This window comes from Haliotis asinina, chromosome 6, assembly GCF_037392515.1.
Source record: "Haliotis asinina isolate JCU_RB_2024 chromosome 6, JCU_Hal_asi_v2, whole genome shotgun sequence".
Classification (NCBI taxonomy): Eukaryota; Metazoa; Mollusca; class Gastropoda; order Lepetellida; family Haliotidae; genus Haliotis; species Haliotis asinina.
In genome coordinates, this window is record NC_090285.1 from 5,223,260 (window position 1) to 5,284,207 (window position 60,948).

The 60,948-nt window shown below is 40.8% G+C and overlaps 3 protein-coding genes and 1 pseudogene across 3 annotated transcripts; all 4 read right to left on the minus strand.

Moving 5' to 3' along the window:
* Positions 1-10,987: 10,987 nt before the first annotated feature.
* LOC137287538 (cytochrome P450 2J6-like) lies at positions 10,988-14,814 on the minus strand (annotated as a pseudogene).
* Positions 14,815-34,935: 20,121 nt separating this feature from the next.
* On the minus strand, positions 34,936-38,269 carry LOC137287337 (cytochrome P450 2U1-like). Its single transcript, XM_067819587.1, has 4 exons — positions 37,939-38,269; positions 36,233-36,757; positions 35,251-35,691; positions 34,936-35,114 (listed from the first exon to the last, which is right to left on the minus strand). Exons 1-4 carry the CDS (start codon positions 38,267-38,269, stop codon positions 34,936-34,938), a joined length of 1,476 nt encoding a protein of 491 aa, XP_067675688.1.
* A 9,259-nt stretch (positions 38,270-47,528) lies between these two features.
* LOC137286260 (cytochrome P450 2J6-like) lies at positions 47,529-53,056 on the minus strand. The gene is made up of 4 exons (XM_067818010.1): positions 52,626-53,056; positions 50,846-51,370; positions 47,980-48,420; positions 47,529-47,848 (listed from the first exon to the last, which is right to left on the minus strand). Exons 1-4 carry the CDS (start codon positions 52,954-52,956, stop codon positions 47,670-47,672), a joined length of 1,476 nt encoding a protein of 491 aa, XP_067674111.1. The 5' UTR covers positions 52,957-53,056; the 3' UTR covers positions 47,529-47,669.
* A 599-nt stretch (positions 53,057-53,655) lies between these two features.
* LOC137286259 (cytochrome P450 2J6-like) lies at positions 53,656-58,213 on the minus strand. Its single transcript, XM_067818009.1, has 4 exons — positions 57,806-58,213; positions 56,427-56,954; positions 55,551-55,991; positions 53,656-54,814 (listed from the first exon to the last, which is right to left on the minus strand). The coding sequence occupies exons 1-4, from the start codon at positions 58,140-58,142 to the stop codon at positions 54,585-54,587; spliced, it is 1,536 nt and encodes a 511-aa protein (XP_067674110.1). The 5' UTR covers positions 58,143-58,213; the 3' UTR covers positions 53,656-54,584.
* Between the last annotated feature and the right edge of the window lie 2,735 nt (positions 58,214-60,948).

Below are 60,948 nucleotides of genomic sequence, written 5' to 3' on the forward strand. Positions count from 1 at the left end.
GGCAATATATTGCCATGGCAGCTCCGGGATCTGGTGACTTATCATTGGTTCCTTGCCCTGGTTAGACTGTATGGTGTTGCACACACTACACTTGGATACATAGTCTTCAATGTCACTGTACATTTTGGGCCAATACACTGTCTCACGTGCTCGTCTCACACATCCCTGTATACCAGTGTGACTCATGTGCAGTCTCTCCATAATGATGTGTCGTGCAGCTGAGGGCACCACAATTCTGTCAACTTTGAAGACAAGTCCATTTTGTACAGACAATTCTTCTCGGAAATTTGTATATGGTTTCAAATTCCTCGGAACTCTCTCTAGGTCTTCAGGCCATCCTTGCTGAATTATTTTCATGAGCTGGCATAGGTCTTCGTCCAACTTTGTTGCTGTTTGTAGCTCTTGGAGTCTTTCGCTTGAAACCGCAATGTTCTCTGTCATGTCTATGCTCTGCAATTCTTCTTCAAGCGATGTTAAGAAGATCTCTTCCTTTTCAACATCCTTCTCCGGTCTTGAGACGAAGGCTCTACTGAGTGTGTCGGCTAAGTACATCTCCTTGCCTTTCTTGTACACAACTTCGTACTCATATTTCTGTGTTCGGAGAAGCATCCTCTGTAGACGTTTTGGCGCTGATAATAGGCTCTTCTTGTGTATTGTCACTAGTGGTTGGTGATCAGTTTCTACAAGAACTTTTCTTCCGTAGACATATCTCTCGAACTTTTCTAGTCCGAACACCATCGCTAACATCTCTTTCTCAATTTGGGCGTAACCCTTCTCTGTACTGGTTAATGCTCGTGAGGCATACTGTACTGGCTGGCCATCCTGAAGCAAGCACGCTCCGAGTCCACTTTCAGACGCGTCACATTGAAGTGTCGTGGTCTGGCACTCTGTGTCGAAGTACCTAAGGACTGGCGGACTTGACAGGATCTTCTTGATATCACTAAAGGCTTGTCCATGTACCTGTTCATCCCATCGAAAGTTGATATCTTTCTTCACCAACTCCCGCACTGGCGCAGATACCTCGGAGAGATTGGGAGCAAACTTCTGTAGGTAACCAACCATACCCATCAGACGCTGTACTCCACTCTTGTCTTCTGGCGATGGCATCTTCTCAATGGCGTCGAGTTTACTTGGGTCAGCTCTCAAGCCTTCCTTGGATATCACGTGACCTAAGTAGTTGACCTGGGTCTGTTTCAACTCAACCTTCTCTCTGTTTAGCTTCAATCCTGTTTCTCTACAACGTTGAAGTAGTTGTTCGAGGTTCTTGTCATGGTCTATGGAAGCATCTTCGGGTGTCTTGCCTTTGCCCCATACAAGCAGATCGTCATGCGCTGCAAATACACTGTTCAGTCCTTTCAGTGCATTGTCCATTCTTCTTTGAAATTCTTCTGGCGCCGGAGATATTCCAAACGGCATCCTTAGCCATCTGTACTTCCCGAACGGCGTCTCAAACGTAGTAAGGTAATTACTGTCTTGATCTAGGCAGACATGCCAAAATCCGTTCTTTGCGTCAAGGTGTGTGAAGTAGTAGGCTCCCTGTAGCTCAGGTAGGATATCATCAATGGTTGGTATCGGGTACTCATTTCTTTTGAGTGCTGTGTTCAATGGTTTCGGGTCGATACACAGTCGTACAGCTCCTGAGGGCTTCATCGCTACAGCTAAACTGCTTATCCAGTCTGTTGGAGTGTCAACTGGTGTGATGATACCTAGTTTCATTAGCCTATCCAGTTCATCTTTCACCTTGGTCTTCACTGTGAGAGGCCATTTCCTGCATGGTAACTTGACGGGATTCACCGAGTTATCTGTCACTAAGTGCAGTTCACCTTCAAGCTGACCTTCACCTTTGAAGACATCTCCATATTTCTTCATTAGCTCTTCTCCTTGATCAATCTTTTCATCCACTTTGGCTATGTTCTCTCTGTTCACTGTCATCAAACGCATGTGTTGTACTGCTCTGGATCCTAGAATTGACTTACAGTCCTCATCAACAATTATAAATCTCACCTTGTAACTCTCATCATTCATTGGGTTTGTCACAGTGAAAATCTTCTGTCCCAGGATCTGCATTTCTGTTTTGTTGTACATGACAAGACTTCTCTGTGTCTTCTCTGTTTCCTTGAATTCTGTGTCTCTTGTAATGGCAACATAATCTCTACTTGACATTACATTAGTTGTCGCACCACTGTCCAGCTGGAAATTTGTCATGTGTCCTTCAATGTACATGTTTGCACATATGACTTTCTCATAATCTCTGTCAGTGTTCATTGCTAGGACATAGTCATTCCCATCTTCATTTTCTTCATCGCTAGCATATTCATCTTCTACTGAATGAACTTGAGATTTTCTGAACTTGCACATCGAACTGAAGTGATTTCTGTATTTGCATACACTGCAAGTTTTCCCATACGCTGGACAATTTCTTGGTGGGCAATCTGTTCCACAGTATTTGCAGACTCTCTGATTTACTCTGTTTTTCTTTCCTTTCTTGTCATATCTCTCATGTCTGTGGCTTTCATTCTTCATGGGTTTCTTGAACTTTCTTTCTTTCTTTCTTGAGAACGCATGAATATCATCTTGAACATTTCCTGTCATGGCTTTTGTCTGATATTGGCTGGATTCATAGGCTCTACAGATATCTATGCAATTTGGTAGCGTTAGATTTCTAACTTCCAGAAGCTTGCTTCTAAGAGACTCATCTTTGACACCAACAACAATTTGGTCCTTCAATAACCTTGCCTCCATGTTCCCATAGTTACAGGATCTGATCAATTTTCTCAAATGTGCGAGGTATACATCAATGTTTTCATTTGCTTGCTGATATCTCTTATGAAAGACATATGATTCATAGGTTTCATTTTCCTCTCCTAGACAAAATTCCTCAAACCTCTGTAGTACTGCCTCAATATCATTTCTTTCATCTTCATCTTCAAATGCTAGGCCATCATAAATGTCAAGGGCGTCACCTCCTATGCAAGTCAACAGGGTAGCGGTTTGGAACTGATTATCTTCATTGTTTAAACGTGTTACAATTACGTATTTGTTCCACATCCTACGAAACTTTCTCCAGTTTGTAGCCAGGTTACCTTTTAGCTCCAGTTTTGCAGGTAGGGGCACGGTCATGCGTCTCCCCACATGGCCATGTGCTTCGCCATGTGCTCCCTGCTCCTCTTCACCGTGATCTTCATCTGCCATCGTTATCACGGTAATATGGCGCTCGCTGACTTGTCAATAGTTCATTTGTATTCTATTACTCACTGCCGACCACATTTGGTCACTTCTGACACCATGCTTCGTCTGGTATACTTTAAATAAAAACTAGCAGGTGAGTTTCAACGTTTAATATTGTCGCCATCTTGATATAGAACAAGGCATGCTGGGATGCCGGGAGCATTCGCTGAATCCTTGTATCGAGGGAGCATTCATTATTCAGATCTAACATCGTAACAGTAGCCATTGAGGACGATGAGAGGCTTGTGGAAGACATACACACTGAAAATGTCGCCATACTTCTGTTGAAGGTTCTTAAACAAAACACGGGAATCAGTCTCCACTGACAGGGCGTTCCCCAGGAACGGAAGGAGACAGGGCCAGCGGAAAATCCGGTGGTAACAGTAAAACCCTTTGGTTTACTTTTGTGTTTACAATGTCGATAAACATCATGTGCTGGCCAATTTCCGGGTGTTATTGAGTATTTGAAGCACGGGAATGTTTTTCAAATGAAACATTCATGTGCTTCAAATACTCAATAACACCCGGAAATTGGCCAACACATGATCTCCTAGTTCGACAAGGTGTGTGTAAGAACTGTCTATACATTAATGCAGATATGCAGCTGTATAGTGTAATAGGGTACGGTGCATATATGATTCCACAGTTACTCGTGTACAGCCGATGTAAATTCGGCGCTGTTCATGTTTTTCATGTGTGAACAATGTACTTTGCTTCTGTGATAGTATCATAATAGAATGTGATCCAGTCGTCTATGTTGCAGCTTTTCGCTGCGTAGAGTTCCGACACTTGAGCACACTAGAAACCTGTGATTGTTGTTTCGAATCCCGGTTTGTCATAAGTTCGTTTCTAGGTTTGTCTGCACGTCGTTTCTTTCACTACAATGGTAAAGTCCTACACTGATCTAACGACGTGATGTAAGCGGAATACTGTTAAAAGCGGCTGTAACTAATTCGCTAACAACTCTCCCCTGAACCTCAGTGCAGTGCAGTATACAGTTTTACACACGTCTCTACTAGACTCAAGACCCGTGAAGATCCGGAGTAGAATAAACAGGTCACAAAAAGGCGACTATGACTAAGAACTGACTAACAGGATTGGGTAGTGAGACTCGCTGACTTGGTTGACACATCATCTGTTCGCAGCTGCGCAGATCGATGTTCATGCTGTTAATCACTGGATTGTCTGGTCAAGATTCGAATTTTTACTGGCCGCCGCCATATAACTAGAATATTGCTGAGTTCGGCGTTAAACGAAACTCACTCATTCACACTACGTGACTCAAACGTGCTTATAAACGTCCCTAGGGTATGGGTGAAAAGAGTGAAAAAAGCACATTCATATTCAAATTGCCTCGTGTTACGGTCTGAAGTGGCCCTGTGTTGGTTGTATTTACATGGCATAATAAAATCTATTCATGGTGTAATGTTAACATGTAGAGACCGACACTGTAACACGTTTTATACATACACAGCCCTAACGCTGTGAAATATTTGGGCTTTAAAGGAATTCTGAATTAAAGACGTTTTGAGGCTCATTTTGATAAACATTGCCTCTGTAAAGAAAGCTGCATTCGCAACTCATGCTTCTTTTGGTCTCATCCAAAAGCCTAAAAGGGACCTTAAAACAGATCTCTCTAAATGAGGTAGGTTCAAGTTTGTTTCCACGTGATTCCTAGTAAGATTAGTTCCATGCAGAAATTCAAGAAAGACTCGTCTTTAGAGACTAATTCGTCTTGTAAAAGTCTTGTCGATCGAAAGCTTCATTTCATCGTTCCCTCAATGCGTAGATACGTGCCACTGATATCAATCACTGGATTGTTTTTTCAGATTTATGTATAACCAATCCGAGGAACAACCATTGGCCAACATATCTGAACCCATGTCTTTCGTTTTTATGCCCAGATCATGTAATTAGATAATGTTCAATACTTTCTCCAACTTGCAATGGGCACATTTAGAAGAGACCGTCTTACTGGTAAAACTCCTGTAAGCATTTGGCCCACACTGTCCACGTCTGAGACATGACAAGATAACCTGATCACGCATTTGTCGAGCTTTTCCCATTTTGTAAAGCAACCCGCCATAATATCACAGTTGCCAACTGAGACCTATGTTTAACTATATGTTTCATATTCATTCTTGTATTGATATTGTAAAACTGTAACATATAAGTCCGAACAGCGATTAATTTTAGAAGAAATAATTGTATTGTGTTTTGGAAGAAAATCCTTCCTCAGCAATGGTGATATTTGTACTGATGTCATCTTTTCGTGTCTTGGTAAGGTATGAATTACAGGATGGGATTGTTGAATCAATCCTCCATGATACAAAGGGCCGGTTGATGCTTGCAGAAATTGATGACAGTTTGTAAAAACAAATACACAACAGAAACCTTTTTCACACCTCTAACTTCGAAGATCACACTACTCATTAGGGTAGTATTGTGATTCAAATGCCATGTTTAATGTTAATTTTGGTTGGATAACTTGCCGGGGAACTGTTCCGATGAATGGTTTGACTTCTTATCTTATATCCAGCTTAGCTTAATTGTGTCAATTGCCCCTTTATCCCTTTTGGTCATACCAGTGATCACGTTTGGGTGAATTTGCACCTGTAACAGAAGATTGATGTTAACGTATGGCAACTAAAACGTTAGTGAAGAAGCCGTACCGTTATTTGATAATTAAACAAAGGTCTAGTCATTAAAATTATTTCGATCCATTGTGAACATTGGAAGACGCTTATGTGAAAAGAAACCGCTATTGGAGAATGAAGATTTTATGGATATCAGCTTCTTTATTATGAGAACACAACGTTTCGGAGTTAATGCTTACTCCTTCATCAGGTGAATGAGAATGGGGTACAGAGCTATATTTATATGTACAGGTAAAACAATAACAAAGAAACAAGTGGAATGAATGAACGAGAACTGGAAGCCAGTTTAAACAAGCACTGATAGGAAGCCGACAGTTACGATAACAATGATGGAAGCCAATGGTAATACATTACAGATGATAGGATATGTTTACATAAGACAGATAGCGGATAAGGACGATGTACATGATTGGGGATAAGGATGGCAGCCAATGCATTTTCCTCATTGGTTTCCTTACTCATTGTGACTCATTGTGACTTTAGATGTGATTCGGGACACTTCATATCTGGCTTTAGCGGCAATTGGTTTTTTTCAAATGTGGCGTCCTCGGGAGGACTAGTGGGGTGGACACAACACAACGCTACTGGTGGTCACAGTTGACAGCCATTTATTCCCATAAAAATGAACGTTTGAGGTCACCTTGAAATATACATACATGTAACTACATATTTGAGCGTATATATATCACACATATGCCTGAGGAAAATGCATAAAGTTTAATATCTATAAGGTCTTATAAAGTACACTTGCCACTGTGTGGCAATGAGTGAATACCTCTCATGCAGTCGTGTAGTCGCATATCATTCTAAGAAAATTAAAACACAACCTTCATAATACTAATAATAACATACGTTATGATAAAATCAACAAATCTCACATTCACCCTCACCATTTCATACCACATTCACACGACTATACATTCACATTATATGTTATTTTTGTCTAGTTAGTTTTAGACTTGTAGAGACCAACTGCGTATGCCATATTTAATGTACATAGGTAATCGATATTCAATGACGGAATTTAGATAAATTTCACTTAACCGGCTGTACTGAGAGTTGGAGAACAATAGATACATTTAATTATACACGGAAGCATTACTATATCACTTTTGTAAGGAGTATACTATGTACAACACCATAAATACATATACAATATATGTACTAACCTGATAAATAAACTCCTCATTGAATCCCAGAAATGTTCCACAAAACGTCCAATATATTGATCTGATCCTCTTTAAATGATCTGTGTTCACTGCCAGCAAGCTATGTGTGACCCAAAACTAAGCATACAGTAGGTGGTAAGCTGACCAGAGAGACAGAAGGACAAAAGAAGCATGTTCAGAGTGTAAGCGCATGGGTCAGAACCTGGCCTGACACAGTAGAGAGGCTGTTGCTAATTTGAGTGATTGTGGGTGCATGTACAAGTACTTAAAATTGAAACATATAAACTATGAAACTAATAATGATAAAAACATGACTTGATCACAATATAACATTCTCACTAACCACTAAAATGGACACTTGAATACGGACAATTTATTTTTAAAGTGTGTTCAGTTGTACATAACAAGCACGAGAAGGATTTTTATGATTATGTTGAGAACTTTGTAAAGGCATTAACTGATCATTTGATCTTGAAACGATTGATAACGTAGACAGTGATATTACTCTGCAAGAAACACGCCATGCACTTAATGATGCTCACTGTGGCAAATGTCCAGGATGACTGCTGATTGAATTTTTGAAGGAAGCTCCACAAAGGCGTCTTCATGTACTATATACCTTATTGGTTTGGCCCTGTCTACTGGCGTTTACCCGAAAGAATGGACTTTGTGTGTAATTATTCCAGTTCACAAAAAGGATAGCGCAGCTGATCCTACTAACTGCAGACCTATGTTCGTATTAGAGATTTTAGGGTAAAATCTTTTCCCAAAATTTTGTGCAGGTTAAATGATAGGGCGCTGGAAGAGCAGTTCCTACCACCCATGGACGGGCATTATCATCCCTACAAATAAACTTAGGACCCGCATGTTGCATCAGAAAAATGATTACAGGCAGGTTTCAACCGGCCAGACTGTATGTGTGAAATGTGGAGCACATTCATGTCACATATTTTGCATGTTGCTTCTGAGGTGGTTGTGTTCAGGTAATGTTGTCAATGCTAGCAGATAAATCAATTTGACAGTCACTAGAGGTCATGCATTCTTTGAATAGTTTCCTTTCAGAACCATACCGGCCAAAATCGCTATCGAGACTGATAAAGAAATTACACTGACTGAAAATACGTGTTGTTTAATTTTTTGTGAGGAGTATTTGGCCATTGGTTCATCAAACGAAATGCCGATCTGATCAGCCAGAGGTTATATAGTAAGCGCCATAATTGGAAACTGCTGTGTACTAACAGCCACATGCAGTCTAGACCTAGTCCTTTCTCTGATTCAATACCTGCAAGAAGATGCGAGATGTCCTGATAAATTTTGTTTTTCAGAATAGGCCTTACTACACCAGTTACAAATGTGAAAAATATTGGTATAGAAAGTCAGAGTGTAGACCTCCAGCAGCAACATCATGGGTCACAGGCATGTTGGAGCTGTTTATTTATTGGCAAAGAGCATTGCAGATTTTCAAAGTGTGAAATTAAGCTACTGGGCCATTTTGGTGAACTTCGTCAATCCTGTTGCTTTTCGTAGCTATATATCTTTCAACAATTACAATATTCTGAATGTGAACATTTGCTGTCTGTAAATCGTTTCCCATCTAGAATAATGTTGTTGATGAAATCATAGCCGGTATTAAGTCCCAACAGGTACGGAAATATTAGCTAGTGGTAACCATGTCAACAGAAGCGTACAAACTGCAGGTCAAATAACTGTGTTATATGCGGATTTTTGTTTGTGGAGAGATCTGTGTCCTTGAGCTGAATATTTTGTAAGACCCCCAGATGACTAAGTAGTAGCTGTTGTCTGATTGGTTAAATCTATTTAACCGTCTCGCTATTGATTGGACGGTCATAGGTCGCTCAAAGGTTACCTGACACGACCTTCTGGTAGGGTTTGTTAGACTCAATGGTGGACTGTAACGAAGAGAACTGAGGCTAAGTGTACTGAGACTGCAAACGCAGTGTAATCAGTCATATTTTCCCAGTCGCATCCTACACGCATCAGATAACTCGCGTGTTTTAATCCATTTGTCACAGATCATTCTACAACCTTTGAAGGTATAATAAGGTCCTGGCATTGACTATAAGTATCCATGAAACAGGAATATATTTCAAGAGTTTATAATCTAGAAATAACCGGGTATCTGTTATTTAACCCATGAAATGAAATGAGACCAGCATAATTACAGAGGTCCTTAGCTCCAATAATTCCACACTCAAACCAACGTTTAAGAAAAAAAGAAGATACATGAAAAGAACCAGAGGGGCTCAGAGAACATTTTAGACAGATCATTCTGATGTTCACTGTCACTCTGTAATGAATAGACTTCTGAATCTCTTCCATGATAGAAGAACATCTTTCCAATGTGGATTGTCCACAGTTCAGAACTGATAAACATTTGAGCCACACTGAAGCAAGCAGATGAATAGGGACACTGAAAGGTTTATTAACGGCGTTATTACAATACCTCTTAACTTCAGTAATTCCATACTCGAACCAACTTTTAAGAAAAAGGATGAATAAAAAAACTCGTTCAGAGGTTCTTACAGAAACTTTTAGACTGACCATTCTGACCATCTTTCCATAATGGGTTTTCCACAGTGCAGAACTGATGTTTGAACCAGATTGAGCAGGCAGATGAATAGGAAGGGGTCATTAAATTTTTAATAGTGGCTTGTTTCAATGTAGCAATAGAGGTTTTTAAATCAATCATCCTATTTCCTCGTTCCCTGTAATCCTTGTTCATGTTCATCCTCTTAATCTTATCAGGTTTACCACTCCAGATAAGATTGGAAAAAACATTTTTTTCAATACCATCCATGAAACTTTAGGGAGGATTAGAAAGCGATGTAAAAATGTATACAAAAGTAGATAGGGCCAAAGTTATAATTACAATTGTCTTCCCAGTACTGATCAAGTTCCTTTCTCGCCAATTCCCAAGGATATTCGATATAGCTTTTGGCCTTCTCCGGGTGTTAATAACCCTCAGGTCATTCAGATCAGCATTTAAAACGATACCCAAAGTTCCCTGAATGCCAGTCCAGGCCAAAATCACTACATATTATATCTTTACTGTTGGCCACAGCTCCAATACACGAGAACTTTGTCTTGCCTATCTTTATTTTTAGTCCTCACATGCAATAAAAGAATATCCAGCCTTCAGGCTGACATTGGAGCAATCCAAAAAGAACTGGTTGTCATCAGCATATTGGCCTAGTTTATATTCCTTGCAATTCAAAGTAACATCCCTAATATTAACATTTTCACGACTCACGATATCCACGATCTCCGCTCCAAACAAAAATAGATGTGGCGAGATGGGATTCCCTTCCCTACAGCCTCTATTATCAGGAAAGAATTCGGATAGATGTCCATTTTGAATAATGGAGAAGGTAGCAGTTTTCATTGGTATAGATATCCATTTCAGCATGTTTGAACTGAATCCACATTTTTGTAAAACTTTGCTTACATATGTTTTGGAAACTTACAAAAGCATTTTCAAAATCAGTTAATTATAAAAGGTTATTTTTATTTGTTTTCTAGTTTCAAACATGACGTCATATTACAGTCTTATTTTTTCACTTACACATCTGACAGGGATGAAGCCTGTTTGAATTGCATGTATCAAATGGTCAAGTGCAGCTTTCAGTTTGTTAGTGATACATGTGCTAATAATCTTAGAGATGGCAGTTAAGAACGATATAGGGAGCCAGTTCTTCAAGTAGTTTCCCTTCTTTGCTTAGATATGCTAGTTATGACTCCCCTGTTCATAGAAAAAGTCAGCTGATCAGTTTAAACGATTGATTTATGTATCGAAGAATATAGCAGGTACCTAATGGGCTGGTCAGGACGTACTGCAATGTACTGAAGCATAATTAAAAAGTCGCGGTGTCACTAGTCTTCTTCATTTCGAGCGCTGTAGTGATCCGAACAGTATTAGTTTCTGGGAATAGCTTTTAGTTGGAATTCACATGGCGCGAGTGTTAAACCCAATATTCCTTCCAGTGGAGGCTTTTCCCCGTTCACTGGGACGAACTTGAACTTCTGAATCATGGTGGTGAGGAAGAGGAAGAGCTCCATCCGGGCCATTGATTCCCCTAGGCAAACCCTTCGACCTTAAAATAGGAAAACAAAAGTTCATTTCCATTACCGTATGTATGTATGTATGTATGTATGTATGTATGTATGTATGTATGTATGTATGTATGTATGTATGTATGTATGTATGTATGTATGTATGTATGTATGTATGTATGAGCGTGCGTGCGTGCGCGCGCGCGCGCGCGTGTATGTACTACACACGTATTAACAGGTCATTGGTTACTATATTATGCTGAGCGTATAGGTTTCTCACCCAAAGAAAATGGAATAAATTCCTCCCTCTTCTGAATCTTGCCTTCGCCATCAAGGAAACGATCCGGCCGAAAGTTTTGTGAATCTCCCCATAGATCCTTGTCTTGGAGGACTGAATCAAGGTTCAATATGACCATAACGCCTTTCGGGAAGGTGTATCCTCGGAACTGTACATCTTGTGGAACTGTGTGAGGGATAGTAACAGGAGCAATATTACCGTATCTCAAGGTTTCCATAATGGTGGCCTCTACGTAAGGAAGGTTAGTCTTGTCTTTCATGGATGGTGGTCTGCTCTGACCGACATTTTCCAGAATCTCCTGGAAGCACTTCTCTTGTACATCCGGGTAGTTCAGGAAGAAGGCCAGCGCCCAGCGTATTGTGGTAGACGTTGTCTCTGAGCCCCCAGTGAACAGATCATTAATAGTCTGCCTCAGATTCTCCACTGCCAACACGAATGATAAGCTCAAATGACAGATGTATTAATACCCATATAACATCGCAAACACAATATTTGCATGCCGACGAAAAACTTGTTGAAATGAGAAAATGTTGTGACAGAATCAACCAGGCCTTTACTTCGCTCAGTGTAGATTCAGTGTAGATTAAACAAGAAAGTTCAACTTCCTAAGTCTGTCAAATGTTTACAGAACCAACAATGCCTCATCAGAGTTAAAAACAATAGCCAAATCAAACTCATGCTTTAACAACATGAGTAAAATAATACGTAACATGACCAACATAAAACCGGAAGCAAGACAATTACAAAACCAAACATACGTTTTGATAAAATTCTCGATCAAAGTTAAAAAGAAAGGCCAAATCAAAGTTATACTTACATAAAATGATTAAATTAAATTAGAGTTCAATATACACACATACCCAATTCAATACAGCCTTAGTCAAAAATGATGTATCAGTTATATGTGTGAACAAATAACGCAAAACAACTCTTTAAAAGTAAGTATCTCTGTCTTGGAAATAAACAATGTCAAGAACATCTTCAGATAATAAAACACACTTACAGTCTAATGTCGTTGTTTCTTGTTTCTGTTGGCGACGTCGCATCTCATTCAAGTACACATGGATGAAGTCGTCCCGATTTTCCTCATCGTGGTCGTTCAAGTGATCCTTAATGGAAGGTTTAATCAGTAGATTTTCCACCATTTCTATGCTGTCCATTGTTTTCCTGAACTTGAATGGGTCACCAGGCTAATATCGCACAACAGGAAAGACGCCCAGTATTCCAGTTATTGCGCTGTTTTTGAAAAATTCATCCAGTGCTTTCAGAAACTTGACGAAGACAGGGTCGGTATATTCAAAACGTTTGCCAAAGACAATGGAACAGATGGCATTTGATACGGCATTCTGCACTAAATGCTCTATGTTGAAACCCCGGCCTTTCCGTTCCTCCAGGGCTAACACAAAGTGTGCAATTTCCTCGTGTATTTTGTCCTCCATGATCATTCTTCCAGCCCCAAACTCTCGCAGAGTGTTGAGAGCAAAGCGCCTCTGTTCATGCCACAAGTCCCCGGACGTTCCGACTACACCTGTTTGAACAATACAGTGAAATAGAATTAAGCTCTACGACGAAGCATACATGTGGCAGTGTTTGTAGACATTTATTGATCAGTGGTGTATCTGATTCGCGTTGTCTCTCTTACGACTCAGTTAGGGCGGAGGTGACCTGGTTACTCTATTGAGTCAAGACTCTCGAGATAGGTACTGGGCCTACTCTGGAGTATGCAAGTGATATCTGATGAATTGGAGGAAACTTTTCGTGTACACGGAGCGAGTCTCAGTCTGGTCTTGTTCACCTCACATATGACATTTTACTGTTCAACGCTGGCAGTTATGCAACAATCGTTTTCCACCCTGCATACTCGCACTTGGCCTATTTTGAAAGCTCCAGCACTGTTGCATCATCATCACTATCTTTGTTGCTACAATGTTCCTATTATATTATCGTTATATTGAATTTGTAATGCGAAGTTGTAATTTCTTTGTAATTAGTTACTTTCAGAATACAGTTGTTAATTATTTCACTTTTCTTTGTTATTTCACGCCATGTTCTTTGCATGAATGCCACGTGCGAAACGTCTACGATAGTATAGAAATATACTCCTCACACAAAATTAAGGAACACGTATTTTCAGTGTAATACATGCAAATCGATTTATCTGATAACAGTGACACCATCACCCAAACACAAACACCCTCAGAAACAACATGAAAAATGTGTGGCATGAATGTGCTCCTTTCATCACACATGATCGTCACCCTGATCGGCTTAAACCAACCTGTAATCACACCTATAGTACGCCAAGCGCGTCCTAACTTCATGTTTATGGATGACAATGATCCGACATGGATGATAATGGATGATAATGGATGAGAACAAGTTGATGTTTAGGTCAACATCTCGCATATGGACTTGGCTCTTGGGTCACTTGATCGTAATCCCCTTGAGCATGCTTTGGACATTACTGGGAGTCATGTTTACTGTCACCATGTTCACCCGAATGACCTTGAGCAGGCATTACAGAGAGAATGGCGGAACATTCCGCAACAACAAATTTAAGCTTATTTGGTCGATACAAAGACGTGTACAAAGCTTGCATTTGTGCTCATGATGGTCATACGCGTTAGGAAACACTGCTAACATTTGTGTTGCTTGACATTTTTTTAGAAGTATACATAAAGGTAACAACGGATTAAAAAGTTAACTCCAATGGAAACATGTGTTTCGAGAGTTAGATGTTAAAGACCCTGGTTTGTCCTTGAAGTGCCTCCTGAAAGCTTCCTGTTTGAAACTTCTCCAAATGAATGCACATATTTGTGTTCGTGTACACACAATGTAGTACAATAAGATAAATGACAACTGATATCTCATCATGAAGCACACACATGCTGCCTACAATATAGTTTATTTGACCATGCTTTCAGCAATGGCAGTTACTGACAATTAGCATTTTCGATATGACTGTCGAGGCTGCCATGTATTAGACCTGATAAGTTAGATTCAGTCTTGAGATTCACTGTTAGACACATTCAGTTTTGTTCGAATATAAAGAAAACGCACCTCTTCTTTTTGAGAAGAAATCGGTCACAAAAGAGTGCGGTCTGTCGGAGAAGACGTCGGCGTTCTTGACTATGGCTTCTTTAAGGACGCTGTAGCCATTGAGGACGATGAGAGGCTTGTGGAAGACGTACAGACTGAAAATGTCGCCATACTTCTGTCGGAGGTTCTTAAACAAGACCCGGGGATCCGTGCCCATCGTCAGGGCATTCCCCAGGAACGGAAGGAGAGGGGGGCCAGGGGGAAGTCCAGTGGGCCGCCTCGTTGACAGCCATAACACTACCAGCACCACGACCAGAAATAAGGCAACTGTTGTAAATCCAAAATCCCACATGATGATTGTACGTTAATTTCCAACCTGTGTAAAAGCTGACTGAAGAGAGCGAGACTAAGTCGAGTGGCGCATTGGCACAACTGACTCACAATAGACCCCCGGTTGTCAATGTTTACTGAGCGAGCAGGTCAAGACGCGGTCAAGTCGTTGACAGGTCAGGAGGCCAAGGTCTCCCGGACCGTAGAGAAAAAGGTATGTGAGAGTAACACTCAAATCTAACGTGATTCGGCTGGACCTATATATTTATTAGCCACGATATAGCCACGCAGTCAGTATGTGTATTTGCCTTTCAACCAATGGAATAAGTTGATTGTAAATTTTCACAGTATATATGTTTCATAAAGTGGGCTCGGTTGTGATTACCAGGAGTCTTGAACTTGTTTACACTCCCCAAGTAAGTGATTTATCATTTGAAGTAAGTGTTGAAAGGGGAGCTGTCCGTAAAGTAGCTTTTAGGGTCACTATCTACATAAAAATATATCGCACAAGCAATAGTCATGGTTCCTGAAGATGAAATGACTGCATTTATGTAATCTCTAATTTTGTACACATTTTCCCCGGCAACCTTTGACCACGTTCTTCATGTTTTTTAATGGTTCTTTTTTCAAAATTGTAGCATCTGTACATAATTTTCTGAACCAAACTTTATGAACATGTTTTAGGCATATCTGAATATATGCACAACAGTACTTTTGTTCAGTTTACGATTTAATATACAATGGGTGACTGTATTATTGACATTGAGTATGTTGCACGAGAGAGAGAGAGAGAGAGAGAGAGGGGGGGGGGGGCGTTCAAGGGGTTAGTAGCCACACTGTTGGAAGAGAAGCAGAGGGCCTAAATGTTTTAAGAATACTTCTGTGCTGCCAATGTGCAGTAACTGAAATTACCAAGAGTTCATACCGGTATTATGGACTCAGACACAAGGCGACAGGATGTTAAATACTTGACACTCATGGCTCTTATTGCCCTAAGGGTGCTACGAACTAAGCATGAAAGGGAGAGAGAAGCTATTCTACAATAACTTAGAACTAAATTCAAACGCTGTGTGTTAACATCAATCAAACACAACAACCAATCCGTTGGCCGAAAGACATGATCTGCTTAAGGTAGAATGGATTGCTGTCTTCCGTCTACATAATGACCATTTGCATGTTAATCACTATCGAACAGTGACGATATCAGGTAATAACTTAAAAACCTCATTAAGTCATGCAGAGCATTTGAATTGGAAAGTTACGTTCAAACCTCCACTTGTCCTTGCTTCTTTCCTGATTCGGTGATAACAAAGTTTGACATGGGTCAGTTGTGTAGTGCTGCCGACGCATTCCATGGGTCAGTTGTGTAGTGCTGCCGACGCATTCCATGGGTCAGATGTGTAGTGCTGCCGACGCATTCCATGGGTCAGTTGTGTAGTACTGCCGACGCATTCCATGGGTCAGTTGTGTAGTGCTGCCCACGCATTCCATGGGTCAGTTGTGTAGTGCTGCCGACGTACTAGTATTCCATGGGTCCGTTGTGCAATGCTGCCAATATATTGCATAGGTCAGCTGTGCAGAGTTGCCAAGGTATTCCATTGGTCTGTTGTGTAGTGTTGTCAATGTATTCCTTTGGTCTGTTGTGTAGTGCTGCCAAGGTATTCCATGGGTCAGTTGTGTAGTGCTGCCAATTTATTCCATGGGTCATCAATACAGTGCCGTCAAGGTATGACATAGGTCAACAGTACAGTGCTGCGAAGGTATGACATAGATCAACAATACTGTGCCGCCAATGTATGATATGGGCCAACAATACTGTGCCGCCAAGGTATGACATGGGTCAACAATACTGTACCGCCAAGGTATGACATGGGACAACAATACTGTGCCGCCAATGTATGTCATGGGTCAACAATACTGTGCTGTCAAGGCATGACATAGGTCAACAACACAGTGCTGCCAAGGTATGACATAGGTCAACAATACAATGCCGCCAATATATGACATGGGCCAACAATACTGTGTCGCCAAGGTATGAAATGGGTCAACAATACTGTGCCGCCAAGGTATGGCGTGGGTCAACAATACTGTGCCGCCAATGTATGACATGGGCCAACAATACTGTGCTGTCAAGGCATGACATAGGTCAACAATACAGTGCTGCGAAGGTATGACATAGGCCAACAATACTGTGCCGCCAATGTATGACATGGGCCAACAATACTGTGCCGCCAATGTATGACATGGGCCAACAATACTGTGCCGCCAAGGTATGACATGGGCCAACAATACTGTGCCGCCAATGTATGACATGGGCCAACAATACTGTGCCGCCAAGGTATGACATGGGCCAACAATACTGTGCCGCCAAGGTATGACATGGGCCAACAATACTGTGCCGCCAAGGTATGACATGGGTCAACAATACTGTGCCGCCAAGGTATGGCGTGGGTCAACAATACTGTGCCGCCAATGTATGACATGGGCCAACAATACTGTGCTGTCAAGGCATGACATAGGTCAACAATACAGTGCTGCGAAGGTATGACATAGGCCAACAATACTGTGCCGCCAATGTATGACATGGGCCAACAATACTGTGCCGCCAAGGTATGACATGGGCCAACAATACTGTGCCGCCAAGGTATGACATGGGCCAACAGTACTGTGCCGCCAAGGTATGACATGGGCCAACAATACTGTGCCGCCAATGTATGACATGGGTCAGCAATACTGTACCGCCAAGGTGTGGCGTGGGTCAACAATACTGTGCCGCCAAGGTACGACATAGGTCAACAATACTGTGCCGCCAATGTATGACATGGGTCAACAGTACTGTGCCGCCAAGGTATGACATGGGTCAACAATACTGTGCCGCCAAGGTATTAGAGGAGTCAACTGCATAGCGCATTTTTGTATAACTTTGATGTAATGCCCTTGCAAAAAGTCGTTGATAATGCTGAAATACATGTAGGTATATAACAATCGAAACATTATTTCGCAAGAGAATTATATTGACAGTAATTCTGAAATAAACGTTATGACTATACCATTGTATTTCTGTCCTTCAAGTGCGGTTACCACATTGAACTATGCTTTCCAAATCCTGAACGCCCTGATTAGTTTGAACTCTTGATCGTGTGCACACACATTTTCACTTTCATAAACGATTGCCGTCAATACAGTACAGAACCCTAAGTGACAGCTGACCTCGAAAATGACGTTTACCAACACAGTATGTTTACAATGTACTTTATCAGGTGATACTTTTATCCTCCGCGCAGTATTTCTTCTCAAAAGGTTGTGCAGGGGCAAATGTCGATATCAAGTGCCCAGATAACTTCGATGTAATACTGTGGATACAATTCATTGTATTAGTTTACGCCGATGACGCAGTTATTTTTGGTATTACACGAGAAGGCTTACAAATGCCATTTAATGCTTCCCATGATTACTCAATTTCAGTGAAGTTGAATTTGAATAACTGTAAAGCTAAAAAGACTCATATTTGGAGGAGAACCTGCTACATCATCTAAACTAACATTCTGTTACTGTAAGAAACTTTCAGAACAGGTTGATATCAGAACGTATCTATGGTTTAGTATGCACAGAAATAGACAATATAAAAGAGGAATATACCCATCATGTTTTAAGCACTAAAAGTAAAGTACGCATTACTTAAGAAAGCTCTTGACTTTGATATACCTCCAGATACTGTATTATCATTATCTGATACTTTAGTTGTCCCTGTCCTAACATGTGACCTAGAAATAAACAGTTTTGAAAATACTGATTTATTTGAACGAGTTTATCCTAACTTTCATGTATTACGTCATGCATTATTTCATGTATTACGTCATGTATTATTTCATGTATTACGGCATGTATTATTTCATGTATTACGGCATGTATTATGGTATATGGCTGACTTGGAGGACAACTGTTATATATTAAAGTATACAAGCGTTTGATAGCTTTCTGGCAAAAACTGAATCATAAGAATAATGAAAATAAAATTATCCCAGATATTTTATAAAATCACACTGGACTCTCAAATCAGTAGTAGCGATTACCTATCAGACGTATACGAAATAATGTTGCAATAAGTAATATTTTAAAGAATTATTCTGCATATTACGCTTCATGGGTATCTCGACATTTCACCGAACCCTTAAAGATCAGTTTAATCAAAATTGGTGACAGATCATCATGGAAGGCACAAAGGTCATTACATTCGATGCTACAAGCACTTCCCAGATATTGAAAGAAATATCACATAACCATAATCTACAGGTTGAAACTGGTCGATGGAGTGGAGTACCTATTACGAGAGAAGAGTGACTTTGCTCTCTGTGCACGTCACAAGCAATTGCAGGTGAGTTCCATTATCGTTAAAAGTCCATTTTTATCCGCAATCGATTTCTACAATATCCGAATTCTTAAAGATGGTAAATCGTCTCAAAACGAATATAATTTTAAAACGATTTTTCACTAGTTTCACTAGTTTTATTATTAATAATTCGGCTGATTCAAGTTTACGAATCACGATTGTTATAATGTGCGTGTATGCCATGCAGCACGAATGTCAGGCACAATGATTGTTTCTCACGTGCAAAACATGAGTACAGCATGTAACTATAAAAGACCCAAATGAATCTCACAATTTCATCCACGATCTTGCAAGTATTGTACACGGGGACGGCTCAACGCTGCCGATCGAAATCAGGCAATTTGGACGATTGCAAACTGGCGAATCAAAGGGTGAGGTGGCAAGGATCTTCAACATTCACCCCAGTACAATAACTCGATTGTGGGATCGATTTCGTCAAATCAGTTCGACAAATGACCGTCCAAGAACAGGAAGACATAGAGTCACCACACTTGCCCAAGATCGCTACATCATTGTAACCCACCCATGTGACCGCCATCGTAAGGCCCGGGACACAGCACAAGAACAGTCTGGAGCCCGAAGTGTGTCTAATCAGACAACCAGGAACCGTCTCCGAGAAACACGTGCCAAACATCCCAAAGTTGCCCCTTCTTGACACGACTACATCGACGTAGACGAGTGATATGGTGTAACACGGTGTTGCCAAGGAACCTGACAAACTGGAGGCGCATGTTTGCTTTAGCGATGAATCCCATTACCTCCTCAGGCGACCTCATACACCCGCAGATCGGAACTTGTGCTTGTCCAAGGCAATCTGACGGCCAATCGATACATCGACCATCCGCACGTCCTTCACCTTGTTGACCGTCAACGGCAGCTCTTCCAACAGGACGAAGTCAGGCCCCACATAACACCGTTGCCACCGTTGACTACCTTGCCAATAACAGCATCGATACTATCCCCTGGCCCTCCAGATCCCTGGATCTAAACCCAATCGAACACCTTTGGGATCAGATCGACAGAAGGGTACGTCGACGTCGTAATCCACCACAGAATCTTCAACAGTTGTTCCACATGCAGGAGGAATGGAGATTCTACAACAAAAAATATTTACTTAGATTGTCGAAATTGTGACGAAGGCGTTTGACTAAAACTGAAATCCTTCAAAAGGGAACTGTAGACGATCAAACAAATCAAACCAAATTCTTTCAGAAAAGCTTGAAGCACATGCACCAGTACAGAGAAGGGTTGTTAACATACGACCTGATACGACCAGATGTACAAGGCAGCTAGAGCTAGGCACAATGCCCTCTTAGTTCAATATATTAAAGCACGTATTGCTGAATCTTCTTCCGACCCGAAGACTCTATTCATGAATAAAGAGTTGAACAATCTATTACATAAAAGGACGGGCATTCTGTCTAATCATGACAGTGAAGTGGATCTTGCGAATCGCTTTGCTGATTTCTTTACTACCACGATTGAGAACATCCGTGTCGACCTACAACAGAACCAGCCAAGGTGCATAGGAAATACCAAGCACATTCAAAATGGCTCTTATCCGCCCATGTATCAAGAAAACTTCACTTGATCCAAATGACATTAAAAATTATAGACCAGTGTCCAACCTACCTTTTCTGTCAAAGGTACTTGAGAAGATTGTAGCAATCCAAATCAAGGAACATCTGGATAAGAACAGCTTGATGGAAGAGTTCCAATCTGCCTACAGAGAACACCACAGTACAGAGACAGTACTTCTTCGCGTTCAAAATTACATCCTTTCTCATCTTGACAATCAGAGAGTAGTACTCCTTGTTCTACTAGATCTGTCAGCAGCCTTCGATACAATAGACCATACCATCCTTCTGTCTCGACTTGAGAAGACTTGAAGTGGCTTGAGTCATATCTGAGAAACAGAACTCAGTCAGTGAAAGTCGGTGAGGCCATGTCAGAAGAAAGGTGTTTATCGTAAGGCGTTCCACGGGGTTCAGTCCTTGGACCACTCTTGTTTACATCTATTTGTTGCCACTAGGTAATGTTTTTGGAACTACTGCATTGACTTCCAGTGCTTTGTTGATGACACCCAGAGCTGTATCGCCTCCAGGATTGTATCACTTCAGGACAAGATAACAAAGCTGGAAAGCTGCATCAGTGACATCAGAACCTGGATGAGAATGAACTTTCTCAAGCTAAATGACAACAAAACGGAGGTATTCATTGCCGGCCCAAAGCACTTACAGGAACGCATGACAGGATTCTCAGTCAGCATTGGACCTGTGAATGTGCCTGCCTCTTCCCAAGTGAAGAATCTTGGAGTTGTTTTTGACTCCCACATGACCATAAACAAGCAGGTCACCCACACGTCTTCCCATAACCGTCTTCATCAGATTGGTAAACTAAGACGGTATCTTTCAGAAGAAACTGTCAAAACTCTCACTCAGGCAATAGTCATATCTCGCCTTGACTATGCCAATTCACTCTTGTATGGGATAACAGCTTCCCTGATTCATCGACTGCAGGTTATACAAAACACAGCGGCCAGGATAATAACTCGTTGTCCTCGAAGAGACCACATCACCCACAGGTTAAGAGAACTGCATTTTTCTACCTGTTGCTAGACGCATAAAATTAAAAGTGCTCACCATCATACACAAGTACCTGAAGACTAACACCACTCCATCTTACTTGTCATCTCTTCTCAACAGTCACAGACCAACACGAACTCTTAGATCACAAGATAAAGATCTACTTACCACCAGACCAACTAGGGCCAAATACATGGACCGCTACTTTGAATGTGCAGCTCCCATGCTATGGAATAACCCCCCTATGACGCTTAAATCCGCTCCAAGTCTACAAACTTTTCGAAAACATCTAAAGACACATCTATCTGAAATAGACTGAACTGCACAACCGCCTGTGAGCAGCCTAGCTGGAACTCGTCGCTACAGAAGTAGATTATGTTTTACAGATTAAAAAAATGAAATGCAGCAGAGAGGGTTCGGGTGATCCTGGCACAGTCAGGCTGCTCAAGCTCATCATCAGCTCAGGGCCTTCACCCCCGCTACACGCAGCCCAGACAGCGAATGGGACTTCTCCCAGGAAACACTGCCTAGTCGAACCCACCAAGAGCTTTTCGGAGAATATGAAGGCTCCCCAACACTGCAGCCTTCTGCATTACCCAGATTGTCAGAAGGGCTGTGCTCCCGGTGAAGAACCCGGGCACTCTCCTCATCTGCGCCAAGAGATCAGGAGGTACCAAACCAAGGGCACCGAGAACAATGGGGAGCCTGACGACAGTGTACTTGGGATGCAAGCGAGACATTTCAAAGGCGAGGTCCGCATATTTATCATGCTTTTCCTGAATCTTGCCAATCACATTGCTGTCAAAAGGGACAGAAAATTCTATGATATAAATAATTTCATTGGCTTTATCAAAAAGGACAAGATCAGGTTTGTTGGCTGGAATTCGTCTCAGGCTGTATATTGGCCTATTCCAGAGAAGTTTGTAGCTGTCATTTTCCAGGACGCCCTGGACATGTTCAGGGTCGTACCATGGATGGACCTCGGAGTCAAAGCCACAGGCATGGCGGAGACGATAATAAAAGCAGCGAATCATGCCATCATGTCTTTTAAGATATGCTGTTTGTGCCAAGGAAGGGCATCCACTGACAAGGTGTTGGACAGTCTCTGTAAATTTATTGCAAAGACGACATTTCATATTGATATTTTCTTTAAGAATAACATTCTGGCGATTGCGAGTGGGAAGTGACTGGTCCTGAGCAGCAAAAAGGAAGCCCTCAGTTTCACATTTGAGACCAGCCGACTTCATCCAGGCGAAGGAGTCGGTTGGATTGCTGTTCTGTTCCACACACTGCATATACACACGATGCAGTGGCTTCTCAGACAGCTTCTCCACAAAGGACCGACTCTGGGCAGACTTGGTGAAAGACTTCACCTGGTTTACTCCCATCACTGTACCGTCCAGCAGTACATCGCCATCAACAAAATCAACTTCAAATTTCAAATTGTGTCCAACAACCTTGGCACGCTTAAAGTAGCAGTGGAATTCCTTGCTTTCATCATGAATCTTGACGTGCATCACCAGAGGATCATCTAACAAATAAATATGTGCAAAAGTATTATTATTATTATTTACAGATTCGAATTCAAATGCAGCAGAGAGGGTTTGGGTGATCCTGGCACAGTCAGGCTGCTCAAGCTCATCATCAGCTCAGGGCCCTCGCCCCCTCTACACGCAGCCCAGACAGCGAATGGGACTTCTCCCAGGAAACACTGCCTAGTCGAACCCACCAAGAACTTTTCGGAGAATATGGAGGCTCCCCAACACTGCAGCCTTCTGCATTACCCAGATTGTCAGAAGGGCTGTGCTCCCGGTGGAGAACCCGGGCACTCTCCTCATCTGCGCCAAGAGATCAGGAGGTACCAAACCAAGGGCACCGAGAACAATGGGGAGCCTGACGACAGTGTACTTGGGATGCAAGCGAGACATTTCAAAGGCGAGGTCCGCATATTAATCATGCTTTTCCTGAATCTTGCCAATCACATTGCTGTCAAAAGGGACAGAAAATTCTATGATATAAATAATTTCATTGGCTCTATCAAAAAGGACAAGATCAGGTTTGTTGGCTGGAATTCGTCTCAGGCTGTATATTGGCCTATTCCAGAGAAGTTTGTAGCTGTCATTTTCCAGGACGCCCTGGACATGTTCAGGGTCGTACCATGGATGGACCTCGGAGTCACAGCCAACAGGCATGGCGGAGACGATAATAAAAGCAGCAAGCCATGCCATCATGTCTTTTAAGATATGCTGTTTGTGCCAAGGAAGGGCATCCACTGACAAGGTGTTGGACAGTCTCTGTAAACTTATTGCAAAGACGACATTTCATATTGATATTTTCTTTAAGAATAACATTCTGGCGATTGCGAGTGGGAAGTGACTGGTCCTGAGCAGCAAAAAGGAAGCCCTCAGTTTCACATTTGAGACCAGCCGACTGCATCCAGGCGAAGGAGTCGGTTGGATTGCTGGTCTGTTCCACACACTGCATATACACACGATGCAGTGGCTTCTCAGACAGCTTCTCCACAAAGGACCGACTCTGGGCAGACTTGGTGAAAGACTTCACCTGGTTTACTCCCATCACTGTACCGTCCAGCAGTACATCGCCATCAACAAAATCAACTTCAAATTTCAAATTGTGTCCAACAACCTTTGCACGCTTAAAGTAGCAGTGGAATTCCTTGCTTTCATCATGAATCTTGACGTGCATCACCAGAGGATCATCTGACAAATAAATATGTGCAAAAGTACACAATAAAATTCTGTCATGAAGAGCTTCCACATTAATCAAACCCCGACCTCCAGAATTGATTGGCATATATAAACGATTAAGAGAGGAACGAGGGTGGTGTGCTCTGTTATCAGACATGATCCTTCTGGTCAGGCGGTCAAGATTCTGGATGTCTTGTTTTGTCCAATCAACTACTCCAAAGGAATAGGAGAGGACTGGCACAGCAAAGGTATTGGTGGCTTTGACTTTGTTTCGAGCATTTAGCTCTGAACTCCAGATTTTCTTTAAACGAGATTTATACTCGGCCCGAAGTTTATCTTGAATCTGGGCATTCTGGAGCGTGTCTCGAACTTGCATTCCAAGATAGGTGTAGGCCTGATCTTCCACAAGATGCTCAATAACTCCTCCCCCTTGTAACTTGACCGATCCATCATTAGTTACCTTGCCACGTTTCAGATGAAGAGTATTACATTTGTCGAGTCCAAATTTCATGCCAATATCATTAGAGAAGGACTCGACAAGGAGAACCTGTTCTTTCAAATTGGTCTCTCCTTTGGCAAGGAGCTCAATGTCATCCATATAGAGGAGATGAGTGAGAGGTGTTGGGGATCTGTGCTGAGGAGGTCCGGGATAGTAACCTTCCTTCCTATTGAGCAGGAAACTCAAAGGATTCAGAGACAGACAAAAAAGCAAAGGACTGAAGGAGTCCCCCTGGAAAATTCCCCTTCTGATTGGAATAGATTCCGAAGTCTGCACCTCTCCTTGCGAGTACATCTCAAGTTGAGTCGACCAGCAACTCATTAAAGACTTGAGTAAATCAAGTAGTCGCTCAGGGAGGTCAATACACTGAAGAGACTTCAGAATCCATTCGTGAGGGACAGAGTCGTATGCCTTTTTGTAGTCTATCCAGCACATGGAGAGGTTGCGGTGGTATGTCTTAGCCTCTTCCAAAATCATTTTCTGTACAAGAAGTTTATCCTTGCACCCCCAACATCCCTTTCTCGCCCCCTTCTGCTCTCTGTAAATTATCTCATTGGACGAGCAGTAAGATGACACGAGGTTTGTTAAACACCCTGTGAATAGTTTGTATTGAGTATTTAGACATGTGATAGGGCGGAAGTTTTTGGGGTCAGTCAAGTCTCTTTTTTTGGGAAGGAGTATTGTGCGACCTTTGCAGAACCATGGAGGAACATCACCTGTGTCCACAAGAGAGTTAAAACTGTGAAGTAATGGTGTTTGGACACAAGGGAACAGTTTCCAGTACCGGTTTCGAATGCCATCAGGCCCTGGAGCTGTATTAGATTTGGACTTTTTAATGACACTTTTCAGGCAATCTGGTGAGATGTAACAGACAAACGACCTAGTTACTTTCTCATACATTGCATGGTCATAATCACTTACCCATGGTGCCTCCAGGTTACAGTTGCCGGGTACAGACCACAACTGTTTCCAGAACCTTTCATTGGCATCCGTGGGAGGCCGTTTATCATGCCCACCATCACCACTTGTTTTAAGTTGCCTATAGAATTGTTTTTCATTGTTCTTAAAGGTCAGATGAAACCAAAAAATCAAACATAATTAAAGCACATTTATCACTTATTCATGACATATAATATACATTGCTGCTTTTAGAAAAACAAATAAACAAAACTATAAGCGTACAATCGCGGTTCAAAAGTGCAATATTTTGTACTTGGGCTTACTTCCCCCGAAACGAAGCCCTCGGGAGACCGAACCCAGTCATAGCGGGTGGCTATGCATTCAAGTGTAACGACGGCTTCCGATTGGCTGTTTCATTTGCTGATATGCTGAGGGTTCATTGTGTGTACAGAAAGATGATCTGTTTGATGGGCATTTTAGAAGTATAGCCAGTCACAAGAAAGTAAGATTCTTTATGGATAACAACTTCTTTTTGTGTACTTGATGCGTCGTTTCAGTATGGATTCATATACTGTTTTCAAACAAAATCATATACACGAAAAGAAGTCGTTATCCACGAAGAATGTATATAGAGATGTTGGGTTTGGAAAATACATGTTCTCTGAATTTGCTCTCGATCCAATCAAAAACCATGTCAGTAGAGATGGTAAACTACTGCGTGGCTGGAATCTGTCATTCGTCCAAGTACAAAGCACGACTTGAAACTGACAAGAATTTGCACCAGTTTCCGTCAGATCCAGTCATCCGAAAAAAATGAATGTAGTTTGTTTGCAACCCACAGACATAATAACATGTCATGTGTATCAAACGTGCCTAATTACATAATATGGCAGACACGGGACACGGGTGCACGAGTCATGAATCAACATATTTTCTTTATGTCGTATAGTTTGATAGGTGCTAAGTTTAAATTGCACGTGGTCAATGATTGAAGCTGTGTATTGCATGTTGTCTTTAGCAGACAGGCAGACAGACATACAGATGTGAATAAATCAGACATTGAGCTTTCTCTGTGACAGAGACTGCTTACCACAAGCAACAAGTTTTTTTACGTAACGAGGACATTATTTACTTGTTTGTGTACACAACCAAGATTAGACTACTGCTCACGACCTCAGACGCTGAGCATGCATACTGTTTCATCCTCCGCGAACCTATTCACTGTGCATGCGTTATGAACGCAGCGCAGCACAGCAGTTGAAACCAGTTTTCCCCCCAGCGCTGGGGGGAATTTAGTGAAACGTTTGAACTCCGATTTCGCGGGCTTTTTTTTCATTGCGTTTTTTTCAACTTTATAGGTTGAACTGGCATTTTTTATGATTTGTTTCGGTAAGTGCATACCGAAAGGTACCAGAATCTGCAAAGTTGTGTTTTACATTGCATGTGACCTTTAAACATTATATTTTGCTTGATAAATTTGTTTCTCTTTTCCCATTCTTTCTTTCTTTCTGTCCAAACTTTTATTTTTGCCTTAAGTGAATCGACAATTTGGAGAAGTACCTTTTCTTTTGTTGTCTTGTACTGTAATTTTATTTTTCTCCAAATTGCTTTTTGTCCTTTAGACATGGGATTCCCTGATGATCTTAATTTCAGGCACAGCTCTATCCAGGAAATATATTTTCTAGTTTCTGTTAATTTCACTTGAAACCGGTTTTTCCTTGGTTTGTTGTTCTTAGTAGTAGAAGATTTTTCTTTGGAAACTGTGTGAAGTTCCTCCAAAGTTCGCGCGGCAGCATAGACGCAGGAATTTATTTCATGTAATGAACAGTCCACAGAAAGTTTTAGAGAGATAATTTCATTTAGTAAATCAATTTCATTTTTGGGAAAAGACACGTTTAGTTGTTTAATTGGCCTCCGTTTCTCTAAAGGTAAATCACAAATTTCCTCATAAATAGACGTAAACAAAATGTACACAGGATTTTCGGTAAGGTCTGCAACTGAAGAAGAGGAAGAGTGAGGGTCCAAAATTTCGGGGCCAATTGGCTCTTTCTCGGAAGAGTTTCCACCAGGAAGAGGAAAGAGGTTGACACGGACGTCCATAAGAAGTTTGGGGTCAGCTGCCACTTTAGCATTTTGCTCTTGCAAAGGTTCCTGACGGGCACCAGTTGTTGGTTGAACTGGCTCACGGGGCATGAGATGTTTTAGCCGCCGGAGTTGATCTTGGAGATTTTGCTCCGTCGGGTAAGCATACATGGGCATGGCATTGTCCCAATGCAGCTTAAGCGACTTGCCATTGATGCGTGGATTATCAGGCCATCCTGTCGCTTTCGCACACTCTAGTAGTGTGGATTTTAGATGGTTTGACCAAGATATTCTTGGTCGGGTTCTGTGCCTTCCCCTGGTGGTTTGACCAAGATATTCTTGGTCGGGTTCTGTGCCTTCCCCTGAACCATCTCCAGTATGGTTTGTGTTACTACCGGAGGAAGGCTGACTGGGCTGCGGAAATGAAAGATGGAGTTTTCCTTGTCTGTCTGTAACCCAGTAAAATACCAGCTTCGGGGGGTCAGCCCTAACTGGGTGATGTACGTTCAGTTCAGGGAATAAAATTCCCCTATCTAGGCCCACCACGAAGAGGTGTACATCATCAGGCCCTTATTATTATTATTATTATTTACAGATTAGAATGAAAATGCAGCAGAGAGGGTTCGGGTGATCCTGGCACAGTCAGGCTGCTCAAGCCCATCATCAGCTCAGGGCCCTCGCCCCCTCTACACGCAGCCCAGACAGCGAATGGGACTTCTCCCAGGAAACACTGCCTAGTCGAACCCACCAAGAACTTTCCGGAGAATATGAAGGCTCCCCAACACTGCAGCCTTCTGCATTACCCAGATTGTCAGAAGGGCTGTGCTCCCGGTGGAGAACCCGGGCACTCTCCTCATCTGCGCCAAGAGATCAGGAGGTACCAAACCAATGGCACCGAGAACAATGGGGAGCCTGACGACAGTGTACTTGGGATGCAAGCGAGACATTTCAAAGGCGAGGTCCGCATATTTATCATGCTTTTCCTGAATCTTGCCAGTCACATTGCTGTCAAAAGGGACAGAAAATTCAATGATATAAATAATTTCATTGGTTTTATCAAAAAGGACAAGATCAGGTTTGTTGGCTGGAATTCGTCTCAGGCTGTATATTGGCCTATTCCAGAGAAGTTTAAAAGCATCATTTTCCTGGACGCCCTGGACATGTTCAGGGTCATACCATGAATGGACCTCGGAGTCAAAGCCACAGGCATGGCGGAGACGATAATAAAGGCAGCAAGCCATGCCATCATGTCTTTTAAGATATGCTGTTTGCGCCAAGGAAGGGCATCCACTGACAAGGTGTTGGACAGTCTCTGTAAATTTATTGCAAAGACGACATTTCATATTGATGTTTTCTTTAAGAATCACATTCTGGCGATTGCGAGTGGGAAGTGACTGGTCCTGAGCAGCAAAAAGGAAGCCCTCAGTTTCACATTTGAGACCAGCCGACTGCATCCAGGCGAAGGAGTCGGTTGGATTGCTGGTCTGTTCCACACACTGCATATACACACGATGCAGTGGCTTCTCAGACAGCTTCTCCACAAAGGACCGACTCTGGGCAGACTTGGTGAAAGACTTCACCTGGTTTACTCCCATCACTGTACCGTCCAGCAGTACATCGCCATCAACAAAATCAACTTCAAATTTCAAATTGTGTCCAACAACCTTTGCACGCTTAAAGTAGCTGTGGAATTCCTTGCTTTCATCATGAATCTTGACGTGCATCACCAGAGGATCATCTGACAAATAAATATGTGCAAAAGTACACAATAAAATTCTGTCATGAAGAGCTTCCACATTAATCAAACCCCGACCTCCAGAATTGATTGGCATATATAAACGATTAAGAGAGGAACGAGGGTGGTGTGCTCTGTTATCAGACATGATCCTTCTGGTCAGGCGGTCAAGATTCTGGATGTCTTGTTTTGTCCAATCAACTATTCAAAAGGAATAGGAGAGGACTGGCACAGCAAAGGTATTGGTGGCTTTGACTTTGTTTCGAGCATTTAGCTCTGAACTCCAGATTTTCTTTAAACGAGATTTATACTCGGCCCGAAGTTTATCTTGAATCTGGGCACTCTGAAGCGTGTCTCGAACTTGCATTCCAAGATAGGTGTAGGCCTGATCTTCCACAAGATGCTCAATAACTCCTCCCCCTTGTAACTTGACCGATCCATCATTAGTTACCTTGCCACGTTTCAGATGAAGAGTATTACATTTGTCGAGTCCAAATGTCATGCCAATATCATTAGAGAAGGACTCGACAAGGAGAACCTGTTCTTTCAAATTGGTCTCACCTTTGGCAAGGAGCTCGATGTCATCCATATAGAGGAGATGAGTGAGAGGTGTTGGGGATCTGTGCTGAGGAGGTCCGGGATGGTAACCTTCCTTCCTATTGAGCAGGAAACTCAAAGGATTCAGAGACAGACAAAAAAGCAAAGGACTGAAGGAGTCCCCCTGGAAAATTCCCCTTCTGATTGGAATAGATTCCGAAGTCTGCACCTCTCCTTGCGAGTACATCTCAAGTTGAGTCGACCAGCAACTCATTAAAGACTTGAGTAAATCAAGTAGTCGCTCAGGGAGGTCAATACACTGAAGAGACTTCAGAATCCATTCGTGAGGGACAGAGTCATATGCCTTTTTGTAGTCTATCCAGCACATGGAGAGGTTGCGGTGGTATGTTTTAGCCTCTTCCAAAATCATTATTATTATTATTTTACAGAGTAAGATTGAAATGCAGCAGAGAGGGTTTGGGTGATCCTGGCACAGTCAGGCTGGTCAAGCTCATCATCAGCTCATGGCCCTCACCCCCTCTACACGCAGCCCAGACAGCGAATGGGACTTCTCCCAGGAAACACTGCCTAGTCGAACCCACCAAGAACTTTTCGGAGAATATGGAGGCTCCCCAACACTGCAGCCTTCTGCATTACCCAGATTGTCAGAAGGGCTGTGCTCCCGGTGGAGAACCCGGGCACTCTCCTCATCTGCGCTAACAGATCAGGAGGTACCAAACCAAGGGCACCGAGAACAATGGGGAGTCTGACGACAGTGTACTTGGAATGCAATCGAGACATTTCAAAGGCGAGGTCACTTGGAATGCAATCGAGACATTTCAAAGGCGAGGTCACTTGGAATGCAATCGAGACATTTCAAAGGCGAGGTCTTCATCCTGTCGCTGTCGCACACTCTAGTAGTGTGGATTTGAGATGATATTAGAAAACATCCAAAAACTGATCCGATCTGTACCCAGGAGGTGTCGGACAGTGGTAGCAGCTGGAGGTGGTCATATGAAGTACTGACTTCAACACCACCTGGTGGACAGCAGTAATGACTGTGATGACTGAATATCTCATGAAATATGGACCGGATAGGAATGCATTGCTCGACAAAATTTCATTCATGTTTCTTTGTTTTCCGCTGAAATCACCACATTTTCAGTGATATTTGGGTTTTGCGTTTCTTTTTTTTTTGAAGAGTGTCTATGTAGCAGTGATATTTTCATGCTTTTCATGAATCAGTTTGGTTTGTTTGCTGTGAACTATTTTATAACTATCTTATGTAAATTGGTGTTACAGTGTTTTATTCTTTACAAAGAAAATAGGAATAAAAATATTATATAAGTCATAAAAGGTCACTAAAAATATTGAAGGTTGGTGGTAGTGCTCTAAAGCTTGTGGTTTTATGTATATGTCAATCATATTGACATTTAGGAGGGTTTGGAAAGTATTCCAGATGCATTTTATTCATCTGAAACGTTTCTATTGCACTTGTGGTTCAGAAAAGTGCTGGATCAAGAGTATTGTCTCACTTGGAATATTGTGTATCACATGACCCTAATTTATAGCTCCCAATTGGCTAATTTTTAAAAATTCCCATAATTCCTATGCACCAATCTGGGTACTCATCTAACAATACTTCAATATAGCAAAGTACAACAACAAGGAACAAGGTCCCCCAGGCATACAGATGTAGTTTTCATCAGACAGGTCAGTCTGATACTTTAACATGATGATAAGTTCAAGTGCAGTGGATTTCTTTAAATAACTTCATTGAATTAATTACATTATAAATGTTATTTGGTAATTTGTTACATATGGTAATGTTGTAAACTAGACAAAGGTGATAACTTATGTTTAAGCCCAAAGTTCATGTCGTATTGTATTATAGCTCTGGTGTAAAATCAAACAGTATTGCAAGTATTGTTTCATTTTTCTACAACCATGGTTCACGGTTGTTTAGATGTATATATGTGCAATAGGTGTATTGTTTGTTTTGTGAGTGGAGAGCAGAGATACAGATGAAAGCGTTTTTATATTTCTGAATGATTAGTATCTGCTTCCATTGTCCTCAGCTTTCCCTGTGTTTATACATGCAATGGGTTTCTTTGCATTGTGTGAATGGAGATCATCAAATGTGCTGGTGAATGAGTTGTCACTAAGATAATTGATGATTGCATTTGGCAGGTCACATGTGAACACACGGTCCAGATTATACAGATCACATACTAGGCTCTATTCCACAAATGGGTATGATGTATTCTCATTTGTCCACATATGTCTATTTGTTATGTACAGCTTTCTAGTATTTATGAAGGGTTATGAAATATTTATCTGACTGTATGTAGTTGTGCACTTTATTGCCTGTCAATGTATGTGTACATATTGCTAAGTTTAACAGTTTCTTGGGCAAACTAGGTTACTGGACCATGAATTATTTCCCTTGGTGGCACAACCAATGTATCATGTAATTATTTCACTTGCTCAGTTATGCTGAATAACTTCATTGTTGGATTACAGAATTTATTGTGGCAAACTGCTTGGGCTGCCTATGCCAAACATCATGTATTGTACAAATTTTAATAAGAATGTTATGTCATTCCAGGGCTTACGATTACCAATATGAACTTCTGAATAAACCACCCCTCACCCCCCTACAGCGAGTCATGTGATTCTTGGCGCCTTAACCAGCTGTAACATATATACCAACCAACGCTGCAATACAGTGGTGACACATTTTTGTATACAACTAAGCTACAGATTTGACCTTGACTTGTGAATTATAGATGTTTTGAAGCTCATTTTGAGAAATATACCTCTGCAAAGTGAATGCAATGAATGAATGACTTTATTTGGTGATGAGGCCCTTTACACAGAGCCAAAGATGTATCAGAGTATTACAGAGACACAGGAAACGCCTGTAAACTCTTACACACATTTATGAAGGGTATTTTCCCGTTGATTGGATATTGTAAACCAAAAGTTACTGTGTTCTGTAATCTGATTGGTTGAAAAACATGATTAAATGGTATTAGATTCCCGGAAACTGAAAGACTATTCACCGCGTATTGACACGTAAACAATTGTTTTGCTGTGTCATCAACAGTGGTGACGTCATTCAAATCATATTGTGACGTAAAGTTAGAATGACGTCACAAATGAGCAACTCCAGATGCTACCATGAGAACCAGCTGACTGGATATTGATGACTTTTCTTATTACATTGTTTCTATGTATTGCTTAGAATAATGGGCACCTGGTTGACATGAAGGAAGTACTGCCATCGTAATATGATTTATTCCATGCAGGAATTCACGAAAAACTCGTCTTCAGTAACTGTTTCTTGTAAGAGGCTTGTCGACTTGTAACCTGCATTGTTGTTCACTCAGTGCTCATGATGTCAATAACAGGATTATCCTATTTAAAGACCATTGATATATTGCGTTTATATTGATTGCTGAGTGGGTCACTGGACATCAAACACACAAACACAAGATAGTCTAAGGTGTCCTAGAAGCAAAGTCCTATTTCCCAGTAGCCTGCAATCTCATTACGATGCCGCTACCTAAAATCGTTGCACAAACAACGCGCATGCACCATGGCGCTATTGTCAGAGACCCTCATCTTTTGCCAAGTAAATACTGACAAGAAGCCTCATGACTATGTTCTATTTACAAGGCCTTTGACCTTGAGCTGTTGTAAAGTCAGCACAGTGGCCGTGTGTATAGATACAGTCGACTTCAGCATTCAGGGACTTGGGTAGTGGGATAAGTATACATGTGTGTTATAATACTCGGCGTAGAGAAAGGTCAGTTTGACCTTATGAAACAGACCACCAAGAGCGAGCATGGCAGTATATATGTAGGTGACTGTGTTATTCCACTCTACAATTGAACAATAACAGAAGGGCGGATCCTATAGTAGGGATCTGTTATTGAAATCTTGTATTAGTTTTCTGAGTGAAGAAACTAAGTTTTCAAGAAGGCTGTATTGAACAATTATCGTACTACGCGCTCCGGGCAGGACGCAGATCAACCATCGTGACAGCTGAAGGCGAGTTTCGTCCCGTTTTGTAAGCAAATACATAACATAACGGTTGCTGGATAACATCTATATTTAATCATAAGCTCCGTGTCCATTCGAAGTAAAAGTGTGAAATATCTATAGGAACAGCGGCTAATAGTTACAGAATAGATAATCGTTTGTGTTTTGGAAAACAATACTTATTCCATGATGGTGATCTTATGCACATAGTGTGGAAAGAAGCGGAATTCGGTCATTAGATTTTTCTCCTAAACGCAAATCAAGACATTGCTACACCACTCAAAAACCAATTCTGGTCTGGTATTGTTTTATTATAAAAATATAACTTGGCGAAGAGCCTTCTGCCATGCTAATGCATGGTGATGCTGTCAAAAGTCTTCAATTTCCTTTCAGATCACCCACAGTGTCTATACCTTGTGTTCTTGTTGACATTACTTGTGAAGATTCGGTTAGAATTAGTCATCAGTAGCACATGCTTGTCTGACTGGTCATTAAATTCCCGTTACGTCGGACGATGGTGATGTTGATCACTGGGTTGCCTGGTCCAGACTTCATTATTTACAGGCCGTCGCCATATAGCTGAAATATTGCTGAGTGCGGCGTTAAACAACAAACCAACAACCAATGAATGCTGTTGGCATGGTGATGATCCATGCGGTATTAGTTTCGGGGGATAGCTTTTACCTTGAATTCATTTGGCGAATGTGTGAAGCCCATTATTCCATCCATCGAAGGCCTTTTTCCGTTCACTGGGACGAATCTGAATTTTTGAATCATGGTAGTGAGGAAGAGGAAGAGCTCCATCCGGGCCATTGATTCCCCCAGGCAAATCCTTCGACCTTGAAATATGAAAACCAAAGACCAAGTTCCATTATCGTGTGTATGTGTGTGTATGTGTGTGCATACGTGCGTGCGTGCGTTCGTACGTCCGTACGTGTGATGGGCGTTAAACGTCATGTTTCTCATGTAACTCACCCAAAGAAAATGGAATAAATTCCTCCCTCTTCTGAATCTTGCCTTCGCCATCAAGGAAACGATTCGGCCGAAAGTTTTGTGGGTCTCCCCATACATCCTTGTCTTGGAGGACTGAATCAAGGTTCAACATGACTGTGACGCCTTTCGGGAAGGTGTATCCTCTGAACTGTACATCTTGTGCAACTGCGTGAGGGACAGCAGTAGGAGCAATATCAGCGAATCTTAAGACTTCCAAAACGGTGGCCCCCACGTAAGGAAGGTTCGTCTTGTCCTTCATGGATGGTCGTCTGCTCTGTCCGACATTTTCCAGAATCTCCTGGAAGCACTTCTCTTGTACATCCGGGTAGTTCAGGAAGAAGACTAGTGCCCACCGTATTGTGGTGGACGTTGTCTCTGAGCCCGCAGCGAACAGATCAGAAACAGTCTGAGTCAGATTCTCCACTGCCAATACAAATGCAATATTTAGTGTTAATAGATCACTATCTATATCTAAATGAGCACTTATATATGTGGCTTAAATAATATTTACAATGCTATGACACTACAATATTGACCCAGTGCTTCACGAATCACATTATTTATGTCACAAAGAACGTGACCAAATAACTATTACAAAACAATAACATTCTTAGCTTTTAAGAGGCAAGTGTGCAGTCCTGTGCGTTGAACTCAGGTCACAGTTAGTTGCATTTAAGCAACGTCGAGCTCGGACAGTCCTTGGGTGGCCAAGCTTGTTTTTAAGCTTGACTTCTGAGATTTTCTAATCTTCAGGCCAGCCCCACACCGACACATGTCATATGACTATAGCATTGCAGCGCCTAAGAGGCAGCTTGGGTTATCCGGGCTAGTAATAATCAAATTCTGATAACAACGATGAGTGAGCATCTAGTCAGATGAGTACTAGGCGCTGCATTATATTATGTTTGTTTTCGGAAAACGTTATGCACCTGCAGCAAATACCGTTATACTAGATCGCACTTACAGTCTAATGTCGTTGTTTCTTGTTTCTGTTGGCGATGTCGCATCTCCTTCAAGTACACATGGATGAAGTCATCCCGATTTTCATCATCGTGGTCGTTCAAGTGATTCTTAATGAAAGGATGAATTAGCAGATTATTCACAATATCTACATTAGCCATCGTATTCCTGAAGCGGAACGGATCTCCAGGCAGAAATCGCACAAGGGGGAAAACATTTAATAATCCCGATGTTGTGCTGCTTTGAAAAGTGTCATCCATTGCTTTCAGAAATTTGATGAAGACACTGTCAGTATATTCAAAACGTTTGCCGAAGACAATGGAACACATGATATTTGATACGGCATTCTGCACAAGACGTTGAATGTCGAAACCTTGGCCTTTCTGTTCGTCCAGGGCCAAGACAAAGTGTGCAATTTCCTCGTGTATTTTGTCCTCCATGATGGTTCTTCCCGCCCCAAACTCTCGCAGAGTGTTGAGAGCAAAACGCCTCTGTTCATGCCACAAGTCCCCAGAAGTTCCGACTATTCCTGTTTAACAAATACACAAGTAGAATAGTAGTAGTATAATAGTAGGATATGGCGTTATGTGTCAGTGTTTGTAGAAATATGTAGAACACTGTTGCATTTGTATCACGTTGTACTGTTGCATTTGTATCACGTTGTACCTGTTAAGACTGGTGACTTGTAACTATACTAACTCTGGAAGACAAGACTCGTGTGGAATGTTCTTGGCATATTCTGGCATATTCTGGCATATTCAAGTGCAGTGTTCCCCAAGGTGAAAGGTTTGGAAGCGTCTTTTGTATACAAAGCGGGTCTAAATCTTGTCTTGATCAGACGACATTTGACGTTTCGTGAAGACCAGCAGTTGTGTGACTATCACACATCCTGGTCCTGATTTCTTGAAACAAACATATTTATTATTACTTTAAATTCAAACCATCTGAGTTTTTAACTAAACAGCATTTTAAAGAAAAAAGAGTAATCTATTCACCAAGCCTAAAGTGTCTGCTATGTTTCAGTTTAATATTGATTGTAGTGTATTTTGGGAAATCAGTGTCCTATGTTTTCTCAAATTTGAGTAAAAACGATAACTTAAGTCAAAACGGCTACTGCATCGTATTCCTGTTGATTTTATACCTTATTATGTTTTACCATTAGTGTCATTCCTGGTGGTTTGAATAATTAGCCCATGTTTGTTACTGTTGTTAGAATTGTCATATTCCTCTTTTACGCCAGGTTCTTTTGCTGACTGATTTCCACTTACTATTTTAAGTGGAATGGACACTTACCAGTGTCAAAATAGTGCGTGGTGTGAGTGCTGTGTTGTACCGCTAGCTGTACAGTGCTGCTAAGGTGTGGTATGGGTCAACTGTATGGTGTTGCCAAGGTAAGACATGGGCCAGCAATGTAGTGTTATCAAGGTATGACACCGGTCAGCAGTATTATTATGCCGCAAAGTGTTGATGTTATTTACGCAACTGCTTTGAAAATATGAAAATGCATAAAGTTAACAATGGGTGTAAACATGACCTCCAAATGGAAACACTATTTCGAGAGTGACATATTCTCACAGTGATGCTTTTCCATTCAAGGAAAAAGTAATGTTCACATGCATGTGGTATTATAATCAACAGAGGCTGTATATTGGCACAGTTAAAGTTTTCAATACCAGTGTCGTGCCTGCCATTAAACACCTTCCAACGTACCTTTTCCCTTTAATATAAAATCACTTAAAAAAGAGTGCGGTCTGTCGGAGAAGACGTCGGCGTTCTTGACTATGGCTTCTTTAAGGACGCTGTAGCCATTGAGGACGATGAGAGGCTTGTGGAAGACGTACAGGCTGAAAATGTCGCCATACTTCTGTCGGAGGTTCTTAAACAAGACCCTGGGATCAGTACCCATGGACAGGGCGTTCCCCACGAATGGAAGGAGAGGGGGGCCAGGAGGAAGTCCGGGTGCTCGGCGCGTTGACAGCCACAACACTGCCAGTATCACAACCAGAAATACGGAAACTGTTGTAACTCCAAAATCCCACATCGTCATACGCTGATAGTTTCCTCTCTGAATCTGATCCGAGACACTACATTGACAGTACACACTGATAAATATTAGCAACGGTTTGTCTATGTTAGCTAAACAGATATCAGATAAACAGCTGTCATGTGGAGCACACATTTCTAGATATCTGTCATACCCTGACGAATACATTAAACGAGGGTTTGGATAAGTAAATCACACTTCTATTGAATACACGTGTATTGTATTTGTAGATGTATGTATGCATAAATTGGGGAACAACCAAGGAGCTCATTCACTGGCAGAGAATGTCAGTTCGGTTCTCAACAGTTTGTAAATGTTACATTGACTCGAGCATCTGAAGATAAGCGTCAATCAACGAATATCTTTGGGTATTTCTTTCAGGCTAGTATAACTTGATTACTGCTTACATCTGTGTAAAACTCACTAACTAGTACCATATTACAGACACGCGTTTTTCAATTTGAACCCTATTTTCACATGTGATAAAACAAACTGAGTTACAGAACACGTTATATAGAGCAATACAGATGCTATTGCTTTGGTGCGATATTCACTGATAGCCCCATTTTGTATACAGAGATGCACTCATTGTTGTCATTGCAAAGGAGACATGACGTCACAGACAATAGCTCAATGGAAAATGACATGAAGAAACAGGGAGTAATGGCAATGGGAATGGAAGTAAACATTTGCTTGTATTTCCTGAGAGTGTAACGCTCTTGTGTTGTTATTAACATTTACAGGAACATTGACCTCAGGTGAACACTTCACTTGCCTTCATGTATTTTGTAAAGTTGGCTCAACAATGATTTCCAGAAGTCTGGAACTTATTGACACTTTCAGCATGGGTGAGTTATTGTTTCGACTACACATTGACAAATCTTATAAATAATTCAGAATAGGATCAGTTTAGTGTCTTAGGTAAGTGGTTTTATATTGTATTTCTGCGACACATTCACCCCATTTACGCTTACGTTTAGGGTGAGTATCATGTGCTCCCAAGACAAAGACACTTTGTGCCTTTCATAACTGATAGCCTGTGTTGACTTTGTCCGCTGTGTCCACTGGATGACCTATATGTTGATAATGGTACGGGACGACCCCTTTTATAGGTCGCTCATGGGGCCGCTTGTGTAACTACGGTGTTGAGTCAGGACGCCGACCTTTCGATTTTCCACTAGTCTACGGACGTCGACCAGTGGTCTCCTGTGACGGTTAGGCTGAGTAGGGTTGCACAAGGGGAACATGTTGCATGTTATTTACAACTGACTGAAAAAATTATAATAACAATAATTAGCAGGGTCTTGATACTGAACACCGCTAATATCTTTGACATAAATATCTATGAAATGGCTAATGAATTCACATTTGATTTCGAAACGGCAAAAGCACAGCTAGATCAGAGATTCATCATACAGCTCGCGTCAGTCGTTACTTAGTTGTTGGCGGATTCATGTACAAACGTCAACAAGTGGAAACGAGAGTGGATATCATGGCTAAACACTGCAAAAGACTGCAAATCCACTGCACAATGGTGAAAGATGAACACAATCTTCAAAGCTCATCTGTGTCAAGAACACAGATCAACACTGAAAACATGGAGCTGCAGTATGCTGCTTACCAGCGTCCTTCCAAAAAAGGAAATGCCAGGATTTGGAACGACCACTGGATGACACCCGTCACCAGGTTGGACAAGGAACACCGTCAGTGAGACGACTTTCTAATTCAGCATCCCAAATGTTGCATTTGGGTTAAAATCTGTATATCAATCTCTGTGAAAAAAATTTGTGTTTTATGTATCATGCATCATTTATACGCATCAGATATGCAGTGTATTTATTAAAAATGTCATGTATTTACTTATGTTAATCATTGTGAAAAACGTTAAAATCTGTCACATATGTTTGTTGATGAGTATTTCAAGTACCTCTATGGAAATATACTGATCAAATATAAACTAGAGTCGTCTTCTCAGTCGGTGTGCACTCAACCGCATAATCCAGTTATCCTCAGTCTTCTTTGTCCTCGTAATTCTTCATGGATTGGCAAAATGAAGTAAGTGATATCTTAGGATTGTGTTCACAATTAAACTGTCATGGCCTAAAGCACAAGCATGTTTAGCAGCTCAAACAAGCAAAGCTATATTCTCCACCTACAATTACCAAAAACATTTTGGATGTATTCATCACAAGGACATGTTTTAAGATATTTGATTCCATGATTACCCCTATTCTGTGTTATGGATCAGAGATTCGGGGAATCACTCATTGCAGACATATCAAAACTGTACAATTTAAGTTTTGTCAGACGTTTCTCAAAGTCAGCAGGTATACCAATAATACCTGAGAGACTGGTAGACTTTTAATACCACTATACCTGTTGATCAATAATGTACTGATGCAGGCTGTTGCAGCTATAACGGAATAGACTCCCTTATGAGGAAAACCAAATGCTCAAATCTCTGGATGTTATCAATAAATCTACCTGGGTTTTACACGTAAGACAAATCCTGTTTCTCTAACTAAGGCTGTGGGTTTGTATGGATATCACAAGAAATTGGCTGCATTTAAACATGTATAACTATCTTCAAGTAGCGATATTATGACTGCTTCCTTCAATATTGGCGCTCCGCACTTGACTCTGCATCTAACCGTAAATACCATTCACAATTTAAATCTTTACTTAATGTTGAACGCTACTTGTCCTGTGACCAATTACCATATCAACGGGAAGTTTTAGCTATGTTCCGCTGTAACAACTTCAGATTAAACCGGTTGCCATACAAATACACCATATGACTAATGTCTCTGGCTTTACTGTCACTCTGACGGTTTAAACTACATGCATGCCAAATTTCTAAATGCAACGCATTCGTTAATATAAATTTTGGTTAAACCATCAATTAACGCCAGGGACTTCGATAGTGTAAATTCAGCTACGGTCCAAACAGGTATCAAAAGAATGCAAGTACTTATGATCCCTGGTGTGGTGATCTACCTTTAGTTACTCGCGATCTATAGTCCATTTTAATTGTTCATTAATAGTATTTTCTGTAAATAGCTACTTCTATATTGTATCTGTGATATTCTAGTTAGTATACTGCCCATCGATGGCAGGCTTAATATTCACAATAAATGTAGTATCAATTTTCAATTTCTTGTCACATTATGTTTGAAAAACTGCCCATTCAATTCTCTCACTAACACCCCTCTTCTGCTTTTGACATATGCTCCGACATCATTCACAATAATTTTGTAATTGTATTCCTAGTATTTGATAAGCTGTCTACGCTATTTTGTGCCCATATTTGTGAACACACAAATATGTAAGAAACCGTTTGATGTTTGTGCAAACAGATGATTGTTTACGATGAAAAAAGGTAAACAGCAGATACATACTTCTTTCATATCATAAATTTCGACCACTTTACATTGTAAGCTAAACAGACTTGCCATAATCGTTCATCGGTGTCTTGCCGCTACGATTCCATGAACTTTTTGGATGGCATGAACAAACTGCATCTGACAGGCAGTGGATCGAACCTCTAAACTGTGTCAAAGTGCTTCAACATATGTGTTGAATACAAAGTCAGGGTGTAATAATTAAGCCTGTCATTTATAGATCATTTTCTTGTAAAATCACGTGGTCATTAATTATTTGGAAGTCTTAGTGCCGATGGGTCGAATCATGCTCGAGTGGTTCTGTGCGAATTTGTCGAATTCCATACCTTGTTAACACTCTGGGAGAGTCTAAGTTTATTAATGAAGGGGTCGACTTGTATTGGATTAGACAACACGAAGGTAGACCCTAGTTCTTGTCCCTATCTTCCCTCTTAGTGAAAAAAAAATATAATTGCTTAACATCAAATTATCACTTACGACAAAACACTCTTATTTATCTTAAACTGATGTTATAAAGTGTAGGATAGCCGATTATCTCATCATTCACTAATGATTAAGAAAGGAAGGTGGGCTCGATGAGAACTAACTACAGAATACTAACTGAGATTTAAAGTTATTATATATGTTGCTTTATACCTATATAATGTTAAAATGATTATTGTGAACACTCTTGACAGATCATTATGCCCCGAAGTCACTGTATTGTATAATCTTTATTTACTGTATTTACTTTATGACACAATATTTTATAAACTTTGACATGCAAATCATCAGTATTATGTGTATTAATGACTCATGATCACACATGCCATTCTGTAGATAGTTCACAAGTGTAAATAGCGTTTTATGTCATATCTTGATGTGTGATCAAATCTGTTGAAAGCTGAAACTGACAGAAATTTGGCCTGTTGCCATTCGGATTTGATAGTTTGATGTGATCTATACATGATTCTTATTTGCATCATTTATCTCAATTACATCTGAGTAATTGACTAAATCAGTTGCACAGGTGAATGCAATGTATCATATCCCACAAGTCGCGGTAGATGAGCGGGTTGGGCGGCCCAATTTCTGTGCTGTAAATTACTGGGAAAGCATAATCCCAAATAAAACATGTTACATTTAGCCACTTTCTAAATGGTCTTGTGGAATCAGAGAGATTAATATGTTTCTTGGAAAATACTCTGAATTTTTCATTTTCATGAATGGCCCCTTGCTGGAGTGACACTATCCTCCTTCTGGCTCCTGGCAATTTTTAGACAGTGAAACATAACAGTTAAAACTAACGGAAATGCTACTTTTAGAACTATGAAGGGTGCAAAATGATATCAATTGCATGGGACTTACGACTAACGTATCTTTTCCAGAGGGCAATTATTAATACGTTGCTTTAACGCCTATCAAAGTGCAGCCAGTCAGAGTTATTTATTAATTCGTCGAAGTTAATGTATTCACTTACTATTTACACTATGTATATTCTTATAAAATCTACCGATTAGTTCAATTTCTTTTATGTAAAACCAATAACTAAATGCAGGCATACACTGAAGGGACCCTTGAATGAATGAACCCATGAAAGTCTTGGACGAATTTTGTCCATTCAGGTGGATTCGCTAAGTATGTCATACTCATATGCACATAGTGCGGCAATCAGCGGCCATGTGACATTTTTTCTCTCTCTTCAAGCTGAACCATGTATCGGTGTATGTTGCTTAATACTAAGTTACAGCTGTGTCAGTTTTGTATGGGAGAAGAACACGTTGAAGAACCCATAAAATCTTTGTTTTCAGTGCACTTCGTGGTTGTTGGTTGGAGGCAAATAACGCTTCCAACTTCTTACAATTAGGATGAATCTCGGGTGAAACTTCCCTCTACATATATACTCAAAATGATCTTTCAGCCAACGATACAATTTGTATTTTGGCAACACCTAGTGACATTGCTGTAGCAAAGTAGGAGCAACATGACCTTTTGGGTAATCTAAAGTAACTGTCCCGCTTTAATGCGGAAATAGAGTTTTCTATCAATCGCTAATACATTCTGTTTGTTTTTTTTCACTCTGGCTACTCGCGGCACTACCAGTATGCTGATATATAGCAATACGCTTTTCAAACGATACGTACTGCAATATTATGTCTGACCGTGAGTGAGTGAGTTTAGTCATCTCTGTTACCTATGGACTTTGCCCTGAATACAAAGTTGCAGCCTGGAAGAAAGCCTTTGTTGGAGCAACCGGCATGGAGAATGATTAGTGTTTTTCCTTTCCTTAGAGGCAGCTTCCTACGTGACCCCATATCACCACCTATACATGTACCTAGTTACTGCTGGCAGTGTGCGAGGCATTGACCCTCTTCTCGTTCAAGTACACTGGCTTAAACACTTCTATACGCTTCTTCTTCATAACCCTGAGAAAAATATTTCTCAAGCGAACGATATCAGAGCGTACACAGAGTACTGACCTATTCTTCCCCAAACTTCTCTTATAACGATACCCCGAAAGAGTGTAAGTGTCGCCAGAGTGTGTGCTTTGATACTCTGAGGTTGTGTTCTTGACTCAAATGCTTTTTAAAAATTTTCAGTGACATGTATTTGTTTTCAGAATGGAGATAGTTGATAGCCTGCTTTACAAGGTTCTTTTGAAAGTTGTCCAAATGTTTTAATTTGTGTGATTTTGAAACGACCCCTACCTGCTTCGCATCATCCTCACAATGTGTTCCAGAACATTTGTCCGTACCCTTGCTGATACTTGTAAAGCTTTTGATGCCCGCTTACGGAATTTATTAATGGCATAAAATGGTTTGCACCTTTCAGCACTGAAAAAAATCGTACACTTTAATCATCAACTGTTTCACGTCAACATTCAACTTCATGTTGCATCAGGCATGTGTATCCCGTGCACGACGAGAAAGTGGCTGTTCCGTTTCTGTGGTTTCACCCCGCCGCGACAGATAACAAATTCTGCATTTTCAATTATGATAGTTTTTTAAACAACCTTTTTGGTGGAGTCCAGAAAATGTTCAGATATAAGAAAGCTGCTGGGTATTAGTAAATGATAAACATGTGTACTATTTTTATTTATGTGGCAATTTCGTACAATGAACAAATTTGCAATTCATCGGTCCGTTTCTGACTCAAACGGACTCAAGCACCCATTAGGTTTCCTGGGAATTTAGATTCCAGCGAAGGACTGGTTTCCTACAATTTCTTCGGGAGGTGTATTCAGTAACACTACCGCGAGGGCTTGGTAATCACTATGTGAACCTATCCGGACTTAAAGACGCTGACCCGGCACTATATCTGAACATGTTTCCTCTGTCCGTCACTAAAACTCCATGTAAAGACGCGGTTCAACACGAGGAAGACGTTTGTGGTGCCCTTAAGTGCACAATGGTCTTAAGTGCACAGAAAGTATTAATATTCATCAGTGGGCGGAGCTTTGATAGCAAATCTCATACAGTGGTGTTGATAGTACCGTGTTTGCGATGCTTGTACCGATCTCTTGTAGAAGAATGTCTCTTATACACAGATGAATGGTCATCGTGATGCTCACTAAATGTCTTAATGCACTTCGGTGTCGCCAGCGTCTTTTCTTAGTTATAAGCGTGGCAGTCGTTGGCGAAGTTTCATCATAGAAAAGTACTTGCCGTGTGTAAATTATAGTGCAAGCTACTCATTGTTATAGCTCCTCATTTGACAAGTTTTTTTCTGGTAAGCCTCAAACTGTATATTTGAATACAATATTTGAATATTGATCTAGTGTGGTCATTTACAAATTTCATAATTTCTTTGAGTGAATATGGACTCCTAGCTTAAGATTTTCGTTTTGAAAATTTGGAAATCATGCAAAAATAGTAACTGATCGATCCTGGAGTGATCAAAACATTTCCGACAGATTGTATTTACTTGAAATGGAATTTCAATCACTGGTCATCCATTACTTTATGGATAACAACTTCTTTACTTCATAAATACGACATTTTGATACAGATATTTTGTATCCCTGTCAATAGTGCATTCCAGCTTGACATCGGTAAGTCACGTCAGTGATATTCACAGGCCAAGACTTTGTTATGTCAAATTGATAAAAACTGTATCATTAAAGAAAACACAATGTGCCTACTCAGTTTCTTGCCACTATTGCTACTGTAAATAATGGCATGCACTAAGCAAAGAAATTTGAAATTTTAGATAATTCAGATGTTAATCTGGGTGTTTGAGTAAATTCATGGGATCACTCACTTGTTTTCAGATGCACTGGGTTGTGCAGTGAGTGAGTTTAGTTTTATGCCGCTTGTAGCAATATTCCAGATATATAACAACGGTGAATATAAAATATAGGCTTCACACATTATAATCATGTGGGGAATCGAACCTGGGTTTTCAGCGTTATGAGTGAACGCTTTAACGTAGGTGTAAGTGGTCATGTACATGTTAGGCATCACTGCTTAAAGAATCCAGTCATGTGTGAAGCTTTGAAGGAGGAGATTCAACGAATGTTGGACAATGACATTAATGAACCAAGTCAATGTGCCTTGAGTTCGAAGCAAGATCAAGGTACAGATGCTGTACCTCCTTGAAACGTGTGAACGTTGTTTCTATAACTGACTATATATACCATGGGTCAATGACTTCATCACCGGTATCAGTAATGCCAAGTAGCCGTGAATATCCGGGTTAGAACTGATCTTCAGCTTGTCATAATAGGCGACTAACGGGATCGGGTGGTCAGACTAGCTGACCTGGTAACCACATGGCATCGTATTCTGATTGCGTAGATCGATGCTCATGATGTTGATCACTGGATAGTCTGTGGGTCCAGAGTCGATTGTTTACAGACCAACCCCATATAAGTGGAACATTGTTGAGAGCGGCGCAAATCCAAATTCACTCACTCACTCACTCACTCACTCACTCGGGTGACAGAAGCTAACGGTGAATTTAGTACGTGAGAATTTGCAATGGCACATGTACAAGTTTTAGGTCTATATTATAGGCCAAGGTCAGTTAGAACTATTTCAAGCAAAGGTGAAATTTCCCAGAGACAAAGGAACTTTATAAAACAAAAACACTTGTAGCATCATATTCCACTGTTTCCTTGGCAAAAGGAGACCCATGTTTACCCATTATGAACGAAACCAATTTCAATCAACGACTTTCCATGCTACCAAGTCTTTAAGAACAGTATACTGAAACTTGATATTTGCCTTTGATCGTGGACGGCACAATTATAATATCAAGGTATGGTACAAGGGTCTGATCATAAAAACCCATAATTATAATATGAATGACTGTATGGGGGTCATAGGTTTTGTAATCTTTATGTGGCATTTCCAACATGCCTGACCAAGAGTAACTGTTTGGGAGCATTCATTGTTCGATTTCCTTATATTGATACATTTATCGAAGTACTCTCATGGCCATGTTTCAACCACCTGACACATTGGACATATGTATTTTGTACTTGCAGAGTACGAGTTGTGTTTTTGTTATAACTATTTAATCACCAAGCGCTTGTGTGAGTGGTCGAGATCATATACGTGCAATTAGTGTCATTGTGTCATTCGCCACAGCCTGAAGGACGATTGTGGAGTTGATTTCGAATCAACTCGATTGTTCACTATGAAAGTAAATGGGTTCAGGCTATGCAACTTTAGCAATGATTTGGGAATGGCAAGTAGCTATAGCGGCATACATGAATATCTTTTACACATTCACACTAACATCAGGGAATCCATAGTTCTGTTTAACGTCTAGTTGGCCCATGAAGACAATGAGACACATGGCTAGCATACTCTACCACAGTTATTCAACGCGATTCAGTTGACTGATGAAACGGCCAGAGATAAGTATCTTCAATAATGAGGAGAAGATATTGTTTTATTATAAAAACAGAATTTGACAAAGAGTTTGCGGTAACAAAGACTTCCTGTTGTATGACAACGTTGAAACACTCACGGGGTCTTTACTTTGTATTCTTTGTGACATTGCAAACACCATTAGTTTCGGGGAATAGCTTTTACTTGGAATTCGCATGGCAAATGAGTGAAACCCATTATTCCATCCATTGGAGGCTTTTCCCCGTTCACTGGGACGAACTTGAACTTCTGAATCATGGTGGTGAGGAAGAGGAAGAGCTCCATCCGGGCCATTGACTCCCCAAGGCAAACCCTTCGACCTTGAAATATGAAACAACAAACATTCATTACCGTATATGTGTATGTGCGTGCTTGCGGGCGTATTATATATTTATGTGTGTATGCACCCATGTCCTTACACATCTGTATGTCGCGTGTCTTGGTAACTCACCCAAAGAAAACGGAATGAATTCATCCCTCTTCTGAATCTTGCCTGTTCCGTCAAGGAAATGGTCTGGTCGAAAGTTTTGTGGGTCTCCCCATACATCCTTGTCTTGGAGGACTGAATCAAGGTTCAACATGACTGTGACGCCTTTCGGGAAGGTGTATCCTCTGAACTGTACATCTTGTGCAACTGCGTGAGGGACAGCAGTAGGAGCAATATCAGCGTATCTTAAGACTTCCAAAATGGTGGCCTCCACGTAAGGAAGGTTCGTCTTGTCCTTCATGGATGGTCGTCTGCTCTGACCGACATTTTCCAGAATCTCCTGGAAGCACCTCTCTTGTATATCTGGGTAGTTCAGGAAGTAGACAAGCGTCCAACGTATTGTAGTGGCCGTTGTCTCCGTGCCCGCAACAAACAGATCAGAAATAGTCCGAGCCAGATTCTCCACTGCCAAAATAAATTTTATATAAGTTTTATATAAGTTTTAGTGCTGAGTTCAAACTTTCACCTGAAAGATGACACATCGGAAGCACATCAATCACATTCAAATGAATTCGAAACGTGAATAACAGTAGCAGAATCAACTGTTCAGTCAGTGTAGATTCTGAAAGAAAGTTCAGCTTCCCTACTCTGTCAATTTACAGAACCAACAATACGTTTTGATAGGATTTAAAAACAAGGTCAGATCGCTAAAGCCAAATGAAATAACACCAGCAAACAATATGGACTAGTGAAAGCAACTAATGATTACATGCATATCCATTTCTATTTCATTACTTCCTGAGCAAATATAGATTTTATACAATTAATAAGGCTTTTTGTAACTTTTCAAATGTGGGCCGTAATGCCGTGAACAACCTCCTGCTAATTAGGATGACAACTTTCAAATTATTATTGCCGTCGAAGCATATGCCAAAAATAGACCTAAAGAGTTCATTTACTGGAAGAGTATCTGTGTAGAATGACAGTAGGTGATGATGTCATTGGTAGAATGCAGAAAGAGGGGAAATAGATTTAGAAGAATCCTTTTCTGGCCCTGTCTGCTGTCATCCAAAGTTTGGCTGCCCTGTATATAAACTTTGTTGTTATTCCCGTCGTCGAAGGCCTAAAACATCACCATTATATGTAGACGTCATCACTTGTTTGAACAAAGAGCATGGTTTACGTGACGTGTCACATCATGGCACAACTGATATGCGGTCAGTATGTCAACTGAGGGAGAAATCTGCAAAAACGCCAAATTTCAAAACATTCACGGGTACTGCCAACGTTTGGTTTGACTCTGAAACCCGAAGACGTGTCAATTCCTGTTATAATATCCTATCTCCAACAAATGTGCCACCGAATCCCTGTTTCATACATTAACGGTAATCCTTAATCCTATCTTTCAATCTTTCAATCTTAATTTTAGTACCAAAAATGTCATATACCTGTAGCTCATTGTTAGAAGGGGGGGACAATCTACATATAATATATTACATATAATAATATTAATACTGTAATGCAAAGATCTGATATTCTGTTTCATTTTTGGATGGCATGAGGGTATACAATATAGTCAAAGAAGGACTATATATTCACAGTCAGTATTAATGTCACAGTTGAAGTTTTCATATTACACAGCATCCATCACAAATTTACAATTTTGTCCCTAACAGCTTGACATACAGTTGTGTTGGCTGCCAGCAGTCACATCCTGGGTTCTGGTACATGCTGCTCCAGTCTGTGCACTAAGATCATATCAAAGTTGCATGTGTCATGTGCCTGGCACACACCGTGCTGGCAGTGACCGCTCTCCATGTAATTTCACTAATTACAGGTATGCAAGTTTAATTGAATTGTTTATCATAAAATAATTTCTTGTCAATTCATGTAATCCAATAACTGTATTTAATAATAGGATAGTAACTATTAACTTTCATAGTTATTTAAATCTAATCATAATGTGAAATGTCGCGTTAGTTTTACTTGGCATATTGATGTATGAACACATATCATGCTGGCAGTGGCAGCTGTCCATGTAATTTCACTAATTACAGGTTTATCATAGCACGTCAAATCTTTCTAGCAAGATTTAGTGGCAGAATAAGCGTGGTCGTGTTCTAAAACCTGTGACAGTAAGGACAATACCAAATGTTCTAGGACATTTTCACATCCCAGAAACGGTCAGAGGTCAGTCACCACTATCCAACATGACTAACTTGTGGACAAAAAACTTCCTTCCTATTCCTCAATCCATTCCTTTCCTAGAAAAGACAAAATGTCTTTTGAAATTAATGAAAAATGCTGGAGCCCCTCGTTGATAACATCTTTTTAATTTTTTTTTTAAAACGATTAGACGACAATAGGCATTACCATGGACACCAAATGTGGGATCGAGGCTAGAATGCTCGAGGCATCAATGAAGTTTTGAAAACGTTTATGGTAGACTTGAGGAGGCCATTTAATAATGATTTAGTAATGAATCAGTGACAAAAATGATCCCTGGTGCAATTCCCTATTTCCACTTGCACAAAAACTGTGCGATGTTTTTCAAGGGCAGCAGCTGACTGGCCCAAGCACATGTATATGACGGGTGCCATCGGTTGGGCAGGATACGCTCACCCTTTCTAGCACACCTGGTATCATCGCTATCAGATGGTGTTTAAGCGCAAATCTCTCTCTCTCTCTTTCTCTCTCTCTCTCTCTCTCTCTCGCTCTGTGTGTGTGTTCTTTGCAACAAAGTAGTACATACTGCACGACCCTTAAATATCCTTAAACACATCAAACTTACAGTATTAGCTAGCGTCGTGGTTTCCACGGTCAAAACTCTGTCGTGGAAAAAACATAATGTACATACCTAGTACATACCTAAGTAACACAACACACTTACAGTCTAATGTCGTTGTTTCTTGTTTCTGTTGGCGATGTCGCATCTCCTTCAAGTACACATGGATGAAGTCATCCCGATTTTCCTCATCGTGATCCTTTAAGTGATTCTTAATGAAAGGTTCAATTAGTTGATTATCTACGATTTCTACATTGTCCATTGCTTTCTTGAACTGGAACGGGTCACCAGGCAGATATCGCACAAGAGGGAAAACGTTCAATAATCCCGATGCTGTGCTTCTTTTAAAATTATCATCCAGTGCTTTCAGAAATTTGACGAAGAGGGGGTCGGTATATTCAAAACGTTTGCCAAAGACAGTGGAACAGATGACATTTGAAACGGCATTCTGCACAAGACGTTGTATGTTGAAACCTTGGCCTCTCTGTTCCTCAAGGGCCAAGACAAAGTGTGCAATTTCCTCGTGTATTTTGTCTTCCATGATGGTTCTTCCAGCCCCAAACTCTCGCAGAGTGTTGAGAGTAAAACGCCTCTGTTCATGCCACACGTCCCCGGAGGTTCCGATTACTCCTGTGTAACAAATACGTAAAGTAGAATCAGGGATATGACGTTATGTGCCAGTGTTTGTTAATATTGTTGAACAGTGTTGTATTTGTAAGACTCATTTCAGGGTGGCGGTGATTGGTTACTATGTTTTGATTGTGAGACAGGAAAAGGTGTCTAGTGATCGAGGCCTATTCTGAAATACTCACGCGTAGTTTTCCCCAGAGAACACTAACACAGCCACTTACAAGTGAAATGTCCAGTCCATCGACAAAATTAATCCTTATGCTATGATTCCGTATATATTCGTTTTCTGAATTCCTGTTAATTATCATAGATGCAAACCAAACGTGTAAATCATTTCGGCAAGTAGCGGGCATAGCCATTGGGACCAACTGTGCTTCCCACACCATCAGCCAAAATGAATCATTGTATAGAGGAGCAACTGCAGGATTCCCACTACATCATATATACTGGGAGGAGACTGGAAATATCAACTGAATATATTAATCGCTCATATAGAACAGCAGATAAATGATTCCACTTCCTTATAAAGGGACCTATCTTATTGTTTTTCCTGGCCATATACTTTTCGGTTGTCCATGTGTCTTTTAAGTCTATGAAATCTCTCAAAAGCGGGCGCATGTTGTTTAATATTTGAAACATAAATGAATCTTTCGGCTAGAAGTATAATATGATTTAGTATCTTATTGTTTGAATATATTCCAAACATGATAGTGAATTTAAAAGAGACATTACATACACTGGAAGTGGATATCTAGAAATGTTCTACATTTTGTCAAAAGTTTTTAACTAAATCACAGTAAAAGAATACATGCGATATGTCTTCTGGGATATTTTTACAGAGATTCCATGTATCAGTAGCCACTAATTTTCATCTTCAATAGTTCTTTCTTTGTATAAATTATTCTGTAAATAAATAAAAACTGCAAGTCCAACAGCTTACAATCACTTATACATTTCCTGTAGTATCTGAATACATCTCTCCAAATTATATCATGTTGAAAGACAGTATTCTAATACTCTTGTACTTTGGGTGTATTGTTGTTATCCATGGGTATCCATCGATTTATCATAAAATACCATTGAACATTTAACCTTTGATACTTCTATTGATTGATAATGTTTCCCTGAAGGATAGCAATATATAGAATCAACATTCTAATACTTCTGTGCTGGCTGAAGTTGGGTTCTTTTGTCGATCAGTTTCTAGAATCATTATTAAAACTCCTTCAATTCAGGTAAACTAAAGAAAACGTACCTTTGCCCTTTGCTATAAAGTCAGTTATAAAAGAGTGTGGTCTGTCGGAGAAGACGTCGGCGTTCTTGACTATGGCTTCTTTGATAACGTTGTAGCCGTTAAGGACGATGAGAGGCTTGTGGAAAACATACAGGCTGAAAATGTCGCCATACTTCTGTCGGAGGTTCTTAAACAAGACCCGTGGATCAGTACCCATGGACAGGGCGTTCCCCACAAACGGAAGGAGAGCGGGGCCGGGGGGAAGTCCATGTGGGCGCCTCGTTGTTAACCATAACACTACCAGTACCACAACCAGAAATACGGAAACTGTTGTAACTCCAAAATCCCACATGGTCGTCCGCTAGTTTACAGCACACATGTACCTGATACAAGCGAGCAAAGCTGAATACAACTGTCGACTAGCACATTCCTACCACTCACTGATTTCAAACACGACCCGTTTATCACTGTTTACACAGTGAGACAACCAATGAAGTGCACACATTCGTTCGAGTTACCCTGCCCAAAAGAATACATTGAATACGAGTCCTGCTGTAGGAGAGAATTATTTTGCAAGTCTGTAATCCTGAAATTAGTGATTGTTCTGGACTTCATTTGGATTTGTTTTGTAGATGTAATCATAAGATAGCCTTATGTCTGTGGCTAAATGTCTGTACAGTGGACTCAAGAGTTGTTTCAGCTGTTTAGTTGAAGGACTATTTGACGACCCAACTTTCTGTTGACGGAGTAGCCATATAACTCTCACAAGCTCCATTCGATCCCTGAATATTTTTATCAAACATGTTTTAAATATGATATTTACTCCGGAGTCTTAAAAAGATTTTCACTTTGTTGCTAAAGTCTCTGTAATCTGTGATTCAGGCAACAAATCTCTGTTTAGATGTCACTACAACATTCCTCTGCGGTTAATCCTCTCTCACCGCTTAATACACACGGCGTTAAACCCGACTAGCCCACTCACTCAGATGAGTTTTTCAGACTGAATATTATTCTTACCACCTGTCATTAACCAACTGAATGACAAGCATACTTCCCTTTAAGAAAATCCCTTTATTCCACACAAAATTTACAGATTTAATACGACCAGGGAATGTTCCGATAACGGTCACCGATATCAATTTCAATACTGCATGAATAATTTCGGACTAAACAAAAACAATACGAAGGTAAAGTAAATCAGCCTCCTACGATATGTCCCTACGTCAGTGCAGTGGCCACATGACGTCAGAGACAGTGTTAGACATGTACACTGACCTCATAGAAAAAAATGGAAACGAGAATACCCTGAATCTTCTGTTTACAGAGGTATAAACAGACAACACTTCCTTTCGAAGATTGTAACTTTGTTGCGTTGTTACGAATACTTCAATTTGAACAGTTGGCTTGTCACTGCACGTGTTTGGGGGAAGAATAAGCACACGCAGCGAACACCCGGTGGTATCACTATTCGACTGTGATATACACGTGCCACTGATTTAGTAGGAATCATACAATCGGCTCTACTGTTAACAGACAACTGTTAGACTGTGAATTCACAATGTTGTTCAGAAAGTGGTCAAATGTAACGTATTATGTTTGGGATTATACTTTCTCAAAAAAAACGATTCTAGTACTCTTCTTAAACCATCCAGGATTCGAAGGACCTAATCTACAGAGTCAAAGACCTAATCTACAGTATGTAAGGTCAGAATCTGGGCCTCAACTGGGTCAATGTACGTGCTTCAAAATCTATTTATAGGAACATATGAAATGGGATGACGATACTGTTTTCACTATTGCGACATGCGTAGCGTGTCAACAGGGTTAGCGGTACACAGGTTGACCAGTCTGTTCAAATAGTCATGCTTCGACGTCTCTCATTATCCAAAATACCTAACTACATGGTCAGTTATTTCAATTCTTCATGAACAATGACATTGAGCTTATACCTGATGTCATCATTATCATAGTCTTGTAAGTTTAAGCACTATTCTGCCTTTGCCACATGTTACTATTGTGATTGGGTAAAGACTGCACTCTGGGGATGGATTTTATAAGGAATGGTTCAGGGGAGTGAGTTAAACCAACAGTTCCCTGTAGGGGCGGTTTCTGTCCATTCACAGGCAGGAACTGGAACCTCTGGATCATGGTGGTGAGGAAAAGAAACAGTTCCATTCGGGCCATCGCTTCGCCGAGGCAAACTCTTCGACCTGAAATAATAAATATGTATTGATTTTTACTGTCTGACAATATGAGATTTGTTTGTTAACTCAGGTAACTTTGTATCAATGGACCCGGATATCTCTTTCATTTTTACATACTAAACTCAGAAAACAGTTATTATAAGAGAGTGATATTCAAAGTTATTTCAATATATTTTACATATTGTACAGACTTATAAGATGTAAGCGGCAGTACCCATAATAGCTTTGCTACTACCTCTCATTATTTAATGAGAACAATTTCAAGAAGGACATTTGTCAACAATTTCATTGACTTTGTAATCAATTATCAGCAGAACACACGCATGAACACATACACACACACCATGGACATAGCCTATAACATTCAACTTACGACATTCTGTAAATGTATTGAAATTGCTTGATTATCAGCTCATTGTCACAGAATCACTTGTAATGCATTTCATGATGCCTTTACTGTTGACAATAACCAAGAACAGCCGAGATATAGACTGTCAGAGGGATATGCCAACGGCAAGTCATTGCATGAAGTGTCATTCTCTTCAGTACGGGTTTTGTTTTTCAGGCTCGTTGACTATGTCAATGTAATATACGTCATTCCCAACTGCATGCTGGATATTGTTGTTTAGGCTTAGCTAATTACACACTGCAGGAGTGTTGCAAACATTTATTATAATCCTGACAAATATTAGTGTTTACAAACTCAGATATTCCGAACTAGAACATATAGGTCTTCACTTACCAAGAGAAAATGGAATGAACTTTTCATTCTTTTGGATTTTGCCTTTGTCGTCAAGGAAACGCTCCGGTCGAAACTGTTCTGGATCTCCCCAAACATCTGGATCTTGAAGGACTGAATCAAGCATCAGAGCAACTGGGATGCCTTTAGGGAAGGTGAAACCCATGAAGTGGACATCGTAGGGGACGGCGTGAAGGGCACTGACGGGAGCTATGTCAGCCCGTCTCAACACTTCCATAATGGTGGCCTCTACGTATGGAAGGTTCGCCTTGTCCTTCATGGATGGTCGTCTGCTCTGACCGATGTTTTCCAGAATCTCCTGAAAGCACTTCTCTTGTACATTCGGGTAGTTGAGGAAGTAGACTAGTGCCCAACGTATTGTGGTGGCAACGGATTCCGAGCCGGCAACAAACAGATCGGTGATAACGGTGCGTAAATTGTCCACTGTGAAAGAAAAATAAACACTTAGTGTAGGTAGTCCTTCATGGTTTACTTGAGAGGTGATTATCTGATGTCTTGTATCACACATCCAAATACTGACACACTGAAACATAACTGTCTACTGTTATTTATTTGTTCATCTATCTGTAGCTTTGCCTGTCTGTCTACCTTTCTATTTGTCTAAGTATGTATCTATTATTTAGATGTATGTATTTATCTGTCCATAAACCTATATATGCCTGCTTATATACCTAGTAGGTGTTTATATATCTTTCTACTTTCTTCATATATATGTGTTTTATCTATCTGTCTATACACGGTTGTATTATTGTTGTATAATCTTCACATGTATCTGTCCGGCTACCTATGTATTTGTCTTTGTGTCTCTCGATCTATCTCGTTCTCATGGAATGGGATAGACACCTTAAAGGATCTTACAGTTCAAAGTTGTGTCTTTTTGCTGTTCTCGACGACGTCGCATTTCCCTGATGTATGCATAAATGAAGTTGTCCACGTTGTTGTTGTTGTCGTGTGTGTTTAGGTGTTCCTCTATCACGGGTAGTATGAAAAGTGACTCGATCATTCTGACATTGGCCATGGTTTTCTTAAACCCAAACAGATCACCGGGCAGGAAGCGCAGCATTGGTAAAATGTTCAACAGGGCTGACGCTCCTGTAACAGCAAAGCATTCCTCGACTGCTTTTAGAAAGTTGGTGAAAAGAGGATCCGAATACTCAAAACGCTTGCCAAACGCAGTCGAACAGATGACGTTGGTTGCCGCATTATGTACAAGTCGCATGCAGTCAAACCCCTCACTCTTCTCCACCTCCCATGCAGCGAGAAACTGCGAGACCTCGTTGTGTATCCTGTCTTCCATGATTGTTCTGCCCACCCCGAATTCTCTCAGAGTACAGAGAGCAAACCGTCTCTGTTCACGCCACAGATCACCCGAGCTGGCTACCACACCTGTACAAACGAAGAAAGCAGCATGCGTACTGACAACCACGCATTCTGACATTTGACACCACCGTTTATAGAAATGTCTAAGTATTATGGTTATCCCAAAAAGGAGCTGACGAAACTGAATCTACCACAAACTTGATTTCCAACTAAAAAAATAACCAAAGTAGCGATACAGTATCCAAATAATAACCTGTACAATGTCGTGAAATATATGCTTTCCTAAGAAAGTAGTTTGGTAATTATTGGCTGCTAAAAGTGTCTATATAATTGCAATGATATGTGAACCCGAGAATACCATTGGCTGTGTTTTCCGCTCATTGTTATGGAATGCTAATGTTAAAACATCTGTGTGCATTAATTGGTTTAACTCTCAACTTAAATCCTTTTAAACAATGCATACACAAGCTAAATAAGTTGTGTGCTCATTTTGAGCTTAACTGATAGCATCCATCAAACATTGTATCGAGTAACTAGCATGACACATTGTGCACAAGAGCGTGTATAAAAGCTGGCCTGGTGAAGGTTTGTTTTAATGGAAGGGTACAACAGGTCGGTCCACAATCAATGGATTGGGTACAGTTTGTGTACCTTGGCTACATTTAGTGATAGGTGGATAGGTAAGAATGGAATGGAAGGTTGGCATAAAAAGGGAAATCTTGCCTTTCAACATACGTTAAGGATTGACAAACACAATGTTCATCGTATGAAGTAAACCAATGAGTGAATAAGTATGGTTTTACGTCGCTGGAATCGATCCTGGATTCTTTGGCGTCAAGAGCAAATGCTTTAATCACTACGCTACCCCACCGTTCCTAAGTGGAGTGTATCTAGGACAGTATTGTAGAGAGGCGTACCTTTTCTCCTCAGTATGAAGTCATTCAGTAGTGAGCGCGGTCTGTCAGAGAAGACGTCGGAGTTCTTGACGACTGCGTTTTTCAGAACATCGTAACCGTTGAGGACGATGATGGGTTGATGGAAGACGTAGACGCTGAAAATATCGCCGTACTTTTGTCGGAGGTTATGGAACGTAACCCGGGGATCGGACCCCATGCATAGAGCGTTCCCCAAAACAGGGAGGAGAGGGGGGCCTGGGGGAAGACCCGGGGGTCGCTGCGTGGACAGCCACAATACAAAAAGAACAATGGCAAGAACTAAGACCGTAGTCGGGCTCAATTCGAACATCGCCAACATTCTCTCTGTCTCTCTGTATATGACTTCCGTCAGGTTGAGTTTCTTAGTAGCATTTGATGTACTCGGACGTTGTCGTCTCTTGTCACGACTCACTGCAGAGGGTATTAGCATCTCCGAGTACCGTATCGATTCTAAAACATGCTCACTCGTGACTGAAATCCAAACACCTTCATCTAAAAGCTTTAACTTTACCCCTTAAATAGTAAGAAGATAGTGGGATTGCATGGCAGCTCTGGTACACGCTGTCGTCATCGTACCCCGCGGTGCATTGCTCATCACATGAAGCACTGGTTGCTCGGGTCCGCTTGATTTAATCGAATGCTAACAGCTGTGTTCAGCAAATAATGCCAAGGACACGTTTTTGTCTCTCCGACCATCGCAAGTTTCAAAAGCCTGTAACTGCTGACGATTTTGACTCATGCAGCAGTAATAAATGAACTCGTGTTAAAAACGTGCAATGTCCTCTTGAATTCCCAAATTATCCTTCGTTATTAACAACTGAAAGCTATAATATACTCCTTAAAAATAGGGGAACCTGAACTTTCAATTTGGATAGGAAGTGTAAACGTTGACAAACGTTTCAAGTACGGACATCTTATGAACGCACCACCAATTCCATTTATTACCACCCCTAAACACAACGCATGATATGCACGTGCGCGCAGTAGCCCCATACACGTGCATGGGGTCCCATTCTTGATTTTAAAGGTTTTCAAGAAGGTCGAGAAATCACTTAGAATATTAATTTGGACACTTATCTTGCATCACACATTTGTTACTGTTTGTTTCTAGTTGTTTGTTGTAAAATGAAAATCGTACAATCATCTTTCAAAAGCGACTACATTCCAAATATCTATTGTTGTAAGGGAGTGCAAATGGTGATGCACTCTCTAAACATTCAATATTATCATATCAACATTGATTGACTCCAATAAATCTCCTAAATATTTTTAATCATAAATAAAAAGAAGGACGTTCCCTTATTTTTTTCGAAGAGTTTGTTACTTTTTGCAACGTCTCCAACTAGCTTGCACAAATGCTGTTTTCAGAACCCCATTAACCCCTGACTGGGTGTCTATAGCTATACATCGTCCCTTAAGTTCCATGGACTCGGACTTTGCTTTAACTAAGTTGTACGATATTTGCGCTAGTCGTTCTACCATGTTAGATACAATTTCATGAAAGCAATGCTAGTATTGCTGTCTAAATTCGTATAGTCAATAAGCAATGTCTGTTATGTAGTATTAGTGAGTGAGTGAGTGAGTTGGGTTTGGGCTTCATATTTAGTATGAAAGTGTCAGATGAGATGTTTAGTGTAACAGATTGTTCCAACATTCCATGGTGCCATGCAACCCAGCCTTTTTCATGAAGTATTACACAGAATGTGTTATACGTCTAATCAAGGAACAACACGGTATTGATTGTCAGTAGGTTCTTCTTCCTGTTTACGGATATGGTGACATTTGAAATGGGTTTAGACTGCCCCGCGTCACTTGACCCTCATCCCGTATGTAAGATAATTGTGGTCAATGGAAAGCATCAATAATTAATGTTAATGAACCGATATAAAGTATCAGCTTGAGAAATGAAATAATGCTGAATATCAGAGATGGCTCAACATAAATTTCAAAACATTTGCGAAAAGAACGCTAGTGTTTTGGAAGGTGTTTTAATTGCGGATAAACAAACATCAGTATGTTAAAGTAATTTGTCCATGACCAGGCCTAAGAACTGTACCACAGTGCCAACAGTGTCTTTGAGAACACGGCATGGTTGTAGGGGATGCTGGCCACTACACAGGGATTTTCAAGTCCAGGCACATAGTGTTTTGTCGTCATTAATGCTAAAATATACCCTTGTTCTTTGCAAAATTATAACAAATGTATGACAGATTAATGACCTGCTTTCTTATTTCAGATTCTTTCCTGAAATCCGTGTGTACTTACTGACTGATCAAGAATTCTCTTTAACATCCAGTAAGTTTAAACATCATGTCTTTGCTTGAATACAAACCGACTTACAAGAAAGTTACACACGTGGTGTTGTTGGATTGTTTTGAAACGGTGTCTTAAGTAACAAATATCATGCACATGCTATGAAAATACTCAAGATATTCTTTACAGTGCTATGCTCAGAATTTCATGAAAATCATGATTTTGATGAATCGCGCGTTCACGTTATGCCTCAACAGTATAATACGCAGTCAACTGAGACTGTTGGTGGCGAAAGTGGATGTTCACATTGACATCATCATCAGCAGCATTAGGCCATCGCATCACCACGAACACCTTGATGTGATGACCGCGCACCGTCGACATCCTTGCACCATCTTTGCATGCCATTAACCTGTCAACATCGACTGAAAGGTCTACGTTGGTCGATTAATGCGATGTATGTTGTATTCTGATTACATATCCACCGCGTTTGTGACTTGAAAGTTTTAAAGTTGTAATTACGCTGGTTTTAGGAAGAGGATTCCAAAGCAGCGGGTGTTTACTTTCTTTTGTAAGTCAGTATATTTGGAGTTACGCAGTTAAGTGAACTGGTGATACTTGATCGATACTTGTCCGTTGGCCAATCACTTTAACACACAGAAGACATTTTTTTTGCCTCTGAAGAGGCATTTAGCCACATCGTCTCGGGGCTTATCTCAGCAAGTTAAGACCCGCCTGTTGCTATCAGAACGAGAGCTGATGTTCTTTCCACAGATAGCTAGTTCTTACGGCAGACTCCCTCTTTCTGGGCTGACAGGACATTTCTCCCTCAGCTGAGTTGATAGACACTAACAACATCAGATCAACGAGGA

Coding starts and splice junctions, on each gene's coding strand:
- LOC137287337 (XM_067819587.1), bottom strand. CDS start 38,269: ATGTGGGATTTTGGAGTTACAACAGTTTCCGTATTTCTGGTTGTGATA. Junction 36,758..37,938: donor TTTTATATTAAAGGGAAAAG/GTACGTTGGAAG, acceptor TTTGTTAAACAG/GAATAGTCGGAACTTCTGGG. Junction 35,692..36,232: donor AGAAACAACGACATTAGACT/GTAAGTGCGATC, acceptor TTGTATTGGCAG/TGGAGAATCTGACTCAGACT.
- LOC137286260 (XM_067818010.1), bottom strand. CDS start 52,956: ATGTGGGATTTTGGAGTTACAACAGTTTCCGTATTTCTGGTTGTGGTA. Junction 51,371..52,625: donor CTTTATAGCAAAGGGCAAAG/GTACGTTTTCTT, acceptor TTTGTTACACAG/GAGTAATCGGAACCTCCGGG. Junction 48,421..50,845: donor AGAAACAACGACATTAGACT/GTAAGTGTGTTG, acceptor TTATTTTGGCAG/TGGAGAATCTGGCTCGGACT.
- LOC137286259 (XM_067818009.1), bottom strand. CDS start 58,142: ATGTTGGCGATGTTCGAATTGAGCCCGACTACGGTCTTAGTTCTTGCC. Junction 56,955..57,805: donor CTTCATACTGAGGAGAAAAG/GTACGCCTCTCT, acceptor TCGTTTGTACAG/GTGTGGTAGCCAGCTCGGGT. Junction 54,815..55,550: donor GTTCATTCCATTTTCTCTTG/GTAAGTGAAGAC, acceptor TTATTATTTCAG/GTCGAAGAGTTTGCCTCGGC.